Below are 63,834 nucleotides of genomic sequence, written 5' to 3'. Positions count from 1 at the left end.
TATATATATATATATATATATATTTACATCAATAAATGTATATTAATAGTTTATATGATTTTATATAAAATGCTAAATATAGTTAGTTGCTTAATTAAGATTTAATAAACTGATGAATTTGATTCAAATCAAATAGAAACTTGATTTAAAATTTAATTAACTTAATCAGTTATTATCAATTTAAATAAATAATTTAAATATAAAAAATTGCTTACAAGCACGGAAGCACCCCATTACTGATTAAAGTCAGGACAATGCAATAAATCCAACAATTACAAATAAAACATTCGGAATTATAATTATGAATAAATAAAAAATTAAAAATGAGAACGAGAAAGGAATGAGAGGACAGCGAATATCTATATTTAAAAATATATTAAAAAAAGAAAAAAAAATATTGTGGACGTAATTAGTTCGGCGGCTACAAGAAGAAGACTTTTTTACACAGTAAATTACTCTAAAAATAAAAAATAAAAATCGAAAGCAAAAAATAAATAAAATATGAGATAATTAGATGAAAAACATTTTAAAATTCTTAACAAAATTGGAAGCGTAATATAATATCATCCATACTTTAAATATAGATGTACATAATATATTTTATTTATTTTTAATTATTAGAAATGTTTAGAGTATATTCAAATTATATACAAGTGAATTAAATTTGCTAAAATTGACTTAATATTAATTAATTTTTATCAGCACACAAGTGATTATAAATTAAGTCTAGTCTATGTTTTATGATTTGATGGTTTAGAATTTTTTTTAATAATATCATCCATAATTTAAATGTATATTTATATTTTGTTTGGAATTACTTTCTTACTGCTTTTTAAAGCAATTTTTTAGTACAAAATTAAATTTTTTGTACTTTAAAATTGTTTTAAGAAACAGTAACAAAGCCTTCCCAAATAAAACTTTAGATAAAAAAATTCATAGTATCTTATATTTCTACGTATATTTCTTTCTAATAATATTTTGAGTTGATTCAAATAATATTAGGAGTTAGTTAGATCAAATTCAAATCCAACTTGAAATTTATTTAAGTGAGCTTATAATGAGGCTTATTATTTTACTTTCAGACTGTAATTATAATTTTTTATTTAACCTCTACTTTTTCACAATTTTGAAGAAATTTTTTGAGATATTAAAATACAAAATTTGCCTTACTTTTTCAAACTTTTCTTCTATTTTCTTTCCCCTTCTTCCTTTCGGCACAGCTCCTACCCGCAGATTCTCTAATGTAATAAATTCACATTTTGACTCATCACTTACTATATAATAATATTATATACTAGATTAACATAGTAAAGTCATGTAGCAACTAGATTGTTTTTTAAATAGTACAACTGTAATTATTTATTTATATATATAATCAAAACGAAAATGTAAATTTTTATAAAAATATATTTTAACCTTTTTGAAATTTGCAAAAAATAAAATATAAATTTTCATCTCATCAATTTAAAATTTTGACTGTCACGTACTCCCGTTTCTTAAATACTTAACAAACTAATTAACAACTCCTAAAAATTTCTTTTTTTTTCAACTTTAGAGTAGAGGGATAAATTTGGTCTGAAATTTGTAAATATTTTCTTATATCCCTACCCAACAATGGCATTTATAGAATCAAAATGCACTAAAGTATAATTAAAAAATAAATAAATCATAAATAAATAAAAAATAAAAAATGTACTCGATATATCATTAAAAATTATCTTGATCGGTCACGAATCTCAAGGCAAAATCAAACTAGAAACTTCAAAAATTAAATCCATGATCACCTGAACTCTGATTTCAGCAAACTTATAGTCAAACTGAGCGTCTCAGAAATATGAACCCAATGACACCAAATTCAACCCAATTCGAGCCCAAATGAGCCCAAATGAAGCACCTGAAGTGATGTTGGAAAGTTCTTACCACAATTTGAGTTACCAAATAGCCTCCGATTTTAACACTTATAATGGAATCGAACGGCTTGACGAGACGAATCTAACGAGCCCAAGATCGCCGAATTCCGACATCATTAAGACCTTCAAATGTGTGACGAACGATGCACAATCAAGGGATTCAATATCAGCCGTCCATTCGACTACTCTCTATTTTCCCCTGATCTCACACCTATTTAAGAGCTATGCCACTACATAAAATCTATAATTATACCCCTCATTTCTCATGAGAGGGGACCCAAGCAAGAAGATGAGAAGAAGAAGAGAACAAGAGAAGAGAAGGATAGGAGGGAATAACTCCTGCTCTACCATCGCCGGAGTGCTTCCTGCCGCCTGAGTAACACCAGAATTCTGCCGGACGCCTGGTTGACGCCGGAACTTTGCTCAACTTTGTAACTGAATATCAATTCAAAAGATATTCATTGTAATCTGATCGTCCTAACTTTTGCGGACGAGTCAGCATTTGTGTACTTCAAATAAATACTAGTATAATTGTTTTCAACTGGGCGTGGCCCCGTGGTTTTTTATCTTTCAAGGTTTCCACGTAAAAATTATGGTGTTATTTCTCCTCTGTTTGTATGCTAGATATCAAAATAACACTAAGACGAAAATTTCTTAACTCTACTGCTGCGTATATTCTAGCCCACAACAGCGCTAAAGTATAATTCAACTATATATATTTTGTGACAAATATTCAAATCAATGAATATATCATCACGGAAAGACTTGAATAATATGAAAATAAAGAAACGGAGGCGTCGGAGAAAATGGAATTCAATGAGTCATAAATAAAATGACGAGTACGTCAATATCAGTCGGAGTCATCATCACCACCGACCGTAATCCGTATTCGTTAGCGTGCTTATGACGACATGTTTGGTTGGATAGAGAGCGGACGTTAAGCACTAATACTATTTCACCTAAACTTCCATGCGCCCACCATTAATTAATTATTCTAATTATCTTTATTTATTCTCGCACAGTCCCAAACAGTTACATGAAATCACGTGGCATATATAGCTGGCAACTATATTTTAGTCTATTTTTTTAATATATTAATTGCATGACGATTTTTAGGTCAAATAGGTTTATGAAACTAAGTTATTAATAGAGTTTGTTGATTGTGGGAGATGAACTTAAATATATAAAAATAATTTTATATGAATGATTTGTTTTTAGTTTGATATCATATTCTTTATATTGTAATTAATCATATGAGAAAAATAATGATATGTGTTAGTTGATTTAATTTGAAAGATCGAAGTGAATTTAATATTTGATTGATTTAATTTGAATATTTATTAAAATAGAGGATTTATTATTATTATTATTATTATTTTTAAGAATAATCAAGCGAATATATTTCAACCTTATAAAATGTAATCTGTTTATGAAAAAACATTTAAATATTGAAGCATAAATGTCTTAAGCCTAAGAGGCTAATCGGCGCAAGTGAGTTCAAAAGGCTGTAACAATGATAATTAATAATGAAATTGACTAATCAAACTTCAGTTTGCTCCCTTAAGTGGCGGATAATGCTCATAACAGTTACAGTGCTCGTAGTATTTAAGGTGTAAACATCCCCTGCTTTCACCTTTTTGCAGTCCTTGCATCCCCAGATCCTTACAGCTTTTCTTTTCACTGCATACTTTTCACATAATTCACAAAAGTACTTAGCTTAGCATGTTGTGAAACCTTCATTTTTTTTTATTTGCTTCCACAAACTAGCACCGTATATTGTGCCATATTTTCCAATAATTTTAGCCTTCTTGGTTCTCTTTGTCATCTTGCTTAGCCAAGGGGATTCGAGACTTGCAAGTCGAAAAAGCAGCAAGAACTCAAACAATTGAAAATTTGTTTTTATTTAGGAGTAAGATTTAATTGAATTAGGGTTCATGATTTTATGTTCAATTGAAAATTAAAATTTGATAATTGAATAGTTAAAACATAAACTATTGTAAACTTCCATGTTTAAATAACACTTTAAAATTTCTTTATTTGTTAGGATTTTAAATTTTAAATAAATCAAAACTGAACCGCATAAATCGAACTATATTTTGATTTGGTATGGTTTTATTTAAGATATGATTTGATTTGTTTGATTCTTCATAGGCTTTGATTAGGTTATGTTTGGTTATTGGGATTGTTTTCTTTATGCTTCTTAAAGCAGATTTATAGTACAAAAAATTTTAATTTTATACTAAAAAACTGTTTTAAGAAGAAAAAAAAAAGTCATCCCAAACGAAGTCTGAATCGATCATATGTATATCGGTATTGAAAAGGGCTTGACACACGTGATAATGAATAACTTGCAAGTGAATAAGCGTTGAATAACTTGAAACTTACAAAGTTTTATATAATTTTTTTTAGCTCAAAAGTGTGAATTAAAACAAGTGGGATAGGCTTCATTAAGAAAAGAGAGCAAAAAATTATATGGTTCATATTACAGTTTTGCTTCAGAAACTATTAAGTCCAAGTTCTACTCTCGTGGACAGATTTGTGACATTTTTAATTAAATATTCATTTAACTCCTTTCAATTTATTCTTGTTGCGAACTAGGATATACGCGGCGATAAAGTTAAAAAGCTTTCGTCTCAACATTGTACGGATATTCAGTACACAAATAGAAGATGAAAGAACACTAGAATTTTTGCGTGGAAATCCTGGAAAGGGAAAAAATCACGGGGTCACGCCCATTTGAAAGAATTCCACTAGTGTTTGCTTGAGATACAAGAGACTGGCTCGACCTTAAAATTTAGGACGATCAAATTACAATGATTTACTTCCGGATTGGAATTCAGTTACAAACAAATTGTGCATTCGAGATGAAATTCAGAATCACTTGAACATTTGATAGAATTCCGATGTCATTTGGAGATAGTGTGGAGTTCTGGCGTCACTAGAAAGTCGGGCAGAATTCCGGCGTCACTGAGAAGTTGGGCAGAATTCCAGCGTCACTTGGGCAGAATTCTGACGTCACTTGGAGATTGAGCAGAGTTCCGGCGTTTCGTGGAAGTCTGGCAGAATTTCGGCGTCACTTGGAAGTCTGGCAGAATTCCGGCGTCACTTGGCAGAATTCTGATGTCACTTGGAGATCGGGCAAAGTTCTGACGTCCCGTGGAAGTCGTGGAGAATTTTGGCGTCACTTGGAAGTCAGACAGAATTCCGGCGTCACTTGGGCAGAATTTCGACGTCACTTGGAGATCGGGCAGAGTTCCGACGTCCCGTGGAAGTTAGGCAGAATTCCGACAGTGGTCGAGGAGAAGTTTCTTCACTCCTTTCTTTTCTTCTTCTTCTTCTCTTCTTGCTTGGGTTCCCTCTTAAGAGAAATGAGCGGATTTTTATAGTTTTCTGAGAGTGGCATGACCCGTAAATAGGAGAATGATCAAGGGATAATGTGGAGTGGTTTGGATGGACGGCCGATATTGAATCCCTTGATCGTGGACCGCTCGTCAGATATTTGAAGGTCTTAATGATATCAAAATTTGATGTTCTTGGGCTCGTTTGATTCGTCTCGTCGAGCTGCTCGATTCGACTATAAGAATGTCATATTTGGAAACTGTTTGGTAATCCAAATTATGGATTGAACCTTCCAAATGTGCTTCGGGTCTTCGATTTGGACCCATTTGGACTCGGATTGAGTTGAATTTGGTGTTGTTGGGTTTGTATTTCCGAGACGATCAGTTCAACTATAAGTTTGCTGAAATCAGAGTTTAGATTATCCCAAATTTAATTTTTAAAATTTTCAACTTGATTTTTGCCTTGACATTCGTGTCCGATCAAAATAAATTTTCGATGATACATCAATTCTATTTTAAATTTGAAACCCCATAAATTTTATGTAATTGAGCTCTTATTCACTTGTCCATAATTTAACATAGGGTTTGCTTCGTATGGCTTCAGTATTTTATAAAGTTGGTTATGAAATTTTTGTAAAGAAAACAATTTTGCTATTATGATTGTAGAAATTAAATAGCTTTTCACCACATAAGCAAAAAAAATAATAGCCAAATAAAATTATGGTCTTTGTGTGAAAAATAAAAAAAACCAAAAAATTGTCTCAAACAAACTCTTAATTTGTGATCCAAGTTTAACTAAAAAAAATTGGCTTCAGTATTTTATAAAGTTGGTTATGAAATTTTTGTAAAGAAAACAATTTTGCTATTATGATTGTAGAAATTAAATAGCTTTTCACCATATAAGTAAAAAAATAATAATGAAAAAATAATAGCAAAATAAAATTGTGGTCTTTGTTTGAAAAATTATAAAAAACCAAAAAATTGTCTCAAACAAACTCTTAATTTGTGATCCAAGTTTAACTAAAAAAAATTATGTGCATATTAGGTAGAACTCATCCCGTTTGCACAAATCTATTGATGGTTAGTGTATACATAACAATAACACATTACTTGTCTTATGATGGTTACGTGTCCCTCTATCTCTTGTTTCAAAGCAAATGTTTTAAAGTATAGTCATGATTATATGTATAAATTATGGAGAAATTATTCTGTGCGAACACTAGATGATTCAGAGACCTACAAAAATAGAGTATAACGTGTCATGTCATCCAGTACCTAACAGTAAGCAGCACCGGTACCAAGCAAAAAAGTGACGTAACGTGTTTTGATTGGGCTCCTAATGATGTCGCACATAATAACTTATCTAAATTATGTCATGAAAATTTTGTTGTATTAGATTAATATTATTATTCTCATTTATATATTATTATAAATATGTATCATGATAAGGTACAATTATTATAAATATCTTCTTTTATTAAAAAAAAAAGAATTTAAATGTTTTGAAAAATAAAAAATTTCATCAAGCCCACACCCAAAGCTACCAACATAAACTAGCAAATCCAAAAAAAAGTAGCAATGCAAGATATTATGCTATTTATGGGACCCACACTTTTTGCAAGACGAGGTTGAAAGATTGAGAGCCACACAACTCTCCTTGGCCTATTGGTTGAGAGCTTAGGCTTCCAACTAAGAGGTCTTGGGTTCGAGTCTTTGTGTATGCGTTGTGTGTGTGAGTTTGCCTTAAATGGCCTAAATGTCCCAAAAAAAAAAGATTGAGAGCCAAATAAAGCAAAACTCAATGCCTCTTATTAGATTCACAGTCTTCAATGCAAAGTTTAATCTCATAGATGGGGAAAAATATTTGGTGGTTTGTCTTAACATATTTTGTAATTGTTTAATATAGGATTAAATATTTAAATTCAGTGTTCTTAATGTCTTACCATTATATATAAACATTTGTAAGTATTTGTCACATCCATATAAGTTATCTAGAGCTATTATATCATTATAAAAACATATTATATAGAAACAAAAATGCACATATACAAACATACACTCAAGTGACTTCAGCATTGTAAGAATTTTTTTTTAGTATTTTCATGTCCATTATACATGACTGATATAATATGAAAAGTATGTTTTCTTTTTATATGATGTTGCTTGCAAGCAAATTTAGTGGTAGAGAAAAAAAATAAAATAACATCGTGGCATTGCACTAATATCTAACACACATAAAGATAAATAGAGATCACAAGAGACACCATTACTTTTGTTTGAAAAATCTATAAGAGGAAAAAAATCATGAGACTTGACTCTGTTAAAATTGATCTATTAGTGTTTATCATCGGTTACAAAATATATTATTACCTTTGATTTAGGAAGGCGTTGATATAATGTAATAAACATAAATTAAATCAAATTGATTTCATGGAGGAAGGTGGAAGAGTTGTGTGGCATAGAAGCATTTTTGTCATCGGTTTGCAAGAGAGTATTTTTGTCGGTTTGGTCACTCCCCTTTGAGGAGGAGAGACCAGAAACCAAGAAGTACAGCATAAATGTTAGTGCTGACATCCATAGTCAAATTTGGTGCCGACAACATTCATTGGCCTTATAGACCATTACGTGCATCGATGTTGATAGTGGTTATGGGGGGACAAAGATTGCAAGCGTCGATGTGGTTAAGCAACAATGATAAGGAGATTGTAATCAAGTAATTATGGTCAGATGATTATAATAGTGCAAAGGTGATAAGAGAACCGTAGTAAGTTAATAATATTAACGCGCGTAGGGCAATCATGTTTTGAAGATCGTGGTTGGGCGAAAGTTATTGGAGGATTATAATCGGGTGATAGTTGTTAGAGAACTGAAGTTAAGTGATGGTGGTTCGGAGATCGTAAATAGGCGATGATGGTTAGGAGATTATTATCGGGAAATGTTGATCGGGCGACAATATTCAAACAACGGTGGTTTAAGGAACATGGTTGGAGGATGATGGTTGAAAGATTGTAGTTGGGTGACAGTGGTTAAAGGATTGTAGAGAGGAGATAGTGGTTGGAGGATTTTAGTGGAGTGGTCATGTGATAGTGGTTGGAGGATTTTAGTGGAGGATTTTAGTTTTTGTAACATTTAGGCTAATTAAAGCAAACTCGCATATGCATTACATACTCAAAACTCGAATCCAAGACCTTTTAGTCAACGGTGGAGCCACGGTGAGGGCACATGCCCCCACTGGCTCGATGGAATTTTAAATTTATTTGTATACTTTCGATAACTTGAATTATATAAAAATCTTACAAATGATTTAGTCATTCAAATATTCCGCTCTTGAGTCCCGCTCTCGCCACTCTCCTTGTCTCCTTGAGTATCGATCTGATCTCCTCGTAGACGTCAAATCGACGAAGAATTATTCTGTGCGGGCGCTTCAATAACTGAGCGGCAGTAGTTAGACAATGATTATCAGATGATCGTAGTCATGTGATAGTGGTCAAAGGACTAAAGTTGAGTGATTTTAGCTGAGAGATATAGCGGGCAATGGTGGTTAAAGGGTTGTAGTTGAGCGATAGTGGTTGCAGTATTGTAGTTTAGTTATGGAAAATATTAGTCAGGGGATCATAGTTGGATGACATTTGTTAAAAGATCATAGTTGAATAATAATGGTCAAATGATCATAATTAGGAGATAGCGGTCAAAGAAATATAGTTAAACAATAGTAGTTAGAAGATCATAGTTGGGGATAGGGTCATCAAAATAGGTTAACAAATTGGGTTCGGGTCCAACTTAAAATTAACCAGACCTGAATCCAACTAACCCGAATCCAACTCATTTAACAAATGGGTCAAAATTATTGACCCAAACCCGACCCTTTGGTAACCCAAATGACCCAAATTTGAATCAATAACCCATTTTGATTAGTTTTTTTAATAAAGTGGTTCATATCACATTTCTCGGACTTAAACAGAATCTCAAAGGATTCTAACATTTTACGACTCTATTTTGTGTTTATAGCAGCAGAATATGTCCGTAGGCACCAGAATATGACTTATAACTACCAAAATATATATTATAGCTCGCACCAGAATATTCCTTGACACAAATATAATCTCAAAGTATTCTAACCCATTATAGCTCCTAACATATATTTTTTTAGTCATATAAACAAATATGTTGACCTCATTATTCAAGGTCAATTCTCCCCGAAACTAATCTTTAGTATCTATGTCTTTGTAGCTTAGTGTAGACGCCATGCTTCTAGGATTTTTCTTAGGTGGATACTCATTGACGTAGTGCTGACTCAACTCTATTATTCAATCTAAATTTAATGAGATTCCAGACATAATAATCTAATCGAACGCCATCGAGCCTGGTTAGGTTCGATTCGACTTCAATCTAAACTCGACGAGTTTAGCCAAATATATTAAAATCTGCACTTTCTTTTTCTTTACTAATTACATTTAATCAATAATTTACTCAAATAAAATTTTAAAATCAATCAAATAAATTTCAAATAAATGTATCGTTAATCAATAAATTTTAATAGAATAAATTCACTAAAAATAAATTAACTTATTCAATGAAATTCAAGACTTCCTACCAAAATAATTTGATTAGATCTTTAATAAATAAACCAAGCTAAATAAAGTATAACTCTTAATTAAAATGGGTTCAAGTCTCATGGACGGCTCAGTTAGGGTCGATTCGAAACACCCTCCGAGATTATAATCTCAACTTTCTAATAAAAATATAAAGTCAAACATAAAATTTCTCTCATAAAATGTAAATACCAACATAGGATAGACTGCATGAGGTTGCCTCTGAGCTTCTCAGAATCCGGCACCTCCTACTTTTCCTCCTTTGACTCGTTTATAAATGTTCAACGTTGAGCTTTCTCCTTGGAAAATTCTTACATATGTTCATTTCCTTTTACTTTGTAGTCGAAGGATATGAAATCACTGCTTTAATCAAGAGTTTTCTTAGGAGTACCCCTCCTAAGATGTAATTAACTATAGGGATTTGAAAGCTCCAAATTAAAATAAACATTATTTTACTCCTATAGAACCAGGGAAAAAATCTTTGGGAGTGCATATACCTTTTTAAAAACCTCTTTTCTAATTTTAAGTATACTTGTAGAATATTGTTATTATCTTTTCAGGTAATATAATATTCTATTTGTATATTCAACTTTAGAAATGATGAATTTTATAAAATCCATTATTACTTTTGGATGTTTTAAAGAATGTTATGGTATCTTTTAAGATGATATAATATTCTTGTTGTTACACCTAAATAAAATAATGGATAAATTTTTCAAAAACCCTATTTCTATTTGTAAACATATTCTATAGAATTTCATGTTCATAATTTGAGATGATATGTTATTATGTAAATTGTGTTTGATCATAGAAATATCATTTTCTAAAACCCTATTTTGACATTGAATCCATTGTAAAATATTGTGTTAGTCTCTCGAGACTGTACTTTATTCTCAATGCAGTATTCGATTACAAAATAGAAGAAATCAAAAATTGTGTGGCGACACATTTTTTTTTTCAAACAATATATTTTATGACATTGTAATAATTAAAGTCAAATTTAGCACATGTTAGAATTGCATAGTGTTCTATAACAATAGACAATTAAACTTTCTACTGAGCAAATCTTCCTAATATAAAAACATAACCAAATTACAAAAGATAATGTAAAACACTATTTTATGACATTCATTATATCACTGCCTTATTTTTCGATGTTCATATTATTTTTTATTTAATTAAAACCCCACATATTCCAAGATATACAGTATAAATTTTTTAAAAATTATTCAAAATATTCATAATCATGGTCTCTCTAATATATAAAAATTTATGTTGTGAAATTTTTTATAGTGCAAAGTTATACAAATTTTTCGCTAGTGGAAATATAAATTTAATTGGAAAATTCGGTAATATTCATAATCTTGATATCTATAGCGTATAAAAATTTACGCGTCAAATTTTTTTACAATCCAAAGTTATACACATTTTTCGCTAACGGAAATCTAAATTTAATAAAAAAATTCAATAAAATATCATATTTTTGAAAATTGAGGTAGACATAATGTGACATACCTCGATTCAGAAACTTTCTAAGCTAGGCCGACGGCTTAAAAAGACCCGAAGTGGCTAAAAAATCCTCTTCTTCCTCCCCAAATCTTCTTATTGTGACTTTTTTCAATCAAATCAGAACATGTCAATCCAGATGTTGAACCTATAAGTGTCACATTTGTTTCGTGCTCAATGAGAGTTTGGTCGAATTATTTTTTATTTTGATAGGTTCATCTCATCAACATTTTTAGTTTGACTATAATTTTGGTGAAATCAGAGTTTGGGCGGTCTTGAACTTAATCACAAAATTTTTTAATTCAAATATGCATATGTTCAATCATTCATGTGTTGAGGTTGATATTGTACCAAACAAACGAAATCTTTCTGAAACGCTTATCACCTACAAGATTAACAAATAAAAATGGAAATCAATTATGTGTGTGTGTGAATATATATATATATATATATATATATAATTAGGCATGTGCACTAAAAGTGGTAAACAATTTCTCAATCTTTTATCAATTATCTGAATATTACCTCTTGACATGTAATAGTTATGTCAATAAGGATTTAAATCATTCATTTTCCAAAAGAACATGCTATCTGACATCTATTATAAGAATTTTAGCCCAAAAGTTCAATATGCACAAAGGCTTCCTAAAAAAAACACAAAGAAAATGATAGGAAAGTCATGAGGTGTAAAGCAAAATTCTTACAATTGAATAGAATCACATGCTCTAATTTATATATTTTTTCAGAAGTCAGATTACTTTTTGAACTAGTTCACATTCCAAGCTGTTTATGTTGAACGGGAAACTATAATAGTAGACTAATGCGAATCATAATAATCCATCTACCTTTTTTTTATTGCTGATGATTTCAACATAAAATTTAGCTCTAGTCCTTCAACATATGGAAGACATTCAATCTAAAAGAAAAGGAAAACATCACGAGCTAACGGTTCAGTTTTCCTCTGCTAAGAAACATACTCCAGTAAGATTCATTGCAAAATCTACATAAATTTTCTCTGGATGAACCACTTGACATTTTATTCAAAAAAAGTGACCACCACTAAACATAACAACCTTAGTAGAGATAGATAAGGCATCAAAGTATATATACAGACTCTCCTCATACAAATTTCAACTTACTTGAATCCTAGTCAAGCAGTTATCTCACATGTAGACAAAGTTCTCAACAGATTACACAAGAATTGGAATTTTCCTCTGGGGCAGCTTGAACATAGTAATGTGTGTTCATCTGTGTATGATAAGCTTTGTAAGCCTTAACAAGCTCCATTATCATTTGTTCATGATGGTTAGGTTCTTCTTTCTTAGGTGACTCTTCCTTCTTTTCAGTCTCTTCTTTCTTTGCAGGCTCTTCTTTCTTTGCTTCCTCCTTCTTTGGCTCCTCCTTTTTAGCCTCTTCTTCCTTTTTAGGCTCTTCTTCCTTCTTGGGCTCTTCTTTCTTCTCAGGTTCTTCTTTCTTCTCAGGCTCTTTTGCCGGTCCAATCGATGTGATTTCAGTGCGCCAAAGCTTTCTTAGTTTGCTCACAACATCGACTGGGTCAACGGTTCCAATCACAGTTAGCATTTGTTCTTTCATGTCAATGGAAATCATGTCGATCCCTGTTGGAACAAAGATGTGACAGAGATATACCTGAGAAACTTAAAGGGCCTGTTGGATTACAAGCAGGATTATAACCTGTTAACTGTTTTATCAAAAACTGTTATTAAAATTTGACATACTGTTTGTGTTTTTTTTTTTCACGATTTAATTTTTTTGAGATTTTTATATCTTTAAACCGTTAAATGCTGTAAATATGCTGAAACTAATCAATGACAGAGTTGGTAACAAGATTTATCAAAATAGTAGGATTTAAAATCTTAAAAAAAAAAAAATGGATGGATTTAAGAGAATTTTGTGAGTTGATGAAGAGTGTTAGATTGATATACCTGGAAGTGTGGAGACAGCCTTCATAGCCTTCTGCTTGGCTTTGTCATCATGTAAATCCAACTTCAGAACAAGTTTCTGTAAACAAGAGCAGAAAAGTCACAAGCCGATTCATCTTATTCTGAATTCAAATGGAAAAACTATTTAGGACTTCTTTAATAAAACTTACGGATCAGTTTTAATTTTTATGCAAGAGTTTTATTCTATTTCATAAAAAACAGTAAAAGGACAGCAAGGATTTTGGACCATTAATGGAATGATAGGAAGAGTTCAATAACAAGATTCCAAATCATTGAAATCATATCCCCGAATAAAGCTGGAAAAGCTCACAAATCTCATTCCAATATAAAATTTGATAGAATAATTAGCTGGAAAAGCTCATCTCTGCGCCTTGGAAATGATCAGATTATGATAAAAATTACAAGAACAAGCAGAGACCAATCAGGCATCTATATAAGGGGCATTCATAAGAATGAACAAAACCAACAATCTCGCAGATTTTGTTCTATGACAAAATGGATATCGAAGAAAGATACCCGGAGGAAAAATACACATGAGTATAAAAATACAATATTTACTACAAAACAAAGTGAAATAGTTGCAGATTTGTAAGATTCTAGTCAAAGATGCCTCTTTTAAGAACTGGAGTGATGGAAATAAGCTAAAGAAACTATTTTTTCAATCAAAGGTAGCTCCTTCTGTCTTCTGCAGAGTATCCTTACCTTCATTTCTCCGGAGAGAGTTGATTGCAGGCAACGACGAAGATGATAATGGCGGAGCTAGGTAGAAAACTGCAGAATGAAGAGGGAGTGGTTGAGAAGAGTGGAGGAAAAGGTAAAGAAAAAGGAGGAGAGATGAGAAGGCTGGGCTCCTATGGAAAAGTAAATAAGGCGAAAAGAGAGAGTTATAGAGACAATATCGTCTGCTTCCAAAAAGGAGTGGGCCTTTGGCTTTCAGTATTCTCTCTCTTCTGTGCTGTTCTAATGGAGAGAGAGAAAGAGGAGTGGGGTTTCATGCGTCGTCAGCTACAGATCTGAAAGCCGGCGGGAAGTCGACATCGATCCGACGTGCACAAGTGCACAACCTTCTCTTTTTTTCTCTCTAAAAGCCGTGGAGAAGACTGAAGAAGTGAAGAGAATTATTTGAGATGCGTTTTCCCGCGGACCAAAACAGGAATGATTTCCCAACCATATAGGTTGGGTGGATGGGCGGGTCGGGCCGTAGACGGGACAGCCCAAAAAAACCCGAATAAATATCATGAAGATTTGGGCTTAGAACATTAATATGTGGATACAAATCCTTCAAAATTATCATAATAATCTCAGCCATCTGATTCAACTTGGATGGCTAGGATTGAAACTAAAAAATATTTTATGAGGCAATTATGATTTTGATATGTTCAATCCCAGCCATAAAAAAATGGAATGGATGGATGTGATGAACAAGCTATTCCTTCATAGTTATCATGACAACTATAAGGACTCCTATTAATTAAAATTTTTCCTTTGCTCATTATATTTTTTATTATAATTTTTTTTAAACAGAATGAATACAAAAGATGGCTTATAAATATTTTTTTTATAAAACTATGTTAATAAAATAAAAACCATAAGCTTTATCAAATAAAGCCTTGATTTGATCCCTTAAGAATATTTTATAGAGACAACTTCTAATATAAATAATTCAGAATTTTTTTATAGAATAATGAGCGAATAAATCATAATTTAGTTAGCAGTTAATTTTTTTTGAACATTTAGGCTAATTAAAGCAAACTCGTATATGCATTACATACTCAAGACTCGAATTCAAGACCTTTTAGTCAACGGTGGAGCCACGGTGAGGGCACATGCCCCCACTGGCTCGATGGAATTTTTAATTTATTTGTATACTTTCGATAACTTGAATTATATAAAAATCTTACAAATGATTCAGTCATTCAAATATTCCGCTCTTGAGTCCTGCTCTCGTCGCTCTCCATGTCTCCTTGAGCCTCGATCTGATCTCCTCGTAGACGTCAAATCGACGAAGAATTATTCAGTCGTTCAAATTATCAATTCTATTATTTTGACCACTTATAAACTACATAATTTATTATAAAGAGAAAATAATGACAATAAATAAAATAATTGGCATAATAATTTGATTAAAAAGAATAATTAATGAATAAATAAGAAGAAATAAGTTAAGATAAAGAAGAAAATATTTTTTTTTTAATATTTTTTATAATATTATTCTTACAATCTTAAATTTAAATATTGTAAATATAACAAAGAATCGAATTATAGCCGACTCAAATTTAACTCAATAGCTCATCAAGCTCAGTCCAAAACCAAGATGACTCTATTGCACCTTACCTACAACCAGGTTTACTATTAATAAAAATGGCAGTAAGCTATTTCATAGCTTTTAAGACAAATTAGTAGGTTGGTCAGCCACCTCAATGGCAAACAAAGGTGATGGCTTATCTGTCTGCTAGCTTCTCCTGTTTTCTAAGTTATCTCTAATTTTGGATTACATTAAATCTCCAATAAAAAATTTGCTCTAATAAAAATTTCACATTGTTGAAATCTGATTAAGGGTAATATTTTTTTTATTAAAAATCAAAATGTACTCATTTTGCTTCTGAATATTTAGAAGAAAGAGCTTGGAAAAAGTGAATTTTCAATATTTGATCAATTTATTTCAATTATTTACTTCAGAATATCCTCCAAAAGAAATTAAGATAAAGACTTCGTTTGAGACAGCTTTTTTACTGTTATGCTTTTTCAATACAACCACAATTTTTATTTAGCTACTACATTTTCGTTGCTTAAGAAAAATTCTATTAGAAAGCTGCTTTCTATAACATCTTTAAAAATTTATATTCTCTATAGCAATTTTACAAAGCAGCAAGAAAGTTATCCCAAACAAAACCAAAACCATAATTCAAAGTTACTGATATAGCCTATATTGTTATACAAGATATGTGTTATTACAAAAAAAAAAAAATGCTGCAGAAAATATTATCTATTATACAATGAACAATTAGAAGCATCTAATTTCCATGAATGAATGATCACATCTCCTTCTCACTCGCACATGAACCAACCAGACCATAAATAATAGTTTCCTGTTCAGCATGCCTAGGTTCAAAATTTAAGAATTTCTACTAATTTCCTTCCATAAAATAAAGTAGCCGTTGACATTTAAAAAAAGGACCGTTGGTTCTGAAGTTACTAATAAAATTAAGATAAACACAAGCAATCCACAGTATGAAGGACATATGAGAATCTGACAGTATAATAAAACAGCAGAACCAGTCTTTATTGCACAGCAAATCGACTAATGGGGATGCTTTACAAAGCTAGAATGCAAAAGTTAAAAGTGACATGCATTCTCTGCAATCATAGATTTTTTTCTTTTCTTCTTATCACCAATTGAATTGTTTCTTCTAGGTGATTATAATGTCTTCCATTTCTAGCCCTGGATATAGGCATTAATGCCCTTTTGTGAAGAAAGCCTTCCTAATTTATAGTCTTTTAGCCTACGAAGGTGTACTAAATCAAGAACAGTAGCTAAGTGTCTTGATTGTATCATCTGGACATGAAGCCTTTTCAGGCATGAAATTGATGAAGAGATCTTTTGCAATATAAATGATAAGTAATAAGATAAAGCTTAAGGATTAAACTTATGTGGAGAAACAGACGAGTTAGGAAAGCAACACCTACAAATTTTTAATAATGGCTAACAGAAAATTATATAAAAAAAATACAAGTGGCTTTATAGCGTTTTGAATAAATCCTTCCTAATTTATAGCCTTCTAGTTTGCTAGAGCACTAATTCTAAAAATCCAAGCGCCATTATCAAGAATAATACCTAAGTATCTAGAATCATTTGGATATGGTACCTACATGTTGATGCTCTTGATTTTGAGCATCATAACAGTGATTTGGATGAGATTGAATGGGGATGTGGACAATAGTTCCTAAGGAATAATAATAACCTAATGCTTTTTTTTTTCTAGATTTGAGCATTCTTGGATCACTAGTGAATTACAGCTGTATTGTATCTGTACATGACAATGAAGCTGTTGAGGCGTTTCAAATCAGAAGAGATTACTACAGTTTGGAATATTTCATTTAAAAGACATAGATCAAGGAAATAAAGCTGATAGTACAAAATCTCTCTCTCTCCCTCAAACTTCACCGCATAATTCTTTCATTTATACAATTAGTCTTATCATGGACATTGTTTGTAGGCCGACCCCACATCATGGGATAAAGGCTTGTAATTGTTGTTATGGACATTGTTTGTAGATCCTTGGCATGACCAGTGATAATTGATAAGGTGAAGTTACAAGGTTAACTTAAATTTCTTGAAGCATACAAGTTAGGAAAGTAACACCTCAAGTTGTTAAAAATGATACATAAAAGTTATGATAACTGAGTCTGACAATTGCTAAGGTAAAACTTAAGCTAAATTCCACGAAATAAAAATGAAAAAACTCACATATCAAAGAAAAAAGAACTCTTACATTACAATTTCTTCTGTTGTGGAACATGCTTTCCATTTCAATGCAGAAGGCAATTTAGAACTAATCAGTGTACAGTATCAGATACAAGCTTCTATGCTGGAACTTTGCAATTCAGCAGCTCTTTCAACACTAATTTCTCAAGTTTAGGCGATGCTGCAATAATCTGCGTTCACCATAATTCCAATGCCATTTAATAAGCATTGAACTCAACAAATTTCCTTGTTTGATTTCTTTACTAGAACAAATAGCACCACTCGATGACTCCGGAACTCGGGGTGCCATTGGGTCTGATCAATATGCCCAATTTGAAACTCCCCCAATGCTGCCTCCAGGAAGCACTCTAGCACAGCATCTGAACAGTATGATCTGATGAGAAGATCTTCAGATCATAAAAGAAAATCACACTGAAGTTTGAAAGTTTAGAAACTACCATTCCGGAGCTCTCCTGCTAAAAATATTGTGGTGTGACTCCCAGAAAGTTGGCTCAGTGTCTGTAGCAGATCTGTCACTGCATCTTCACTGTAAATTACATCAGATCCAACCACTGATGCGCAATCAATGCTCACATAGATTAGTGAAACTTAGAAAATATAATTACAATTTAAAAAGGACCAAATAATTGGCCTATGCAACATGACAGACTAAAAGCCCAGTAATTTCAATATCTTATATCCTAAAAATATATCTTTACATCAAAATCTTCATGATTCACAGCCATTCAGAATCCTTGGGTTGTTTTTGAGTGAAAAGTTGATGTAAAGTATTTGCAAGGAAAGTTTTTGGATGTTTGGTATGAAGTAAAGTTAGTAAACTGCTTGCCACACTGCGGAAATTCCTTCGTAAATGCAGAAAAATTGACTGCATTTATTTGACATTGTATTTCAAAAATAAAAAGCAAAACCAGACTCTTTATAATTAACGCCAGTATATGTATGAACCTTACGGGTTGTTTTTTTAATGTCAGATTAACCTATTAATCCAGAAGAATAGGCAGCCAAGCACAAATAATATATTGGGTAAGGATTGATGAAGTTAATTGCAAGACATTGACAATATATCTTAATTCAGATATGGACCATTGGAGGGTTTTAGAATTTAGACAGATTAGTGAAATTATTTTAATAAACATATTAACATACCAAGAAAATCTACCATTGGCAGGACTAAACACTTAATTCATGTATGCTTCCAAGTTACTATCAAACAAGAAAAATACCTAATGATTTAATCTTAAGCTTTACAACCTATTTCATAATAAAGCAAAAGTAAGAAAATATGTACTGCAGGAACTTCACAATAGTCAAACAGGACCACATTAATTCATGGTTCTCTTCAACTCATACGCCATGAATCTTTAACCTTCAAATCATTACAATGCTAAAGCACAATCCAAAGCATTTAAGGTTTCGTTTGGGAGACTTATGAAAAAGAAAAACAAAAACAAAAAAAAACTTAGCAACAGCGAAAAATGAGGCTAATACCAAAATCAGGCAAAGGCGCTACGAACTCTGTACTAAGATCATCCCCCCATGTGAGCTCCATCACCCTTGCAGAGCCACGAGCATTCCCCAAAACTCCTACATTAACATCAACATTCTTCTTCAAAAGCTTGAGACGATCGTGGAGATCAGTCAGGATGACATGAGCACCAAGAAGAGCTGCCACACAGCTACCATTGAAAATAACGCACCATCCCAAATCAGAAAAAAATCACAAGAAAACTTTACTACTAGGAATTCAACAAAAATAAAATAAAAATTCAAATACCCGACAAGACCGCATCCAGAGCCGAGCTCAACTACATTCTTTCCCATCAGAACAAGCCGCTTACAGTCCACAGCATGTTCCATGAACTTAGCGAGAACAACGCCGCTGTCCCACATCACGGCGCCTGTTACTCCCGGCGTGCCCTAGCAAAATCCAAAAAGGAAAACATATAAAAATGATATTTTTAATCAGGAGTAGAAAAGAGGAGCGATAATTAAGGTTTTTGATACCATGGAGGAGGGGGATTGTAGAATGGAGAGGAGATGACCGCAGGCATCGATGGAGAGAGAATGAGATGATTGTCGGACAAAGAAATTGTGCTTCCGCATTGAAGGCTGGTTGATTGCCCACAATACGAGGATCTCCGCCGCCGCATCGTAGACTGGCCAGACGGCTGAGCCGTATGAACCCATAACCGCAGTGGAGTTCTCTCCGTCGTCCTCGATGCCAAGCTCTGTCGTTTCCGTCATCATCGAGTTTGGACCGTGGAGAAACAGAAACTGAATACCAATGGTCAAATTTAAGTGAAGCTTTTTTTTTCATGATATTTTCTTTCTTTATTTTTTGGTATATGATAAATTTCAATCCTCAGTAAAGTTTTTAAGTTATGAGATTTATCTTTATTTATTTTTATTTAGAAATATCAAAATCCTTTAACTTAATTCAAATCCTCTATAATTAATTACAGGTAAAGATTAATAAATGGAAAGAAAATTCTGAGATTGGAGAGAGAAGAATGAAGCGGTAGGATAGAAGAGAGAGCTGCTAAGTAATTAGTATTTTTTGCAATTAAAAAGTTAAATCTGATGCTTAATTATGTATTAATATTATAGCTAATCAAATAACTCGTTAAAATTTTAATTTTATGGGTAAACGACGAACGAAAAGGTTACAAACATGCTGAACTAGCAGCTTTAATGGACCTTCAAAAGTATTAGAAATTAATTTAGGCATCATGGTCTTTATGGGATTCAAAGGTTCAATCCTTGATCAAAATAATATTTGCACTATTATATATCAAAATTTATGCATTTATAAGTAAAACAATAATTAATGAGAGGATTGCTGCTAATTAATAATCATAATAATAATTGTTGCGGGCTAAAATATACGTGACAGATAGAATATGAGCAATAATTAATGAGAGGATAGAATATTATGTCTCAGCGTTGTACGGATATTCAGCACACAAATAGATAACACAAGATTTTTACGTGAAAAACCTTAGAAAAGGGAAAAACCACGAGTTCATGCCCAATTGAAATAATTCCACCAGTATCTGAATAGATTACAAGTATCTGGTCCGTCCTTAAAACTGAGAAAGATCATATTACAGTCATCAACCGTCAGGTTGAAATCTAATTACGAATGGAGATCAGACGAAAGTCCGGGGTCAGTCGGTAGTCCGTCGAAAGTCCGGCATCAGTCGATAGTCGAACGAAAGTCCAACGTCAGTCAGTGGTAGATCAAAAGTCCAATGTCAATAAGTGGACCGACGAAAGTCCAACGATCGTCGAGGAAGAGTCAGGTGGCAAGAGAGTTCTCTTCCTTCTCTTCATTGCTTCGATCCCCACTCTATGAGGAATGAAGGGTATATTTATAGTTTTATGTGAGTGACATAGCCAATAAATAGGAGGAATATCAAGGGTAAGTTGGGAGTTGTTTGAATGGACGGCCGATATTGATCCCCATGATTGTGGAAATTTGAATGTCTTAATGATATCAAAATTTGGCGATCTTAGGCATATTATATTTGTCTTGTCGAGCCGCTCGATTCGGCTATAAGCATGTCACATTTGGAAGTCGTTTGATCATCCAATTTATCAATTGAACTATCTAAATGCGCTACGGGTCTTTGATTTGGGCTCATATTGAGTTGAATTTAGTATCATTGGGTTCATATTTTCAATACGTTCAGTTCAACTATAAGTTTGCTGAAAACAGAGTTCAGATGATTCCATATTTAATTTTGAAAGTTTCCAACTAAATTTTGCCTTTATATTCATGCCCGATCAAGATAATTTTTTGATGATATATCAATAATAATTCGATAATTGATAGATCCTTAACTCTATGAATGTACATATCAAAATAGCAATAATTCGCATGCCAAATGATTAAAGATTTTCTATGAGGAATTTCTTAAAGAGGGTATTTGTTGGCACTTTTTTATTTGATGTGATTTGAATAAAATAAGAATGATTCTTTTGTACTCAGGATAGATTTCAGAACTGGTGATTGTAGTGTAGTTCCTGAGTTTTATACATGACTTTTTGGGATATGAATCGACTTGTATATTGATGTTTTAAATTTCATAGATGTTTGATAGACTGTTTAATTGAAGGTTTTAGATAACTCTGGTAAATTGTTTGAGAAATTGATTAACATTCTTTCCAAGTTAGATCTTGGGGCATCACATAGAGAACACAAGATTTTTACGTGAAAAACCTTAGAAAAGGGAAAAACCACGTGTTCATGCCCAATTGAAATAATTCCACCAGTATCTGAATAGATTATAAGTATCTGGTTCGTCCTTAAAACTGAGAAAGACCATATTACAGTCATCAACCGTCAGGTTGAAATCTAATTATGTATGGAGATCAGATGAAAGTTCAGGGTCAGTCGGTAGTCCGGCGAAAGTCCGGCATCAATCGATAGCCGCACGAAAGTCCGGTGTCAGTCAGTGGTAGAGCAAAAGTCCAATGTCAATCAGTGGAGACCGGCGAAAGTCCAACGGTGGTCGAGGAATAGTCAGGTGGCAAGAGAGCTATGTTCCTTCTTTTCATTGCTTCAATCCCCACACCATGAGGAATGATGGGTCTATTTATAGTTTTTTTGTGAGTGGCATCACAAGTAAATAGGAGGAATATCAAGGATAAGTTGGGAGTGGTTTGAATGGACGACCGATATTGATCCCATGATTGTGAGAATTTAAATGTATTAATGATATTAAAATTTGGCGATCTTAGGCTCAGTAGATTTGTCTCGTCGAGCCGCTCGATTCGACTATATGCATGTCACATTTGGAAGTCGTTTGATCATCCAATTTATCATTTGAACAATCTAAATGCATTGCAGGTCTTTGATTTGGGCTCGTATTGAGTTGAATTTGGTATCATTGGGTCCGTATTTTCAATACATTTAATTCAACTGTAAGTTTGTTGAAATCAGAGTTTACATGATTCCATATTTAATTTTGAATGTTTCCAACCGAATTTAGCCTTTATATTCACGCCCGATCAAGATAATTTTTGATGATATATCAATAATAATTCGATAATTCTCTAACTTAGATAATTAATAGATCCTTCACCCTATGAATATACATATCAAAATAGCAATAATTCACATGCCAAATAATTAGTGATTTTCTAGGAGGAATTTCTTCAAGAGGGTATTTGTGAGCACTTTTTTATTTGATGTGATTTGAATAAAATAAGAAAAATTGATAAAATTATGTTGCTTAATTCATCAATAAATAATAATAATAGTAATAATAAATGAGTTAATGCTACTAGAAAAACAAAGAAAATCTAAAAGAATTTAAAAATTTAAAGTACTATATAGTGCACTTAGATTTTGTTTGAGACAATTTTCTTACTATTTTTTAAAATAGCTTTATAATAAAAAAAATTTCATGTTTGTAATAAAAATTTGATTAAATAAGCAATAAAAAAACTGTCCTAAATGAAGACTTTTTTTCGTTGTTATAGATGCAGGAGAACTCCTTAATTTTAACTCCAAAAATTAAACATATACAAAACAAATATGAGCATTTTGGCTGAATTTGCTCTAGAATTTTGAAGAATATTTATTGTAAAAGAAAATAACATGACCATCTTGACCACAAAGCAAACCTCAAAAAACTATCTTGAATAACATTTTCCAAAATCTCCTTTTTTTCCATTTTTTTTTCTTGCGCATTGATGATGATGTGGATGCCTACATGACCTCTTTAAAGTTTACATGGTGTGTGAAAATCAAAGAAAAAACACAATTCAAAAAGAACTGTGAAAGGAAGTTACTATACTGAACATCACAATCTATATTTCAAATAAAACATTGATAAAAAATATATATTTTACAAGTAAACATTTTCCTTCACTGCAGATTTTCTTTCAACAAATCAACCTCTGAATTAGTTTGTAATAGAAGCTAATCATTAAATTAACTAAACACATGCTAATCAATACTATGATCAAAAGCAAAAAGAAAAAAAAAAAAAAACTCATAGGCTTAATTTGAGACGGCTTTCTTACTACTTCTTCAAGCAATTTTCTAGTTTAAAAATTAAAATTTTTGTACTAAAAAACTGCTATAAGAAGCAGTAAGAAAGCCGTCCCAAATAAAGTCATAGTTATAATCCTGAATCTCTAAAAGAGCATATACACATTCATTATTGATCTTCTTTAGTTCTGCAATTGCTCATCACTCATGTACAAATTGATAAAAAAAGCACTGCCTACAGTTGTTTAAAAATGGTAAGCAAAATTATAAAAAAAATCTAGCAAAGAAAAGCTATTTAAGGAGTTCTCTTCTCCTTCACTGAGGTTTGATAAGCTGAACAGGAGCTGCAGGAATGCGTACCCACCATTCTCTTAGTCTTCTGATCAACTTCTCACTGCTTCTTTTCCTCATTGGCATCTCTCTGGTATAAAATTCAAGAAGCAGTATCATGACCAAGTACCTCAAAGGCACAAAGATGAATATTACAGCAATGGGTATCAACGTATATGCAACTTTATTGGTGGTCTGCAAACATAAATTAACATAATTCAAAATAAGTGTCAAAAAATATTATAAAAAAGATATTAGCATAACAAACAAAACGAAACAAATTTGGGTTAGGATATCCTAACCCAAATTTGATTATGATGGAGCTAAAAATTGACATCTGTCACTTCTAATATATTTTGATGATATAAAAATACATGATTTGCAGATGAATTTAGAAATAATGAAGATATTTGATGTGAAATGTATGAAAAAATAATAAAAATTTAAGGCGATTATATGTAAATATCATTAAAAATTTGACATATATTTGTTGAATTCAAATTTATATGTGGTTGATAACCGACTTTCCTAACTTTTCTAACCAGTGAGTTGGAACGTGTATGTAAGATGAGGAGTGTATGGAGAATAGAGAAAAAGAGCTATATGTCTCCATCAAGTAAAGCATTCGCCATCAATAAAAGAAAAATCTATGAACATGCTTTCTCATTGTGAAATCCCTTAATAAAAAAATTGAACTCATAAATTGTTAGACCAATCCACTAGACCGGTCCAGCCGGCAGTGAAAGGGAAATGAGTAATTATGATCAAAGGGGGGATGAATTTAAAAGGGGAAGAGTTTATTATGAGAAGGTGGGAATTTGATGAAAGGCTTAGGTATGAACGTAAAAGTGATGATTGGGATACTTGGGGGGAAAAACAACCCATTGGGGAATATGAAATTATGGAGGGAATAAAGGGAACGGAGGCAATCCGAGGGTGAGGAAATTGAAGATGTCAATCTTTGAGGGGGAGGATGCGCATGGGTGGATCTACAAGGTTGAAAGATATTTCGTCGTCAATGAGTCGACGGAGGAGGAGAGACTGACGACAGCATGCCTATGTTTGGAAGGGAAAGCTTTGGCTTGGTACCAATGGAGGGACATGCGACGACCCATATGGAGTTGGAGGGAGTTCAAGAATTGTTTGATAGAACTTTTCCAAACTGGTAGGGGAGGAAACTTTTATGAGAAGTTCTTCGCCTTGATGCAGGATGGTTCAGTGATAGAGTATGGGAGAGGTTCGAGTATCTTGCTAATCGATTGGATCAACTTTCTGAGATAGTGCTAGAGGGAAACATCATGAAGAGATTGATACCAGAGATCCGAGCAATGGTTAGAGTAATAAGGTTTCATGACTTGGGAGAGGCTATGAAGCTAGTTCAATTGGTAGAAGATCAGATGCATTTGGAGGAAGAGACGAGAGGCAGCAACACAGGACGCCCGTACAGGATGACCACAAACTTATTGAAATCCAAGGAGCCAACACCAGATACTGGGGGACTTTGAAGGAAAAGACTGCAGGAGGAAGACCTGGGGATAACTTCAAGAAGCTCAAAAAAACTGAATTACAGGAGAAGAGGACGAATAGGATCTATTTCAGATGTGATGAGACGTGTACGCCGGGGCACAGGTGTAATGACCGAACTCTTCAGGTTCTTACTGTTTAGGATAAAGAAGTAATGGAGGAGGGTGTCATCTTTCCACCTTGCGGACAAGGTGGATCTTTGTGAGGGGAGTATTGTTAGACCGGTCCACACGGGACCGACCCAGGGCTAATAAAGGCGAAAACCTCTGCCTCTTATACACCCAATTAGACGCCTAAGCAAAATAGAGCAGTTTAGGAAGTTTTTTAGAAAGTTTAGGAAGGAAATTGAATGTAGGGATTGTTTAGAGATTTCCTTTTGAATTGTATGCATTAAATAGTTTGTTTTCCTAGAGTTAGGGCATCTTGAATTCAGGATCTCTTACGTTTAGGTTTCCTTTGGGCTCTAGCGACATCTAGATAATTTGGGAGAGATCGAACCTCCTCTCAAATTGAGGATCAACTGGATCTTGCTATTTTCTTCCGTATATTTGATTATTGCAATAAAAATTATTATTTTTTCTAGTTTTCATTGGAGTTTGGAAGCGTTTTCTCGTTGTTTTCCTAAGATTAATAGGAATTACTTTAGATCTACAAGTGTTTCCTATCATAAACATCGAGGCACCTTGATGATGGGAGAATGGCATTATTTTCAATAGCTTGAACACGGTAGACTCAACACCTGATTTGACACAGACGCTTCGCGCCTTTTTGATATAAAAAGAAAGACAAAGTCTATATATAGTAGAAAGAGGCGCTAGCTCGACCTTCCCTTGACACACCTACGTTTGAAATCATTGAATGTTGTAATTCAAATACATATGTAACGATTACAATTTTATTTAAAACTTCAAAGTTAAGTATACTTGTACAGGAGCACTCCTAGGATGAGTGACCTCATAGGAACTTAGAAAGTTACACCAATGGGACAAAATCTTAAGATTATTAGGACAAAGAGGATAATATCTCGATAGTTGAGAGTTTATATTATTAAAAAATTGTATCAGAGCAATACACCGCTCGGAAGATAGGATCTCTATCTTTAAAATCCTATTTTACTAGTGGATGATTTTGGGCTGAGAAAACTAACGAGGACGTCAATTACTAAGCGGGGAAGAATGTGAAATCCTTAATAAAACAAGCTAAACTCATAAACATTGATACGCCTTTTAGTATAATTGCTAGAATTTTATTAGAATTTATAAAGTCAAGCATGCTCATATTCTTGCACTCCTAGGCAAGGTGGCCTCCTAAGAAGTTATACCCAAGGGACAAAATTGTAAGGTCATTAGGTCAAAATGGAGAAGTTTATGCCGTTACAATGATATCAGAGCAATACACCATCTGAAAGATGGGAACTTAGTGCTCCTATTTTCTTGATAGATGATTTTGGGCTAAGGAAACTAATGAAGATGGCAGTTGCTAAAGTGGGGGATATTGCAAAATCCCTTAATAGAATAATTTAAACTCATAAACATCCAGACAATTTTTGGTGCAACAGTTGAAAGTAAATTATAAACTCTAAATTTAAGTGTGCTTATACATGAGCACTCCGAGGATATGTGACCTCCTGAAAAGTTACACCAATGAGACAAAACCGTGAGGCCATTAGGTCAAAGTGAACAATATCTTGATGGTCGAGAGTTTGAATTGTTACACTCCTTTCAAAGAACATGGCTTCTATAATCAAAACTAGAATTTCATGGCATTAACCTGTATTGATTTTCTCCTTTCAAATAATATAACTATACAATCAAAACTAGTAATTGCTGGCATTAATTAGTATTGGCCTTGAAAAAAATAAAATTGTTTTGATCTCTTAAAGAATATTACTGGACTTCTCTTTGGATGATAAGAATGTTCATACACCATCAAAACTAGTAGTTTTGAAACTCAATAATACTATTGAGGTGTGATTCATCATTATTGCTTTAATACACCATCAAATATTGCCTGTCTAATGGTATCTCTTTTGTTTTTTTGGGACATTTGTCTAATGGTATCTCAGGAATCCTTAAACAAATAAAGTAGAAAAAAATAATGTTAGCTGTATTAAAAGAATCTCTAAACACTAAAAAAATGTACTGAAAATTTTTACAATAATTTCTAAGAAATCATTGATATATCATGCTGATTATTCAGTATGTATTATTATTTTATTATAAAGCTTACTTTGTTTTATAATATAGCTAAAAGATCAAACCTGAGGAAATGCTGCGAGGAGAATAGCTCTCAGCTTGAGAAGAACTATACATCCTGTTTGGACACATGCTTCTAACTGGGAAATAGTTTCTTGTAGTGTCAGAAGTAGCTCAATGGTGCTTCTATTAGGAGGTATTGTGATTTTAAATGGTTCAATTTGTCGCCCCTTTCTGTAACACTTGTTCCACAGCATAACAAATGAGAGGGACAATAAAACGCCGGGCCACATGTACCATATCCAACCTCTAAAATTCATGAAGAAAAATTTAGCATGATAAAAAGATGAACAAAAAAAGAAAAGAAAGGGAAAAACTGTTTGCCGTATTAGACAATTTTATTAATTCTGCAAATTAAAGGTAAACTTATGGAAGTAGAAATTCAAGACCTTACAATAAAAATGCAGATAAATACATTGATAATTTTGTGGCATGAAACAAGAAAGACACTAACAAGCACTTTAACGAGTTATAATAAATATCGTCTGCAAACTTTATTAAATAATATTTTAAGAGTGAGACTACCAACTCTATGCCGGGTGGTCCTATATATATATATATATATATATATATATATCATAAAAGCTAAGTACATGAATCTATATTGCATAAAAAACTAAATAATCTAGGCATGAAAGTAAAGTACATGGTATCTATATTACACAAAATATTGAATATATCGCACGAAATGATCAAAACTTTAAAAGATAACATGAACTCCCATAAATGTTTAATGACCCCTTGTGATTTAGCCTGTGCAATTTTAGACTGAAATATTCTGCATATGCAAGTAAAAATTGTAAATCTATATTCTATAAGGAAAAAAAATTCAGGAGTGCAATGTGAAGCATATACACTAGTAATTGAGAAAAAAATACTTCCAATCAATGACTCTTAGCAAAAACAGACTAGAAAAATAAAATAACCAAGGTTACAAATGGCACCAATAACTAAACTTGCTGGTTCTTGAGTGTTTGTTTTATATTTCAATTGAAATATAACATACAAGTCATTTTCCTCGGAAACGAATTTGATTCGAAACTTGATAGTTAAAAAAAATCACTATTTCTTTCAAACCCGCAAGGAAAAACCCAATCTACGTTAAGAAAAAAAGGAATATTACCTGTACATAATATACAAGATCAAAAGCAAAAACAATGTTGACTTTAAGTTATCATGCCATTCTGTTAAAGAATAGAGCCATTTGCCAAATTCAACCACTGGAAAAAGCAACTCCTACAGAAATAAGATAATAACTATAGTCAAGTTAAAATCAATTTAAGCAATTTTGGATGCCTATGAAAAAAATCACATCATTTAAATTAATTATGAAGAATAAGGTACTTAAGATTAAAATTTTCATAAAATCAAATACAAATGGCTAAAATATCAAATTAATTCCATTAGGGCATATTCAATATATGTATGTATAAGTTCAATAGTTGAGGGTTTTGCACCCATTCGCCATTGAGATGGGAAGGTTGACAGCATTTAGTTAATAAACAAACAGTGGGATAGTCTCTCACAGATAGCGTCAAGTTAATGCATACTAGAATATTGAGATCCAATACACAAACATGAGTTACAAATAATGCATGGGAGACTCATAAATTTTTCTATAGAAATCTAAACCATTAGACCTACCACACATTAAATAATTCCATTATTTTAAGTTAAAGAATTATAAAAGTTCACCCTTCAAGATAGCAGAAGCCAAGAATACAATGTAAAAGATTTATACGGAGAATATCTGTGGTGTTAGAACTTAGAAGGGAGTTTATGAATGTTGAGGTTGATGATGGACATCGGTTGTTGGAAGAAAACAGATGTTACCAATTGCGCGAAGGATAGCATCGGGCATTGAATTGACGACAAATGATGGGTGTTAGTCGATAACAAAATTTTGATGACATGCAATAATGGATGTCAAATGTCAAGTAAGGTAGTCCACGTAGTCCTTGACTTAATGAAGGGGGGATACCGTGATATATAGTGCAACCAAGATGGCAAAGAGAAGTCTCAAAGAGCATAAAACTAGATACAATCGGTTGGTGTTCCAAATACTGATTGGAACCCTGAAAATTCTCTACAATCATGGAATTATACCTATCATAAAACTATCTAGAGTGTGTAAAAATAAGTCCTATTATTGATTACATGATGGAAATTTTCCTCATTTTTATCTGAATCTATCAAATCAAAGCACACATTGAATTATACTGCATGGTGAATTTGCACAAGAAGGGTTGATCAACCTCCTTGATAGTGATTCGATCGAGTTAGAACAGTTGTTGGATAACGAGCTCTGATTTAAAAGTTTTTAATGTTATGTAAATCATTGCAAAGAGATGGTTGTATGATTAGAAATATGGTGGAATCACAATTTATTTGGTCCACTTAATTTCTAGAAGTTTATATAACTGTTTTGGGTGCTTCAAGTCTTTATTTTGGTGTCAAACTTAGTTCTTGATCAAGGAAGATCATGGAGCCTTTTCAATGATAGAATATAAGTTCAGTTGTTGCTTAAAAGAAGTCAAATATTAGAGAAAGGGGAAGAGCACCTAAAGTCCTTTAAGCTTAAAAATAAAGCTACAACTGGTGCTCTATCAATATCTTTCATTAATGCAAGTATCAAATGGAAAAAGACTAGGTTTTAAGAATTACCTTGATCAAAGATAATTTTGTATCAATATCTTCCACTTTAACCTGATCCAATGTTGCTTGTGCTGCCTCAGCCCTACCAGAATAGCATATCGTTTTTATAACTGCCTTTCGTAATGAACTTGTCTCACCAACATGAACATCCCCTTGCAAAATCTCTATATCTTCATGCCAATGTTCATTTGGCAACAATGTAAATCCCAGTTTTTTAAGTGCATACAGAGTGAAAGGGAATGGGCAATTGTGCATCCTTTCGATAGATGAATCCTCAAAGGCATCATAGTCATGAGATCGAGCAAGCAGAAGTTCCAAATGATTATATAAAGCTTCTAATATATTGTCACCTTTTGGAAGTTTTTCTGCTAAGTTAAACAGGAGTGTAGTCCTAAATTCCGTGGGAATGACATGGAATTTATCTTTCATAACATGAAACCTGAAGATGCCTAAAATAGCCATTGAAAGAGCTTCTTCCCTTTGAAAATGTTTCAGATTGAATTTCCTAACAAATCTATGAGCATATAAAACTTCCCGGACGATTGCAAGCCAGTAATCTCTCCTTGAATGCCCAATGATTTGAGGAAACTCAAAAAAGATTGGTTCTGTTCTGTTACACAAAACTTAGTTAGACTAGTTTCTAACAGTCATTTCCACAATAATAAAACATTACAACACTTACAGAGAACTTGCTTTGTACATCACAGCATTATCAAAGAGATGCGCGCCCCATGGCCCAGTCAGTTCACGTTTCACCACTTGCTTTAAATCTGTTGCCAAGTCATACCTAATAGCTTTGTCATATGAGCCAACCCCAAATCGCTCGAAGTAAAGGGCATGGCTGGTCAATGTTAACCTTCCTGCTATCAAGAATATATCCCTAAGATTTTTAAATATAAATTAATCAGCAAAACTGGCCACAAGGGAGACACTTAACCAGGTGATGTGGACATTCCAATATGTTGCAGTACTAAATTAGTGGGCATTGTGCCATGAAAATCTAATATAATTTCTTCATGAGCGAGATGAAGAGACGAAATTGATGCTGGCCCTTTGAAACATCTTGCAGAATTGAACACCCTGAAAGATCAAATGGTTTGAGTTCATCATCATAACATTGTAAAATCATTACTTGAAAGTTGAAATACAAACAGTCACCTTTAGCTTAAAATATACTGATGCTGTAAATTAATCAATTTGTAGGAGTTGATTATTAATTGGGCAAAGTATTGCAACTGTCCAATGGTTTCTTTTAGTTCTTCAAAAGATAAAAGTAAAAAAAAAAAAAAAAAACAGCGTAAAAAGAAAAAAAAATGTTAAATTCTGAAATTACTCTTTGTTAATTAAATAGCTTTGCGCTACAAATTGGTTAGTGCAAATTCAAATTTAAAGCTTAACAAAACGTGGTGACATGGAATTAAATTCTGAATTTTTATTTTATCAAAGATATTGGAGTTATTTTAGGCCTTTTAGATTTCGTTATCTTATTAGGATTGCAGGCAAATTTGTAGCATTTGTTAGCAGTTTAATAAATCTGTATTAGCGATTTGTTAGTATTAACTATTAAATCAAAATTACTGTTCACGGACGTTGAACAACTCACAGAATAATAAAACCGGCTTTACTCCTTTTCTCTTACATCTTACCCTCCTTTCCACCCGTCCAACAACTTTACATAAAAATTTCAGATTTTCTATATAATTTAAATTTCAAATTTGTATTCAAAATTCTAAAAAAACCTTCAAGTCTTCCTAAACCTCTTCCATGTGTTCCTTCAAGAAACTAAAAATAAACCTTCAAAATTTAAAGTTGTCATAATCCTATCCTAGTAAGGCCATCATTCCGTGGCAGATTGCATTCAAAAAGTATGGAAAGTGAGTGGGAATAGGTGGGTATGACATCCCGAAAGTCATCATGGATGGGCGTGGGTGGGCGAAGCCCGTCCGAGTAAAGCATGGATACCCATTACAGGACCCCATGTAGGGCTTTGTTTGACTGGAAGCTTGGGTTGAGGTCGGATGGGGTAGAGGCGTATGGGTTCAGATATGTTGGAGGATGAGGCAGCTATAAGGGTCGGTGCAGAGAAGGAAGAGGGCGCGAGTTCGGTTGGTGATTATGGAGGTAGGGGGCTCTCTCTCTCTCTCTCTCTCTGGACCGAAGGAATCAGAAGGAGTGCGGCTGCAAGCAAGGCATCGGAGAGGGTAGAGTTCGGATAGAGGCGTGAGGGTTTTTGAAGTCGGAAGGTTAATGGGGTTTCGACGAGCGGTTTGACGCGGGTCTTGCAGTCGGAGATGAGAGGGGAGGCGGGGTTTGCTGAGATCGAGAGCAGCGGAGGGAGCTTTGTGTGGAGGAAACGAAGTAGTAGCCCGAAGGCTTCATTTCATTCGCGTTTTAAAGACCAAGACAAAGGCGGGCTCGAGGTACGCATGCGATGACTGCAACGACGCCATTTACACAGGGTATGGGCGTGACATTTGTATGTAAAAAAGGCCTCCTGCAAGGGCCTGTAATCATTTGCATTTGTTATGCATCTTATATGTTGTTTGCTTGCAGATAACATGTAGCATGTATATGGGTCTCCCACAGCGGCCCGTGGGAGCTTGTATTTGATGTAGTCATTTTGCATTTTGCTTGTGAACTCCACTTCGGGCATACAACGGGTCTTTTATGATAGCTTGTAGGAGCTTGTGTTTGGCATAGTCCTTTATGGATTTCTCCTTATAGATGACATGCAGTGTGTATGGTGGACTTGTATAATTAATGTTTGTTTGCAATCAACATCACCTATTTGCATCATTTGTTCACTCCATATTGGTCGTTATTCATGATCAAGGTGTTCCATAACATTGCTTACAATGATATTCATTGAAGAGAACTTCGGAGTAATGTTAGCAATCAGAGTGTATTCTTCTATCGCTTCCCCTTTCATCATTCGTAGGTAGGACATGTTTGGGACATGTTCATCACAACTCTCTTACTCATGTCTATTGATGTCTCATTAAACTCAATGGCCTCAATAGTTTATAAAGGCTTGATGCAACTATTTATAAACCATTTTAACTTCACTATTCTTGGATGAGATGTTAGGGATTTCCCACACCATGAGTCTTCGTTTTCTTGCACTTTGTTCGGATGCTGCAAGTTAATTAATCTTTACTATTGTTTACAATCATTCATAAGCATTGCTATGTTCACTACACATCGTAGAAGATCGATTTGTTTACTTGTATATTGATTTTTACTGTTTACGAAATATGGTATGCTTGACTGTATGAAGATGTTGTAATTTTCATGCATTTTATGCAATCTGCTTATGATTAATGTACATCATACTCATCTTGTTCCCACAAATGAGTTGTTGTGCTTTATGAAAATCTTGTATTCATGCTCACAATCATGTGTGGGTCGTTGCCCTTCTTTGCATATCAACAATCACATCCACTAACAGCTCTCCCTTTTAATGCTTTCAAGCTTCTCTAACATAGACTTGTGAGTTGATTGATATGAACACCACTAGTTTCATATTGTTTCTATGTGGATTAGAAGTTCTGCAACATTTTCTACAATCAAATTGCATATTCATATTGCTTGTTGCTTGTGAATGGGATATAAGAATTATCTTTGTCCAATATGTCTCTTCATTTGCTCACAAGTGATTTGTATTTGTAGTCCTTTGGCTCATCACAAGCCTTCACACATTCTTGTGCAATTTAGTTTGTGCATTTCATCATCTTAGCTCTAATTCATTGAAGTCCAATAGCTTGCAAGTTTGAGTCCCTTGTAGTTCAAATTAAGTCCTTGCTTACATGATTAATGTTGTTGTATTGCAAAATTACAAGCTTCATTTTAAATATTTAAATTATGTTACAAGCTATTAATTTGATGTTCAAATTATAGCTCAGTTCACCATCATTTGTTTAATGTGCAAGCTTAAACCATTAGAGTTTAGTTCGAGTCCAAAGTACAAGTTCAAGCGATAGGTTATAGAAGGTCTTCGGCTCCTGTTCAACACAGGGGGAGATCGGGTTGGGTTCTTAGCAAGGTGGAGAGTCGAGATTGCAGTAAAGGGTAAAGGGTTGAGGCAAGAGGCGACGTCGGCTATAGGTAAGGGTCGGACGATCGTTTGACTGCAGAGCCCTGCATTGGGTACCCATACCACACCCACCCAAATACCCTCATACCCAATGGGAATGAGTGGGTATGGGTACGCTTATGACCTTGTGGGTGGGTATGGTTGGGTACTCAACATCAAGGGATAAATCGATTTACATTGCTAATCACTGTATATATTATATTACTGTAATCTTTACTATGTAGTGTGCAGCACTTAACCACACTGCGACTATGGTAAATATTGATATGCAGAGCTTGAAAGTTTACAATCAAAGCAAAGGGCAACAAGCCTCAAGGCCATCATTCCGTGACAGATTGCGTTCAAAAAGTATGGAAAGTGAGTGGGAATAGGTGGGTATGACATCCCGAAAGTCACCACGGGTGGGCGTGGGTGGGCGAAGCCCGTCCGAGTAAAGCATGTATACCCATTCCAGGACCCCCATGTAGGGCTTTGTTTGACTGGAAGCTTGGGTTGAGGTCGGATGGGGTAGAGGCGTATGGGTTCAGATATGTTGGAGGATGAGGCAGCTATAAGGGTCGGTGTAGAGAAGGAAGAGGGCGCGAGTTCGGTTGGTGATTATGAATGAGGTAGGGGATCTCTTTCTCTCTTTGGACCGAATGAATCAGAAGGAGTGCGACTGCAAGCAAGGCGTTGGAGAGGGTCCGGAGGTCCGGCTTGTGAGAGAGTTCGGATAGAGGCGTGAGGGTTTTTGAAGTCGGAAGGTTGATGGGGTTTCGGTGAACGGTTTGGCGTGGGTCTTGCGGTCGGAGATGAGAGGGGAGGCGGGGTTTGCTGAGATCGAGAGCAGCGACGGGAGCTTTGTGTGGAGGAAGCGAAGTAGTAGCCCGAAGGCTTCATTTCATTCGCGTTTTAAAGACCAAGGCAGAGGCGGGCTCGAGGTATGCATGCGATGACTGCAACGGCGCCGTTTACATAGGGTATGGGCACGGGATTTGCCTACAGGTAACAATTCAAAACCCCTTTTTTATTTTTATTTTTTTGTTTTGTCCGTTGGCTGCAGCATGGAGGTCAGCTGTGCCCTTTCTTCTTTTGTCTCTAGGTAGTTGAAGTTTTAACTTGTTCATTATCTTGCATAACTCTTCAATTTTAATATGCCTTAAATCTTTTTATAATTTAATGGTGGTACAGAGGTTGTTTGAATGTTTTTTTTTTTTTGTTTTGTCCGTTGGCTGCAGCATGGAGGTCAGCTGTGCCCTTTCTTCTTTTGTCTCTAGGTAGTTGAAGTTTTTTTTTTTTTTGGGACATTTAGGCCATTTAAGGCAAACTCACACACACAATTCATACACATGGACTCGAACTTTGGACTTCTTAGTTGGAAGCCTAAGCTCTCAACCAATAGGCCAAGGGGAGTTGTGTTAGTTGAAGTTTTAACTTGTTCATTATCTTGCATAACTCTTCAATTTTAATATGCCTTAAATCTTTTTATAATTTAATGGTGGTACAGAGGTTGTTTGAATGTTTTTTTTTTTTTGCATTGTTGTGCTTTCTTAACAATGCAGCTTAGTGTATCTACTGAGGCTCATTTATTTCAACTTTTCTCTAACTTTTCTATACAAAAAATTGCTTCTTGAAAGCAGGTAGCTGTTTGGATGGCTATTTTTGACATGCTATATGAAAAACTACATGTTCAAATCAATGGTGAGAAGTTAATTTTTGACAATAGTTTTGAAATAGTTGCTGGAATATACTTTCTAAAGGCAGTGATGCAAAGGACAATAATGCCCTTAAAATCTATACGCCTACCCATTTGAAACATACAAAATAATGAATCAGGCATTTTTTTTTCTTTTAGATGATGAAATTGTTCCACAACAATTTTTACCAAACAAGAATTTTATTATCTGGTTTTTATGCAACATCTGCACCACAAATTCAACGAAACAACTTCAACTATTATACTCACAACAACTACTTACAATTGCTTTACTATATAAATTTTCCAACTAACCATACTGACACCAACAACTGAACCAAAAGAGCCCTTAAGTAAACTAAAGCATATGCTTTGTTGGTGCCTTGCGCTTCAAAGCAAAAAATCCCTATGGTTAAATTATAGGAAATATTTTGTATCTTACTTTTTATATGTTTACTGGTGAAAGATAACACAAAATTTATATCCGTGGAAACCTCTAAACTTCTTTGTCATGTAACTTATTTTTACTAAAAAACTGAAAGTTCTCATTATAAATTTATAAGAAAATTCATTATTGATGGAATTGATTCAGAAGTTAAGAGAGCGTACTTATTTAGGCATTTCAGATACTTGTCATATATCAGCAAATGAAGTTGCCCGCCTGAAGAACTAGTGAGTGCATCAAAAAGGTTGTGGACGGTGATTGAATCGGCTATAGCAGGGCAAGCAGGAGCTATTTTGGCAAAGGCTTCTAATCCAACAGTATTTTTGTAATCCACCTGAATAGCAACATTGCGGAAATATTAACATGAAGTTAGAATTTTCATATAAAGGTTTTTAACTGCATGATAATGAGGCTTAGTTTTTTACTGCTATTGTGATAGGAAAAGCAGATAACCAGAAAAAGTATTTATTCGAAGAAGGCATTGACCAACTTTTAACCTGATCTTCCCAAAATTTATTTTAGGCAAACTACTTTAAGGAAAGAAGAAAAAAAATTGTTATTGAGAACACAGTTTTTAAAAATTTATAACCGCGAAACAGAAAAGCATAAACTACGAAGCTCCCTCAAAATGTGATGTGAAATTTGTTGATGGTTACCTGGACAGCCATGCTTGTAGCGCTTATATAAAATAATGATCCACCATCCTCCTCAATTATTGGATACTTACAGAAGGAAGATTCCTATAATTGCAAAGACCATCTTGTAAGAATAGAGGAAAAGAAAATCACATTTCAATTACTTGAGAACAGAAAGCAACATAATTGAACAAAGAAATTCAAATGGATCGAGTGTACTCAAATCATAAATGAGCTCCATATAAAAATCTTCTACTAAAAGAACTTGGGCATCTCACTTGTAGCAAAGCTTCACTATCTGTGTCTGGGGTTTCCCATGCAAGCATCATCTCAAACATTAAGCGGCGAATCGATTTGTTACCAAGTAGTTCTAGTTGTTTAGTTATCACAAGAAGTGTCTTGTAAGAACAAAATTCTATGATATTCCGAAAATATTTTGATTGAAGTTTGACATTGTCAGAAAGTTCATTCTCAAAAGACTCCAGCAGCCTAGCTGTTGAAATAAGCAAAATCCTGAAAACATCATTCAGTGATTTAGTTTCCCATCAAACTCCAGATGGCAATATCAGCCATCAGGCAACTTAATATGATGAAAATAAAGTTCAGTAAAAGTAAACCCCAAAAAACAAAAAAAAAAATCCTTTTAACTTCTTGTTCTTTAATGTGAGCAAGAGAGTGGCTCATCATGAATTTCGTACTGGATTTACAACGTAAAAGCACTTGGAATAAGGTACTTAAATATGGAAAGCATTCTTACATTCATAGACATCTAATTTTGTTTTGTACTTTTCATGTAATGAATTTAATCCTAAGATATCACATTGAAGAAGAGCTTCTCCTCAAATAGATGCACATGGTTTCAAACTATTAAATGGGCTCTATACTGTAGACCCCTCCAAGTACCAAGAATAGAGTTCACCAGAATCGGAGAAAATTGATTTAGTGTATTTCATTTCAACATGTATAAAATTTATTCAATGTTAGAAAAGCATCTGATAAGAACACTATGAAATCATAAAATATAATTAATTATGATATTATTACTGATATATCATCAAAACATTATCTTGATCGGGCACCAATCTTGAGACAAAATTAAGTTGGAAACTTCCAATATTAAATTCGGGACCATCCGATTTCAGCAAACTTGTAGTCGAATTGGACGTCTCAAAAATACGAACCCAACGACACCAAATTCGACTCAATCCGAGCCCACATGGGTCTAAATAGAAGACTCGAAGCGTATTGGGAAGGTTCAAACCATAATTTGGATTACCAAACGGTTTCCGAACATGACATGCTTATAATCTAATCGTTGCAGTTCAATGATAACTTTATGCTTATGTAGTATGGGTGTAGAAAAAGTTCATTGTTTGTGAATAGTTGCGGTTCAACTCACTAAGACTTCGTTGGGACGGCTTTTTTACTGTTTCTTAAAACAACATTCTAATACAAAATTAAAAATTTTTGTACTAGAAAGCTGCTTTAAGAAGCAAAAAGAAATCAGTCCCAAACGAAGCCTATGTAATCTGTATTCAACTCAATAATTAAGTAAATGGGGCAAGCTTGAACATATATTTTGAGCCAGTTTTCTTCATAAGTCAACAAACAGATCTATATTCGATTGCGTTCGACTCATCAAGGCTATATATATATATATATATATGGCTGAAGCTCGGCTAGTTTACACCCTTATTATCTATTAAGACATATATTTGTGAGGAACAGGGTACGCCTATGTTTAACGGGCCTGAGATTAAAATAGTAAACATACGCTAACATTCTAAATTTCAAATTCAATCAAAATATTAAATGCCATTGGTATAGCTACTCGTGTCTTCCTCTTCTTCCTTGTATGCTTCGAATGTCAGCTACTCTGGATTTTATAACAAGATTAATTAAAGCATTACATTAATTTAATCCTCTAAGATTTAAGCGATTACTCCAACCAATTAATTATCCATTACCGTCGCTGAAAAAAACTAAATCCAGGGACGAGATTCCGACCTTCAACAGAAAGGCATAAGGATCACAATGTGATTATATTGATCCCATGGGAGAGCTCATTCCAATGGATAAAATAGATTAAGTAATAAAAAACAGGCAGAATGAAAAAAAGAAAAGAAAAAGAACGCAAATGGATGAAAAAGGGTCTAAAAGGATTCCTGCAACACCGACGGATAACTGAATTAGCGATGGTCGATAAACCATTAATGTGTTCTCCTCCTTCGTTTGTCTCTTCCATATCTAAATCCATCTTGCTCTCTTCTTTTTCTTGTTCTTGCTTTCCCTCTTCTCGCTCCTGTCACTCTCTCTCTCTCTCTCAAACCCGTCCATGGATGGCCTTTAAAATAAAAAGGAAAAGAAACAAACAAGAACCCCTTCGAAGTTGGTCACGACTCCCAGAGAATGATCAAATTATATTTGTTTGACACGTGTCATTTTAATTTTCTTTTGCATCGTTAAACTTATATTTAGAATTTAGGGTTATTCGAAACATTTATAAATGTGGCATCCTAAACAATTAAATATTTTCTCATTGAGAGTTGCTTCTTAGGCTCTGAATCAATTTGAATTTAAACTTATTCAGATCTTAGATATCCTATATATTTCCAGCATCTTACTGAGCTTTCATTCATGTAATTAGATATCCTTTATTCATTGCAAGCACTGACAAGTTTATATATAATTTATTCGAGTTCTTGTGAAACATTGAGCTTTTTATCTTGCTTAAAGTATAATTGTGAACAAATATATCTCATAAGAAAATATATGTGAACTTTCTTTTTGAGATAAAATTATCAACCCCTAAATTCGTGGAGAAATATGTGTGAACTTTCTTTTTTAGATAAAATTATCGACTCCTAAATTCATGGACTACTTGTTGAAGTTCTAGATGAATAAAATTGGTTTGAACTCAAATTTGATTTTATCTTGGAGTTATGGCGAAGTTATTTTCTCATTCACCCTTTAGCTCCTACAAGGCGAAGGCATCTACTAAGGGAAATTTTCAAAGGGAATAGTAGCATGTAAGGAGAATATTTACATTTGGATAAACCTCACTAGGCAAGGCGTGTCACAACCCAACCCGATTATGACAAAGTCCTATCATATTGAGATGTGACAGACAAATCCCAAGATCCAATTTTTAAAAAATTTAGATTCTCTTCGATATTCATTTTAAATAAACTATTGAAACATCAAAATATTGAAAATAAACTCATATGTAAGATTTATTTCATTTCATCAAAATATATTTACAATACAGTACATGACTACATGCAAAAGTTACATAACTAAATTATAAAATAGTCATAACTGTATAAAAATCAAAATAAGGAAATACCTATGAACTCAAATCTTGTCATGAACTACTAATTAACAATCTCCTTCCCTTTTCCAGATCCTGAAAACTAAAAGTAAAACTTAGTGAGCTACAACAGCTCAGCAGACCACAATTTGATCTAAATTTCTAAGTTCTTTTATTAAATATTTTGTTGAATATTTAAAGCAATTAAATGGAGTCAAATAAATCATTGTGCTGAAATGTAATAAGAGCATAATAATTATCCAATTATTTAAAAAATAATACTTAGTAGATAGATACATTATAATTCTAATCATAAAGCATTTTATATCACATTTTTCTGACCTAGATAGAATCTTAAAGGATTTTGGTTCTTTATGACTCTATTTTGTGCTTATAGTACCAGAACATGCCCGTAGACATCAGAATATGACTTATAATTATCAGAGTATACTTTGTAGACATCAGAATATTCCTTGATACAGACATAATCTCAAAAGTTTCTGACCCTTTATCTCTCTCCAGCATATATAATTTAATCACATATACATATTTCTCATCATATTATAATAGTTAAAGTGTAATTGAGCATGTGTTAGAATTACACATTTTTTTCTAACGATATGCAACATAAAATCCTACTAAGAAAAAATACAAATTTTTTAAATAATTAAATTACTAGAGATTGTATAAAATAATACTTTATGGTTTTTATCGTACTACAATACTATTTTTCAATATCCATATAATTTTATATTTAATAAACTTCTCACAAATTTTAAAACACCCATTGTAAAATTTCTAAATATTCAAAATGCCCATAATCATAATATCTGTAATATATAAAAAGCTATGTTGAGAAAGTTTTACCAGTACAAAGTTCTATGCATGTTTCACTAACATAAACAAAAATTTGATCAAAAAATTAGATAAAAACTTGGTATTTTTTAAAATTGAGATTTGTGTAATATGACATATCTCAAGATGAACAAGTTTATTGGCTGGGCCGACGAAATAAAACATCTTGAAGTCATCCAAAATCGGGTTATTCTCTTCTCTCTCCTCTATTTCTTCCCTAATTTCCCTAAGCAGATTTCTGTTGCCGAAAAATGGAAATGACTAATGAAATTTTAATGCCATTTAATATAATTAAGTTAGCGAGTTTTGATATTATATTAAAATATTAAATAATTATTTTAATTGTTTAGCATTAAAATACTAATTTCATATACATTCTTTTATATCTTCAAATTCAGGAATTCAAAAATTACAAGAAAACTAATAAATTAGCTAATCGGGGTTATTTTGATAAATTAGAAAAAAAAAAAAATAGAATTAATTAGATAATTTTCCAATTAAAAATTTTAAAAAATTTCAATGTTTTTTTTTAAATTTCTGCCTATATTTATTTCAATAGGGGCATTATGCGGAGTCAAAATTCCCGTTGATATAAAACCCAGGGGAAACTTCGCGAGGCTATCTACGCTTGCCTCGATTCATTTGTTATATTCTTCGAAGCTACATAGCGCCTCGGTTCGTTCGTTTTGGGGTCTCTCTACCTGTTTCGAGGAGGAGAAGGCAAATCGATGGCAGGCAGGGAAGTTCGAGAGTACACTAATCTCAGTGATCCCAAAGGTAACCCTAGTTTCAATGGTTTCTTGTGGTTGTTCGAATCAAATGTGTTATGTGCCGACGATGCGATTGGAAAGAGAGTAGTTTGCGCATGTTTTTATCATCTTTTTTGTTTTCTTTGGCATCTGATGCAAGGTCGGTTTTTGCGCAGATAAGAAATGGGGGAAGGGAAAGGATAGGGTGGACGATGAAGATATTACTTTTCAGCGCATGGTTGCAAAGGTTAGGGGATCGGCCCTGTTATTCCTTGTATCTTACTCGTGTTTTCTGTTTCAATATCAATCTCATAAGTTGCTTTGATTAGTTTTTCTTGATTGCCGCTGCCTCGGTTAGTGCCAGGGCTTGATTTTCTCTTACTTTTTTTTTTGGGCTGGATTTTTATTTGGGTGACCCATTTCTTGGAAATTGGATAGCTGTAAAAATCTCATTTTGTCAAGTTGTAATATGCCTTTTTTACTAGATAAGTGACTGATAAGGGGCATTTGAGCACCGTGTACCGTCTGCATCAGTTATTAGGTAAGTAAAACGAAAGACAATGCACTATTGGCAGTGTCCGACTAGGCTTTTGAGGTGGAAGGAATGGAGCGGAATATTTTTATCCCAGTTACTTATTGATTTGGGAAGTCGTGGGCTTACTTTTGAACTTGGATGAATGTTGCTATTGGGTTAGAGAAATTCTATGAAACAGGCATCAACGATTTTATAATTGTCTTCGCATGAGTGTTTTCATGGTCAACTCAGATTGATCCTAGTGGGTTATAATTTTGGAGTCATGATTTCTTTAGCATTCTAACTGATTGTAATGTTTGGTTATTCATGTCGAGTTGAAGAACCCACACCATATTTTTGATTATTGAGTGATGAGACATTTTTATTAAGATGTAGCATCTTACATCTAGAAATTTTCTTAACTGTGGTTGGCAACTTGGGTTAATTTGTACAAAAAATCTAATGGAATAGAAAATTGAAAAATAAAAGTACTTGTGTGAAATAGATTTACATGGAAAAAAATTATAACTTTTTGAATGAAAGGAGTGGGTGGGGGGAACAAGGTTTTAATCTATGTCTCATGTTATTGAAATTACTCTAACCACTTCATTTCTCTTTATTTACATTGAATCAATTACTCTTTGTCATTATAATTGAAGAACATGATTTATTTTCCTGCACTTATAACTTAGTACCGCTCAGTATATGCTTAGTACCGCTCAGTATATGCTCGGTATAGCTAGGTATTTGCTCGGTACTGCTAGGTACATGCTCGGTACCGCTCAGTACCGTTATGTGCATGCTTGGTACTGCTAAGGAACATGCTCGGTACCACTCGGTATCTTCCCATAAAAACAACTTACGAACTTCAAAAACAAATAGAACTTCAAAATTACTCTTACAATAAAATTTTGTTCCGGGAGCGCTGCCCCCAGAAACCCCCGCAGGGGGGCAGCGCCCCCTTGGACCCCCAGCAGTCCGGCATATTGTTCTATTAATCATCTTTAGTAATAGTTGTTAGTGTTAGTCTACTTCTTCATGAGTGCATGCTTTGATTGGAAGACATTGGACTCTATAGGAGAGGAGGAAGGGGTGAGAAGATTCCCTTGAAGACACATTTAGTGATGACACATGATTGGATTATATATGTTCTTTCTTAATTATACTTTGGGAGTTTTGATAGACTAATATTTTGTGGTTTTGTACTTTAAGATATGATTTTATTGCATCTATTTTCTTACTATTTCCTAATTTTAATTGTCATTTAGATATTTTTATTGTATGATATAATCTTACTATTTTTTACTTGCTAAAACCCTTAAATTCTCATTTACGCAATTCTTCGTCGGTGAGGCTTACCCTCACACCGCCTCGAGGCTTACGCCTCGCCTCAACGACGAAAAACGCATCGAGGCTTATTTACGCAATTTTAAACCTTGCCAAGAGCCATTGAAGACCTTACTAAAATATCTCCATGATTTAAGACTATCATATTAAATTGGATTTCAATTTGAATTTGAAATTCAAATTAATCCTAGTTAATAGCCTTTTATTTGAAAACTTCCCTTTCTCATAAAATTTGAAATTTAAATTCAGATTTTATTAAAACCTTGATTATTGACGTGGACCCCACTCACTAATTACAATTACTCTCTCTTCTCTCTATGTGTGGCCGCCCCCCTCTCATCCTTTTCTCTCTCCACTTGCCACCTAAGCCTCCATTAAGTAGCCAATTAATCCCCCCTAGCAACCGCCCCTCTCTCTAGCCTAATTTAGGGTGATTCTAATTGCAATTAATCTCTCCCTTTATCAAAGAAAATTTGAAATTCAAATTCAGATTTTCTTAAAACAAAATCTCCCTCCAAATCCCAACCCATAGCCTACTCGCCCCTTCTCCTCCCCACTCCCAAACCGACGGCATCCCTCCTCCCTCCTCCAAGGCCACGGTTCCACCACCTCTCCTTCTCCCTAGCTCACGACAAGCTCTCCCACCTCTCTATTTCTTCTTCCCTATTCAATCCCACACATGCATGCGGATCCCGAGATGGATAGCGGATTGGTATTTGACGTCTATGGAGACATCCACATCACTCGTTCACCGTTCTTCGACGTCGGATTTGGCTTCAACGACACGGTTGAAGATTATTTGAACCGCATCCTTCCCACTCTCGTGGACGTCATAGACGATCAATTCCAAGACTACGATTGGACCATCACCGGACATCCACCTGCTTCCCCACCTCCACCGCCGCCGCCTCCCTTGTCATCACTACGGATCGTAGGCGCCATCTACCTCGTAATGATTTCGTTTATTGTATGGTTCTTCTTCCTCTGACAACCCTAGACGTAAAAGAGTGACTTTGAGCCTCAAGGTGAGACGATCGCTTTGTTAACTGCCGGATTCTAGTTGACTAATCATTTCATTACTTTTGTTTAAGTTGTTATTTTAAAGAACTTGCAAATTTAGTTGTGATGGATTGCCTAAGCATTGTTTACTTCTAAGATCTTTCTTGAGTTTTCAATTTTGAGAAGCTTTAAAGTTATTTTTATCATTGCTCAAAGAAACTTTATTAATCTTTAAGAAAACAATTCCTGGTTTCACATCAGTTGAATTTAGATTTTTTTGTGTCATCCTATGATGCACCGACACGGACACTGCGACAAGGACACGACATGGACACGGGACATAACTATCATTGAAAATATAGGACACGAGTATGACTCGGATACGACATTATAATTTTTAAATATTGTATAGAAATTAATATAATATCATATTATAAATGATAAACAATATTAAATCAATATCATAATTACTTGTCTAGCTTATAATCTAAAATGTTTAGTACAACCATAAAAATATAAGCAAAAAATGTTTAGTATAACATCGAGCTTCAACTACTCATTAAAAAGAATAATAAGATTAACTTTAGGGTTTTGTCTTTGACCTTCAATATCATCATCATCGAATATCATTGCTTCCAACTCTATTTCATCAAGAGAAAGATTTGCAATATCCAATATTTCCATATCATCAAGGGACTCAAACCCATATCCAACAATTTCTCACATCTTTTTATCACCTTACATATAAAGTGGTGTCTTTTTTAATAGAAGACGAAAATTTGTATGCATATAAACTAAATATTTATCCCATTGTGATGTAATTTTGTTCCTCTTCATCGATTGAATGAATGAGTATGTGCTCTAATTTCCCTTACAACAAGAGGAGGATGAAACTTGACCAAGAAGTTTTATTGCAATTGTTTGAAGTTGCGGGGCTGAAGCTCCATGAATCAACCAACACATCTTTGGATCTATCCTCCATCTATCAACCAAAAAATTTTTATCACCAAAATCCTGAAGCACAACTTAGCATTTGCCATTCCTGAAGCACAACTTAGCAGCAAAATATCTCTTAATCTTGTGGTAAATTGCATTGGCCATTCCTGAAGCACAACTTAGCATCAAAATATCTCTTAATCTTGTGGTAACCACATCGCACGAGAGAAACATGCTATAAATACATATTAAATCACCCAATGACTGATATACCAAACCCACTGAGCTAGATATTCCTGTATCACATGAAGTTGAATCATTTTCATTCAGTAAGGAGCTGATAAATCATCTTCTTAAATAGCTAAAATCTCATTTCACATCTGATGCTCCTTTCAATTTTGTGGCACAATCAGGTAGAGAATTTTTTGCTCTGTCTGTTCTAAAAACCAATCAGTAGATTATAGATTCATGGGGCTGTTGATCATTTGATTAGTCATTATCGTTTTTTTTAGTTTCTGTTGACCATGTCTTGGTTTTGGAAAAAAAAAATGTTGACGGAAGTTTTTCATTCATTGCTAGCGATGGACATAATATTTAAAATATCAAAAAATATTTTCTTAAACAATGTTTTACATATGCCCAAACTTTCTTGCAATCACCTTTATGTTAGTAAACTCACTAAAGATTCTAACTGTTCAGTCTTTTTCTTCCTTCCATTTATGTTTTTTAGGACTGGAATTCAGCAAAAATGATTAGAACTGCTATTGAAATAAATGGATTGGACTGCTTTGATTATTCTTGGGATAAACAAGGTTATGTATTAGGTAGGACCAGGTCTATTTTTATTAATGATCAAGCTATATTATGACATAGGAGATTAGGACATCCAAATTTTTTTCATCTCAAACATATATTTCTTGAATCATTTAAATAATTGATTATTCTAAACTTCATTGTAAAGCTTGTTACTTAACTAAAGATTATCGTGCATTTTTTCAATAAAATCTTATTCTTCCTCAAAATCATTTTATTTGTTTCATAGTGATATTTGGAGCCCTTTTAAAGTCAAAACACTATCTAATATGTTGGGTTTATTTGTTGAAAAAATAAAGAGGTTGAGCAAAATTTTAAAGAAAACTCTTCTCATGATTGCAAATTAATTTTGAAGTAAAATTGGCATTCTTAGAACTGATAATGATATTGAGTGTTTCAACCAACACTTAGGGATATTTTTATTGGAAAGGAGTTATTTACTAATCAACTTGTTGTGACACACAATAAAAAAAAGAAACTTAGTAGAAGTTGCTCATGCCATTATATTTTCAATGAATGCTCTAAAATATTTTTGGAAAAATGCTTTTTTGACTACTTGATATCTAATCAATAGAATGCCATTAAGAGTTTTGAAATTAAAACACCTTTACAAATGCCCAAACATTATTTTTCTATATCCGGAATCATTGATGATCTTCCTCTCAGAATTTTTGGTTGCATTTGTTAATCACATATTAAATACTTTTAGGATAAAAGCTGACACTAAAACTGAAAATGTGTATCCATCTTTTATATTTCTAATAAAAAAGGTATAAATATTATAATCAAATTTATAAAATATTGCAGCCGTACCAGACAAATCTAATATCTGAGTTTTGATACTTCCCCTAGTGGCAGATAGTGCATTTATATTTAAAAAAAAATCAACGGAGAGACTTGCTTTAATTCTCTATTCCTTCATTTTTGGTTTATTTGATGTTGAGTGATTTATTTGCATTTCATGGTGGAAACATTTTCCCCTTTATTATGATTGTTTTACCAATTGAAGAAGATGCACTTGGGGGTAATACTTCGCAGCATATTTCCTTTCTGAAGTGTTCAGCATTGTCAATCAAATATACTGATCAGTTCAAGCAGAGAAAATTGTCATTACCCAACAGCCGGGTTAGCAACTAAGAAATGCCAAATGAAAACATATAGAGCTAACCCAATGAGAACAAGAATAAATATATACAGCAATTAAACAGCACTTAATTGAGCATCAACGGAAGGAGCCAGTTCAAGAGCTGCAATGGGGAGAGGGCTTTGGTTGGACTTGTCCTTCTGTTTGTGGTGCTCGACATTAGAAATAAGAAGCCAATTCCCAGAGGGAGATATTAGGGCGAGAACTTTCTCATCGCTGAATTTCTCATGGAGGAAGACGACACCCTCAAATGTATTGATGGAAATGCAGCAGCGAGCATAGTATTGCTGCAGTGGTGACGCCCAGTGCACTCATGGAGAAGGTTTGGCAGAACACGGTGCACCACACCAAAAGCGGAATTTTTTTTTTTTTTATGCATCTCCCATCCCATGCATAACAACAACATCAAGCCTTTATCCTATTGTGGGGTTGGCTACATGATTCTTTTTTTCTCCATTGTGTTATGTTAAGAGTCAAAGTTTCATTTAGATCTAATAAAGAAATGTCATTTCTAATATTTTCTAACCAAATCTTTTTAGGTATACCTCTACCTTTCTTAACATAAGACAAATTCATCAGAAGACCGCCGTTTTATGTGATGAAACCATCTAAGGCGACTCTCTCTAATTTTATCTTCCACACGAGTTACTCCAACTTTTTCACATATATGCTCATTTTGTATCCTATCTCTAAGAGCTCACTCATCTACCGAGCATTCTCATCTCTGCAGCACTTAACATAATATTATGCTTCTCTTTTAATGACCAACATTCTGCACTATAAAGCATTGTAGCCTTGCAGGTCTCACCACCATCTAAAATTTGAGGGGGACTTTTCTATCACACAACAAGCTCGTTGCATTCTCTACTTCAATCATCCAACTTGAATTTTATTAATAATATCTCCATCTATTTCACCATTACTCTAAGCAATAGACCCAAGATATCTAAAATGTGTAATCTTATTAATGACTTGATCGCCCAGAGTCACCATCCCTCCACTAGATCTATTACTTTTAAAATTACACTCCATATATTAAATTTTAGATTCGCTCAAACGAAAAACCTTTAAACTCTAAGGTTGACCTCTGCCTGGTGGCCGGCGGTCTGGGCGAATTAGAGGGGAGGCGGCGGCAAGGCCTGCAGGCCGGCGGGTAATGGGGGATAAGGAGAATTGGGATGGTGGAAGTAGACCATGAGCCACGGACTCTTCCAATGACTGGCGGGGATTGCTTTTGCCCTCACCTTGGGCTTTTCATAAAACTCACACAGAGATCTAGGAGAAAAGAACTCGCTAAGAGATCTTCAAGAAGGAACTCATAAAGAGAACACAAGAGCCAAATTTTCATTTAATAATCATCATCCTTTCCAAGAGGAAGGGGAAGGCTTAAATAGTCAAATACATGAAGGAAAAAAATAAAAGACATAATTGCCCCTAGGGCTACATAAGACAAAACCCTCAAGTGAGGGTAGAAAGGGAAAAGTACAAATAACAAATAAAATACATCAAGATAAGTAAACACGATCGTAGCCGTTGATCTACGATGTCCTTATCAACTAGGGTACAACCTCTTGTAAATGTCTAGTGAGAACATCCATGGCTAAAGCAAAAAGATATGGGCTTAAAGCTGATCCTTGATGTAATCCAACATAAATAGGAAAATACTTGATCAAACTACCTTTTGTTTGAACACAAGTAACAGCTCTCGCATAAATATCCTTAATAACTTGAATATAAGCATTATTAACCCATTTATTTTCTAGAACTCTCCATAGCACTTCTCTTAGAACTTTATTATACGCTTTTCTAAATTAATAAATATCATATAAATATCCTCCTTATTCTCTCTATACTTCTCCATCAAACCTCTTAATAAATGTATAGCTTACATAGTAGAGCTACCTAGCATGAATCCAAATTGATTTTGAGAAATATTAGTATATCGTCAAAATCTATGCTCTATAACTCTCTCCCATAGTTTTAAGTATGACACATTAATATAATTCATTTATAACTTGCACAATCTTGTGCTTCACATTTATTCTTAAAAATAGGAATCAACACACGTTCTCTACTCATCTGACATTTTTTTAATCTTTAAAATAATATTAAGAATTTTAGAAAGTTAAGAAATTCCTTCATCTCCTAAGCATTTCCGTACCTCTATTGGAATATCATCAGGTCAAACAGCTTTTCCACATTTCATTTTCTTTAAAGCCTCTCTAACTTCAGTTTTACTAATAAACCGATAAAAAGCAAAATCTTTATTTTCGTTTTTGATGCTAAGATCACTAAAATTAATTGTATTCTCACAATCTTCTTTGAAAAGTTTAGCAAAATATCTCGTACATCTTTGTTGAATATCCTCTTTTAATAAAAAAACACTTTTTGATCTTCATCCTTAATGCATTTCACTTGAACTAAATCCTTTTTACTCCTATCTCGGTAGAAATAGAAAAAAGCTTAAGAATCATTCGGTCCTCTCGTCTGCACCCACGCATATTCTTCTCTCGCTGTAGCATCTCGCGCCTTCTTCATCTTCGGAGTCGGTCGAGTCCCTATGGCCGGTCACGAGCTGGCTCGCACGAGATGGTTCGCGAGCCCACCTTTCATCACAAGCCAAGCACGAGTTCACCCTTTGAGCTTGACACGAGCTCGAGCTTTGGATTTGGCCAGCTGGTTGAGCTCGAGTTAGGTATGATTCAAGCTCGACTCGATTCGTTTACTCCCTAGTGACAACTTTTTACTTTATTTTTGAAATTGCTGTCGCGCTTAAGTAACATATGTAGTTGGAAGTTACTTTTTACAACCATATTTTTTAAAATGTGGTAACTATAATAAAATTATTGTTTGATTTAAAAAAAAATATTTACAAGGCTCATATTAGCTATAAAAAAGTTAATTCCCCCACAATAGCTTTGCAACCACCTTCCTGGAAAGCTCTTGGGTGTTTTTTTTTCATAATTTTGCTTTTTAGACAACTATCACACTTGGGCTAAAGGCTATCTTGTTGCTTGTAGGTAATTTTGTGGCGAGATGCAGTTTTTTACATCTAGATATGGTAGTGTATGGTAGCTTTAAAAAAATTTCTATTCGATTTTTTCAAAAGGAAAATAGTCTATAATATCCGCATCAAATTTCAAAAAATTTGTTTTTTTTTTCTACAACACTTCCATAGCTACTTTACCCGACAGCTTTGGCTCCCTCAAAATGGAATCTTTAAATTATATAATCTCTTAATTGTGGGGTTAAGCTGCTAATTGCCAGGATGCTTATTATGAAAATGATCTACCTGAAGCTGCCATTATGCTCACACTGTGTTATTATTTAGTGTTCTGATAACATGCCCCGGCAGGGATCTTGGCTTCCTTGGGGCTGTTAATGCCGTCAGATGCAGGAAGTTGCCGGGGAACGAGGAGGATATCTTCATGGGCGAGGGGGTATCTTATTCTTCATCCAAAATTTAGACTCTTTCTAACTTGCAGTTCTGTTATGTTCATTCTTTTCCTCCGCAGCTCTGGACAGTGATGACTTACTCTATCTGAAGGAACAAATGGAAGCCGAGGAAGATGCAGAACGCCTATTACGTCGCACAGAAAAACGTGCTTTTGCTGCATTTAAGATATGTTTTTGCATCCAAAATGCTTGAAATGTCAAATTAGCTCTTTCTCCATTCCCAAAATTCTTTTTTTTTTGTTTCTTTCACAAAGCAGCGAGTTTAGCAGATTCAACTCCTCCATCTTTGCCTTTACCTCTACGAGTTGAACCAAAAACAAAGAGCGGAATCAGGTGATAATTCAGTTTTCTGCTGTGTTTAGGATTCTAGGCTTCATTTGGGGCAACTTTTCTGTTGTTTTATGTTCATTCTCTCTATATTTTGTTTGTGGAATTATAGGCAGCAAGATCTATTAAAGAAAATTGTGGAAGTCAAGCCGAAGAAGCCAAGAGTTTCAACTCTGTCGGAGCAAACAAAAGTCAGCCTATCGAGCCCAGTTTTGCCTCAACCGTCATTGGCCACCCCGGCCGGAAATTGCACAGGTGAGCTTCCTTCTACATCAAAGGCAATCGGATCTCTGCCAAAGTATCTTCAAACTCCATCTCTCACTGAGAAGATAACTAAAAATGATTCATTAGTTACAAAACCAATCGCAGAAGTCATAGATTCCAATATGGAAAATCCTGTTCAAAGTTTATTAGGGATAACATACGATAGTTCTGACGAGGATATTTGAACTTTGAAGTTTTTTGTAAGAAGTTCTTAGTTTTGGTAGGCTGGTAGTTGTAAAAGCCCCTTCATTTGTTCTTTTGGTGAACTAAGCTGAAAATTCAAAGGATATTATTGAATGAATAATCTCTTTTATACTGAAAACTTGAGCAATTAATTGGATATCCATAGAAAGAATTTGTTGGTTTTATCAAAGATGATGCTGTTAGGTAGGACTTATTGTGTGTTTTGGTGCGTTTGTCCAACTTTAATAAATGAGACCAACCACAGAGTAGTATCCTATTAGATTACCTAAAATATACTAACAATTTTTAAATTGATTGTTCTTATTACATGTTTATGATTTGCATAATATAATTTCCTTCAAGATTTGTAAAATTTAAAATACATGTTTTTTTAATGATTTTTAATACTGAAATGAATTATATATATAATAATAATAACAACGTTAAACATTTATAATGCGAATTATTATTTTTTCCAATAAAATTATTATTGTCAGGTCTTAAATTCTGAATGAAAGAAAAATTGAAATGTTGTGTTCGGTAGTTGACAGTCATTGTAAAATTTATTAAATAATTATGAATATATTTAGTATTGTGAACCTATTGAATTGGACATGATAAAATGCACTCTTATTCATATTTTTGCTATATGGAAAGCATGCTTAAAAATCTTATTTAAATTTAGCTTATTTTTTTTAAACCCTAAACAAGCTAAATATGACCTTGTTATTGAGTTGGGCAAAAGCTATCTGTAAAAAGGGAGATTTACAGATGTATCCCAAAATATTTGCATATTTATGTCTAATCCTCAAATTTCTAATATTTATAAACACTCTCATTAATATTAACTTGTTTGAAGTAAAATACTACTTAGTTATTTTATTTTAATATAATTTAAATATTAAGGTTTCATTTGGGGTAGCTTTCTTCCTGCTTCTTAAAGCAGTTTTTTAAAACAAAAATTAAAATTTTTATACTAAAAAATTGCTTTAAAAAGCCGTAAAAAACCCGTCCTAAACGAAGCCTAAAATGATATATATATATATATAGATGAAATGTGGTGGGTCTGAAGGATATCCCAACCACTTTCTACTGGTGATGAAGTGGTGGAGAAGAGGTTACACAGAATTAATGGCTCACAAATTTATCAGCCTAGCATTAAAGTTGAAAAAAAAAAAAAAAAAGAAGACCTAAATCAAAAGTGTGAACTTAAAGACTTTTCCACAGCATATGGAGTAGCTTTCAGCACTGACTTATGCTTTGCCATTTATAAGGAGACATATATTGGTGGGGGTAATAACTAAGCCATAACCAAAAGAAAAGAGAAACAGAGCTTTTAACTGCAGAATTTAGAGCAAGTCAAGTCCATTCTCAAGCTCTCCATAACTTGGTTTTGAGTCTTTATTTAATACACACTTATGATGACATTTAGCCTATTAAAATTATTGCATGTTAATGTCATCTTTTTAATTCCTTGAGGCATAACTAGCTCCTCAGTTGACTTAAACACCTCAACTAAAAAAAAAAAAAAAAACTTCTCAACAAGCTTCATAGCCCCGAAAAATTAGAAATTTTGCTATAATTTTTGTTTAGAAAGTAGTAAGAAAGTCGTCCCAAACAGAACCTTTGTTTAATAATTTTGTGAGAAAGATGGATGGAGATAGAAGGGAGAGATAGAGAGAGAATTTCATGGATACAGCAACCTCAGATGTCCCTCTCAAGAAAATGAATAAAATGACATTTTAGTTGCTAGATGATGCTTATCTCAACCCACAATTTCAATGTAGAAACAATGACCTCTTTATTTTTCATATCAACTTATTGCAAACCCCACATGATCTCAATTCATGTGAATTATTGTGAAGCATCTACTTTTGCCAACTTGTTTTTAAGAATATTCATATACCATTATAATTGATTGTATAACAAAAACTAGCCGTTAAAAAAAATAATGACATCTTTGAACTTACAGCCAAAGATGCTAATAAATAAATACTTACAAAATTTATCCATTTTCCTTAAAAAAAAAAAACTAATATCAAATCCAAAAGCAAAAATGTCATTTTAGGCTTAATTTTGGACGGCTTTTTTACTGCTTCTTAAAGCAATTTTCTCGTAAAAAAATTTAATTTTTGTATTATAAAATTGTTTTAAGAAGCAGTAAGAAAACCGTCCCAAACGAAGCCTTAGTGGCTAGATCATGCTTACTCAACTCACAGTGTCTAGTGCATCTTTTCTCTTACAAGTATTTTGAATAGAATATACTGGAAAAAATAAAAAAATATTTTCTTTTGATATGACCTATAATTTAATTTAATTCTATTTTCGATCGAGGCAGAAGATAATATGATTTTAAATGTCTCATTATTTCTCCAAGTAAGAAAAAAAAAATTCTACAAGGAATGGAATATATGAGGAAGGCATAACAAGCCTGCAACTGCTGGCCAAATCATTCTATTCAACATAAGATAGATATGAACATTCTCAGGTACATAAGAAAACAAAACTTCTTTCTCTAAGTACCAGAAGCTACAAGTCACACTGCTCATAACAGATCAAAAGGAAAAGACATACCAAAAAAACAAAAACAGGAAAGCCAAAACTCAGCTGGTTCTTTTGCAGGAAAAGATAAACCATTTGATTTAGCCACCAACTCTCTCTTCATCTGCATCCAAGTGATGTTAAAATGGTTATTTTGCTCAGAAAATCTCTTCTCACATGGCCTGGCTGATGAAGAAGTTGAAATCATGATGGTGAACTCTTAGCTGCTTTAGCCATGAATCTGCAGCACTGTAGAGCGTCATGATCTTTTCAGGATCTGAATTTTCTGAATTTATCCAAATGTTTCCTTGCATTTTATAAGTTGCAAGGCCATATGGACATAAGCTGATGCAGCTTCTGGTATCCTTAGATTTCCTCCCAGAGTTCACAGTAGAAGTACAAGAAGTGTCTTTCTTGCAATCCATCAATACATTATCTGCATTAATTTCACTAAGAATTAATAACATGTATTCTTTATGCTCTCACAACACTAGAATTTTTCATGAAATGCACTCAATGATTTATTTTAGGGAGATTTACATACATGCCATTGAATTCTAATGTATTCACATATCTTAACATCTAAATTTTTAGACTAATTTATATAATGCTCTAATCTCTAAATGGAATAGATAATATCACTACCATTAACATATCTTAAGTGAAAAACATATTTTCATGCATATATTTTAATGCCCTTCAAATAATAGGCTGCTTTAAGAAGCAGTAAGAAAGTCATCCCAAACAAGCCTAAGTTTCTTACAAATCAAGCTTGAACAAAATTTCAACAAAAAGACAATCAAAGATTACAACTGCAAGCAAATAGATCAGCATGCTAACAACACAACTGCAGGAAATATATTAGAAAAGTGGTTAATTCAAGTTCGATAAAAAAGTATAGGGTGATGATCACATTTAGATCTGCAAAATATTTTTATGAATTATAGGGAAAGAAGTACATCAATTAGGAATCTAGCATGGATAGGAAGACCATGTGTTTTCATATCAATACCTTGTGGTTCAAATATCAAAAGTATTGAACCATGTAACGGGCAAATAAATATTTATAAAGAAAAATAGTAGATAAATATCATATTTTTATAAAAGAACATTCACAAATACCTTGGTAAGATGATGAGATGGTATGAAAAGTCAAAAATGATGCAGAGAGATCCTTAGCACTCTTGCGAGCGGGAATATGATAGATAGGGTACCTATTAAGATGTTATCATCAGATTCATAACAAATGAATAGCAAAACAACTTGAAGTAAGAAAGCTCAACTTAAAATTTTCTTTTGAATACTTGCAACAATTCATCATTCTTAAGCAATTGCAAGTTCAATATTAAATGGAGATCCTTGGAGAAAATTTGTCCTCTTAAAGCTTTTTACCAAGGAATCATGTTCATGGAAGATCAAATTAATTCCCGGAACAATCATCGATGTGGCAGATCTTCCAATCCTTACTGTGGTGGCTAAAAGGAATTGAGGTAGAAAAATCTACTTACCAGGCAACAGACATCCAACTTGCAGGAGAAAGATCCACACTCTTAAATGACAATAAACCTGGATGATTTCGAGAGAGCTCATTAACCTAGAAAAGCAGATAAAAAGATATTAGTTGAAGATGGTAAGCTTGCAAAAAAAGTTTGTGAACCAAACAGTCAAACATTATTAAATAACATGACATTACATTGCAATACAAATCAAACAATCCCTTAAAAACAAATCAAACAAACAATTTTGATCTTTACCTTGTCCGTAAGTGGAATCCTTCCCCATGGAGGACAGCATTCCATATACTGAAAGTACAGGTAACCCAATCGGCTAGTCGACCATGAACCATCCTGATCAAAAGATGAATCCTCTGATGCAGCATCCCATGACCTCGATGGCTTCTCACTCTCACTGTCATCACTCCAAGAATCGCTCTCACTTTCCTCTCCTAATGTCCTGAACATTTGCATCAAAAGAAAGCTCAGATTTTGGAGCAAACAGAACCAGAAAGGATAAAATACAATCTGGAATGCATCATTATCTTAATACCTCAGAGCAGCTAGAGATTTGCTGGTGTAGATCTGGAGGGCAGACAAGTAAGGCACATAGTATTGGACTACAATTTCACCATCAGGGAAGAGAATTGGAACTCCTGCACCATAAGCACTCCATTCCTTGTACTGATCCCAGAGTTCTCCAAGAGTAAAGAACTCTACCTCTTCCTTGTCATTTGGCTGCCAGATGCTGTTCAGGTCTCTAATGCATGACTACAAAAGAACAAAAAGAAGCATATTTTTTATGAAAAATGCATATTTTAGGCAATTTCATGCACAATCTCAAATCTTAACTTTTTACCAAACTAGTAAACTCATATATTGATTCGTCAAATTCCTACCCAAACCTTGAAATTCACAACAAAATTCCGACTATTATAGTTTGATTGCAACACATATAAATAAATAAATTAGTTTAAATATTTTTTTCTTTAAATACAACTGAAATAATGCTAAAAATTCAAAATTGGTTGGCTGAAAAAGCCAACAAAAAGAAGTGACGTGAATGGGCCTGTGGAAATCTCCTACATGCCATGTAAATATTTCCATTCAACATAGTGGAATGCTAATTTGGTTGAATTTGTCCAACAATGACACTTAAGAAGGCTTTTTGGTTATTTTGGTTTAACATGACGACTATGAATCAAGCCCAAAAGAGAGAAGAATAAAACGAAGCTAAGTCTCCATGAATCTCTGGAAAAAATTGGTCTACAAGGAATCCAGGCAAACCCTTTGAAAAGATAAGGGAGAGTGGAATTTAGCTACAGTAGAGCAAGTTGGAGATAAGAGATTTTGACATAAATTCTATGAAAATTTATTTTATTTTGAATGAAATTTTTCTTTAGATTGTACTCGACCAATGACCTACCATTCATGGGAGAGGATCAAGGTTGGTATTACTATATTGGCTACATTATTTAATTACATAGAGAATGTATAGGTTGAACTTGGTGCAACAAGCTATGTAGTGAGCAAGTTAGATCTATAGTTGGCTGGTAGTCAAGGGAGCTTCATACAAGTTTTGAAAGCCCCTTCGATGAGTTCATCTAATGAGAACCCCCAATTAGTGAATTCTCTAGCTAGTTGATGAGTCCTTCTTAGCAAATAGTCATCATTAATGGGTGATTTTGAGTCCCTCCAACAGAATTGGAGCTAAGTCTTAGGCAAATGATCTGAGATTCAATTTGGGTTACTTTTGATTTGCTGAGTTTAGACTTGTTGGCTGATCAAGCCAGTTTTAAATCAATGACTTCTTAAACTTTCTCATAATGGCCTTATTAACCTCAACTCAGTGGACACAATGAACACAATTTTAGGGACTGGCTGTAGATCTAGAGGAGAAACCTGCATGGTCAGCCATAACGCCCTCTGCAACTACATCATCTACATTTCAGTAAATAAAGCAAGCTTTTCTTCTCCATCACATACACCAAAAACAGAAACCCACACATTAAGATGAGTACTTCTAAACTGAAAAGAGAAATTTTGCAGGAAAAAAGTGATGGAAAATGAGGATGATCTTCAAAGGAATGCGAGGGAAGAGAAATTTGGCCTCGGAAAACGATTTCTTGCGGAGAGAATACTTAGACCAGGGAAGCAAAATCAGCGGATAATAAATTAACAACTTTATGGGGAAAAAATAAAAAATAATCCAAAACTCGGGTCAGCTGAACAAAATCAGGGAAAAACACTCTTTTTTGTTTTCTTTTTGAGCTTTGTTTAAGGGAAACGTGCACAAACACACAGACAGAGAGAGAGAGAGAAAGAGAGAGAGAGAGAGAGAGAGAGAGGAAGAAACCTTAGGGAGAGATTGAGAGGCAACTGAAGGAGTGGTTCTGTCGAGGAAGCACTGTAGATTAGAATGCCTTCTGAAGTTCGCAGCCATCATTCTCTTTCTATCCCTTCCAGAAAAGATCTCTTCTAATTTCTCTCCTCTGGTTTTGCCCCTATTGTTCTAATCTCGCTTCTTCTTCTATCTATACCATCAACAAAAACAGCTTTCACCCACAAACAAAATCTTCCCTCTCTTTCCCCAAAAAAAAGAAAAAAAAACAGAAAAAGAGAAAGCTAAAAAGAACAGAAGAAGAAGCAGAAAAAAAAAAACAATCTTTCTCCTCTCTTTCTACCCTTCTTCCCCCTTCCAATACTAACTTTTCCTTGTAAAGCAGAGTAACAGACGAAGAATAGAGCAAAGAGAAAGAGGAGCAAAAGGATGACGTAAAAAAGCTTCGAAAATAAGGAAATTACGACACCACATCCATTCTATATATTCATCGCATCATCGAACTCCCCACTGAAACTCTAATTTTAGAAACCACCGATCCCTGTCATCAATGCTCTTCCTTTCTCTCTCCACCAAATAAAAACTGCACAAATTGGCGAAACTCCTTCCCTTCCTGAGAACTCCAGTCCTCTCACCTCTCACTACCAAAAAAGATGACTCCTTTTCTGTGTTTCTCAACCAGAAGGACGAGCAAAACAGGTTAGGAAAAAAAAGGACAAAATCTCTCTCCTTCGATCGATCAGAACCCGTTCTCTTCGCCGCGTGGGCTGCTGCTCCGCTGTTGGGTTTTTCCTCTCTTTTATTGCAGTTTTGTCCGAATCGTCATGCCGTTATCTGTAGGGTGGGTAGATATGTAATAACGTGTTAAAAAACCGGACCTTTTTGAGTTTCAGAAACAGGGAAAGAAAAAAAAAACAAAAGAAATTTTCTTGGTCCAGAAATTGACTATAACGGGCGATGAAATTCAAAAGGAACAGCTGAAATGTTTGAGAGATTTTTCCTTCTTTGATATTCTCACTACCTTAAAGGATCTCCACTTACGTTTGGAAAGGACTACAGGTGGCTAATTGTTTCTTAATGGAGCGACATTTTATCATAATTCACCTTCTTTTTCCCTCTTAGTGTCAACAAAGGTAAATATTCTTTTAATCGGTGAGTGGTTCATTGGGATATTGCGGTTATTAGCAATAGCTTTCAATGAACGCTGTCAACTGAAATGAGCTGCTCCAAATGAAACATCTTTTTAAAAGATTTTAAATGTTTTTAATTGCAGCCTCTAATGTTCTGTGAAAGTTTTCGTAGGACAACAAAGAGGAAATAAATTGTAAATTATTTAGCTTAAATTTATCATCTTAGATCAATAGTTCATGGATTGTTTCACATATAGAAGTTTATATATATATATATATATATATATTAAATGAATGTCAGTCACACTACCTCAAGATTGTTAAGAGATGTGTAGACAAGCTTAATGATTAAGTTATGTTGCGGGCTAGAATATACGTAGCGATAGAGTTAAAAAACAGCGTCTTAGCGTTGTACGAATATCCAACTCATTCACAGAGAACGCAAGATGTTTTTTAAGCGAAAAATCCTGGAAAGGGGAAAAACCACAGGGTCTTGCCCAGTCTGAAATGATTCCACTAATGTTTGGGTAGATTACAATAGACTGACTCGTCCGTGAGGGCAATCAAATTACAAATGTTAACCATTTGGTTGAAATCTAGTGACAAACGAGGATGAAAGTACAATATCACTTGGTGGATTGGCATGTCTAGTCCTACTTGAAAATAGAGGCATTAGTTGGTGGTCCGGCGGAACTCTGAGCCTCAGGTGATGGTCCGACAGAAGTTCGGGCCTCAGGTGATGGTCTGGCAGAACTTCAGGTCTTAAGTGGGGGTTTGACAGAACTTTTGGCCTTAAGTGATGGTCTGCAGAAGTCCGGGACTTAGATGGTGATCTGGCGGAACTTCGAGCCTCAGGTGGTAGTCCGGCGGAACTTCGGGCCTTAGGTGGTAGTCCGGCGGAACTTCGGGCCTTAGGTGGTGGTCCAACAGAAGTAAGGGCCTCAAGTGATGGTCCGACGAAGAAACAAAGTCAGGCGGTGGTTTGGCGGAGATGAGGGCCTCAAGTGGTGGTCCGGTGGAGCAACGACGTCAGGCGGTGGTCCGGCGGAGGTGAGGGCCTCAAGTAGTGGTCTGGCGGATGTGAGGATCTCAAGTGGTGGTCTGGCGGATGTGAGGATCTCAAGTGGTGGTTCGGCAAAACAACAACGTCAGGCGGCGGCCCGGCAGAGGTGAGGGCCTCAAGTGGTGGTCCGGCAGAGTAACAACGTCAGGCGGTGGTCAAGGAGGAGCAAAGAGGCAAGAGTGATCTCCGATCTCTCTCTTGACTCATTTTTTCTTGAGGTCATCTTTCAAGAGAAAGGAGGGATCTATTTATAGATTTATGGAATGGTATGACCCGTAAATAGGTGAGAGATCAAGGGTAAATGGGGAGTGGTTGGATGGATGGTCGATGTTGAATCCCTTGATCAAGGACCGTTTGATGGACCTTTGAATGTCTTAGTGATGTCGGAATTTGGTGATCTTGGGCTCGTTGGATTTGTCTCGACAAGCCGCTCGATTCGATTACAAGCACGTTATGTTTGGAAACCGTTTGATAAACCAAATTGTGATTTGAACCATCCAATATTGCTTCTAACCCTTGATTTGGACCCATTTGGGCTCGGATTGGGTTTGATTTGGTGTCGTTTGGTTCATATTCTCGAGACATTTAGTTCGACTATAAATTTGTTGAAATCGGAGTTGAGACGGTCTCCGAATTAACTTTTGAAGTTTTCAACTTGATTTTGTCTCGAGATTCGTACCCAATCAAGATATTTTTTTGATGATATATCAATTTGAATTTTAAAATTATTTTTCATCCTCAGACAAATGAATAATTCGAGAGGATGCATGATATAGATGATGGAGGACCCATTAAAATTATGCATCTCAGGCTTTAGAGGTGATGGAGGACCTTTAGAGGTGATTGAAAAGGTCATTCTCCTTAGATTGAATTTGTCTATAATAAATTTTTTCAACCTACCATTGGGATGAACAATATGAAGCTTTATATAATAGAGAATGTATATAAAAAGCCTCTAAGTGAGATTAAAGTTGAGAAAAGTAGATCAATTGGCTACATTTTAGAAAACAAATCATAATCATTGACTTTAGGTCATATGGTCCCCTCTATTATCAAAGGTAAGAAGTAATTTTGATCTCCATACAACACAATACTTTGAAATTTAATCCCCACTACTTTATGTGGTATACATTGTAGTTCAAGGCATTTATGACATTTATGTTGTATTGATGACAACTCCAATTTTAGAGAAGGTTAGCCCTATTATGCTCTAACCCAATGTAGCATCAATAATAATTGACCACATCAAGTTGAAGTGTGACTAATGAGGAGAATATCAATTCATATCATAAATACATTACATTCATAATTTTCATAATAATGCTTCCCTCAAAATCCAAGATCAATTTTGATAGAGAATTTTAGTTATATATATTATGTGCTAGAATATTTGCGGTTGTAGAGTGAGAGATCTAAATCTTAGTTTTTAATAAAATAAATAAAATAATGTTATAAGAATACTATAGTTCTTACATGAAACTCCTGAAAAAGAAAAATCATGAGACTTTGCCTAACTAAAATAATTTCACTAACATATATCATTGGCTATAAATGATACACTTGTCATAATTGGAGAAAGTGTTGATATAATACAGTAAGCATGAATTGTGGATGATGAATTCTATGGTGAAAGTTATAAGATATTTGAAGCATTTAAGTTATCTTAAAGCGATCATTTATGATATATTTGGTCATTTATCTTTGAATATAGAAGGCCCAAGACCTAAAAATTTATTATAATCTTACTGTTGATGTTGAAAATTAAAATTGGTCTAATAAACAGACATCAATCTTATTAGTGAAAATTATATTTGTGTGGAGGTGGTTGGGAGACCATAATCGAACAAAGCATGGCCAGAGTACTACAGTAGGTTAGAAGAGGCTGAAGATTTAGTTGGCTGACAATAGTTGAAGGATCGTAGTCTAGTAATGATGGTTAAGAGGTCGTAGTCAAGCGATAAAAGTTGGATGATGACAGTTGTATGATAGTAGTGGCTAGCGACAATAACTTATACCAAATGTTGGGTAGAGCTTTAGAGTTCCTCAAATTCTAAGCTCTCTGCAATTACAAGTCTAGCTTCCCTTTGATGTAGAAATTATGAGTATATTTACAGTATTTTGAGAGTGTCACTTCCATAAATCTAGCCAAAATTTCATGACATCCTATTTCATTAGATTTTCTTGGTCAAGATGCTTTATTTGATTATAAACATGCGAGATTTAGATATTGTTTAATCCTTAAATTGCAAATATTTTTAATTTTAATTTAGGTTCATTTGGACTTAGAATGAACCACCTTTTGGTGTCATTGGGTTCATAGATATTTAATTTGACTATAAATTTCTAAAAATCAAAGTTTAAATGGCAGTAAATTGGAATATATATATTGATACCAATTTTTCATAAAATTTGAAAAAAAAGGTATATTTGCATCAAAATCTTATCTCAGATAAATTTTAAAAATGTAAATCTATTTTTAATAGATATAATAAATAAATAAATAAATGATATTATATCAATCTTATCTTATTACTTTTTTTATTTAGGCACACGTACGGAGATAGCGCACAGATGCCACGTGTCCCATCCACGTGCCGCACGTTGGCCTCTCTCTTTTGCTGCCGCATATTCACTGTGCAAATGGGTCCCACATCTGCAATGTCATTTTTAACGAGTGTGAAATGACTGATATACCCTACGGTTGGATAACTTCTCCTCGCGGTGGCTCGGCTTCGCCCAAAATCTCGATATTGGAGTTTACAATCATGCCCTTCGTTCTCTGTGAAATTACGGATTGGAAATGGAATTTTTTAATAATCAAATTGATGATAATTATCTATAATCACTGATTAATTTTGAATTAGTTAGTTATATGATATTTTTAAATTAATTTTGATGAAATTTAATAAAATAAGAAAACATATTGCATAAAATCGATTGACTTTGGCTCAATTTGATTGAAA

General features: G+C 33.9%; 5 protein-coding genes and 1 pseudogene across 11 annotated transcripts; 1 reads left to right on the top strand and 5 right to left on the bottom strand.

Moving 5' to 3' along the window:
• Positions 1-3,450: 3,450 nt before the first annotated feature.
• Positions 3,451-3,738, bottom strand: LOC110110663 (annotated as a pseudogene).
• Positions 3,739-12,333: 8,595 nt separating this feature from the next.
• LOC110110585 (heavy metal-associated isoprenylated plant protein 39) lies at positions 12,334-14,355 on the bottom strand. Its single transcript, XM_020842140.2, has 3 exons — positions 14,010-14,355; positions 13,290-13,365; positions 12,334-12,962 (listed from the first exon to the last, which is right to left on the bottom strand). Exons 1-3 carry the CDS (start codon positions 14,013-14,015, stop codon positions 12,529-12,531), a joined length of 516 nt encoding a protein of 171 aa, XP_020697799.1. The 5' UTR covers positions 14,016-14,355; the 3' UTR covers positions 12,334-12,528.
• Positions 14,356-17,655: 3,300 nt separating this feature from the next.
• On the bottom strand, positions 17,656-20,095 carry LOC110110587 (protein N-lysine methyltransferase METTL21A). 6 transcript variants are annotated; one of them, XM_020842144.2, is made up of 5 exons: positions 19,798-20,093; positions 19,568-19,710; positions 19,282-19,469; positions 18,231-18,314; positions 17,656-18,152 (listed from the first exon to the last, which is right to left on the bottom strand). In XM_020842144.2, exons 1-5 carry the CDS (start codon positions 20,038-20,040, stop codon positions 18,007-18,009), a joined length of 804 nt encoding a protein of 267 aa, XP_020697803.2. In that variant the 5' UTR covers positions 20,041-20,093; the 3' UTR covers positions 17,656-18,006. The 6 variants fall into 6 exon arrangements, with proteins under 6 accessions (XP_020697803.2, XP_028556969.1, XP_020697802.2 ...); XM_028701136.1 differs by having other exon boundaries at positions 18,231-18,308; XM_020842143.2 differs by having other exon boundaries at positions 18,231-18,344; positions 19,798-20,092.
• Positions 20,096-23,937: 3,842 nt separating this feature from the next.
• On the bottom strand, positions 23,938-38,477 carry LOC110110662. Its single transcript, XM_028701156.1, has 9 exons — positions 37,685-38,477; positions 37,428-37,511; positions 36,936-37,105; positions 31,496-31,638; positions 31,241-31,418; positions 30,568-31,168; positions 29,027-29,139; positions 27,909-28,152; positions 23,938-24,319 (listed from the first exon to the last, which is right to left on the bottom strand). The coding sequence occupies exons 1-9, from the start codon at positions 37,742-37,744 to the stop codon at positions 24,110-24,112; spliced, it is 1,803 nt and encodes a 600-aa protein (XP_028556989.1). The 5' UTR covers positions 37,745-38,477; the 3' UTR covers positions 23,938-24,109.
• A 3,729-nt stretch (positions 38,478-42,206) lies between these two features.
• Positions 42,207-52,486, top strand: LOC110110634. 2 transcript variants are annotated; one of them, XM_020842212.2, is made up of 6 exons: positions 42,207-42,348; positions 42,497-42,567; positions 51,465-51,513; positions 51,589-51,695; positions 51,780-51,862; positions 51,969-52,486. In XM_020842212.2, exons 1-6 carry the CDS (start codon positions 42,300-42,302, stop codon positions 52,303-52,305), a joined length of 696 nt encoding a protein of 231 aa, XP_020697871.1. In that variant the 5' UTR covers positions 42,207-42,299; the 3' UTR covers positions 52,306-52,486. The 2 variants fall into 2 exon arrangements, with proteins under 2 accessions (XP_020697871.1, XP_020697872.1); XM_020842213.2 differs by having other exon boundaries at positions 42,285-42,348; positions 51,429-51,513.
• A 2,227-nt stretch (positions 52,487-54,713) lies between these two features.
• On the bottom strand, positions 54,714-59,488 carry LOC110110619. The gene is made up of 6 exons (XM_020842197.1): positions 58,694-59,488; positions 56,891-57,108; positions 56,599-56,797; positions 56,353-56,438; positions 55,967-56,058; positions 54,714-55,280 (listed from the first exon to the last, which is right to left on the bottom strand). Exons 1-6 carry the CDS (start codon positions 58,781-58,783, stop codon positions 55,018-55,020), a joined length of 948 nt encoding a protein of 315 aa, XP_020697856.1. The 5' UTR covers positions 58,784-59,488; the 3' UTR covers positions 54,714-55,017.
• Positions 59,489-63,834: the final 4,346 nt, after the last annotated feature.

Source organism: Dendrobium catenatum, unplaced genomic scaffold (assembly GCF_001605985.2).
Source record: "Dendrobium catenatum unplaced genomic scaffold, ASM160598v2 fragScaff_scaffold_1639, whole genome shotgun sequence".
Lineage (NCBI taxonomy): Eukaryota > Viridiplantae > Streptophyta > Magnoliopsida > Asparagales > Orchidaceae > Dendrobium > Dendrobium catenatum.
Note: the sequence above shows the minus strand (reverse complement) of the source record. Positions and strands in the feature narration are given on the sequence as shown.

Bases quoted from the DNA above. Each gene is read 5' to 3' on its own strand.
- LOC110110585 (XM_020842140.2), bottom strand. The intron at 12,963-13,289 runs GTATATCAATCT...TTGTTCCAACAG, and splicing joins GGCTGTCTCCACACTTCCAG to GGATCGACATGATTTCCATT.
- LOC110110587 (XM_020842143.2), bottom strand. From the start codon at position 20,040: ATGATGACGGAAACGACAGAGCTTGGCATCGAGGACGACGGAGAGAAC. The intron at 19,470-19,567 runs GTATTTGAATTT...TTTCAATGGTAG, and splicing joins TCTGGATGCGGTCTTGTCGG to CTGTGTGGCAGCTCTTCTTG. The intron at 18,345-19,281 runs GTATTAGCCTCA...ATTGCGCATCAG, and splicing joins AGCGCCTTTGCCTGATTTTG to TGGTTGGATCTGATGTAATT.
- LOC110110662 (XM_028701156.1), bottom strand. From the start codon at position 37,744: ATGTTTGAGATGATGCTTGCATGGGAAACCCCAGACACAGATAGTGAA. The intron at 31,639-36,935 runs GTACGCTCTCTT...TTGATCTTTCAG, and splicing joins TATCTGAAATGCCTAAATAA to GGTGTTCAATTCTGCAAGAT. The intron at 31,419-31,495 runs GTTAAGTGTCTC...TCTTGATAGCAG, and splicing joins TGGAATGTCCACATCACCTG to GAAGGTTAACATTGACCAGC.
- LOC110110634 (XM_020842212.2), top strand. From the start codon at position 42,300: ATGGCAGGCAGGGAAGTTCGAGAGTACACTAATCTCAGTGATCCCAAA. The intron at 51,696-51,779 runs ATATGTTTTTGC...TGTTTCTTTCAC, and splicing joins GTGCTTTTGCTGCATTTAAG to AAAGCAGCGAGTTTAGCAGA. The intron at 51,863-51,968 runs GTGATAATTCAG...GTGGAATTATAG, and splicing joins AAAACAAAGAGCGGAATCAG to GCAGCAAGATCTATTAAAGA.
- LOC110110619 (XM_020842197.1), bottom strand. From the start codon at position 58,783: ATGATGGCTGCGAACTTCAGAAGGCATTCTAATCTACAGTGCTTCCTC. The intron at 57,109-58,693 runs GTTTCTTCCTCT...GTTCTTTTGTAG, and splicing joins CCTCTCAATCTCTCCCTAAG to TCATGCATTAGAGACCTGAA. The intron at 56,798-56,890 runs GTATTAAGATAA...GCAAATGTTCAG, and splicing joins AAATCTCTAGCTGCTCTGAG to GACATTAGGAGAGGAAAGTG.